This window comes from Nicotiana tomentosiformis, chromosome 5 (genome assembly GCF_000390325.3).
Source record: "Nicotiana tomentosiformis chromosome 5, ASM39032v3, whole genome shotgun sequence".
Lineage (NCBI taxonomy): Eukaryota > Viridiplantae > Streptophyta > Magnoliopsida > Solanales > Solanaceae > Nicotiana > Nicotiana tomentosiformis.
Genome location: NC_090816.1, coordinates 108563259 through 108635347, shown reverse-complemented (window position 1 = coordinate 108635347; position 72089 = coordinate 108563259). Strand labels below are relative to the sequence as shown.

Below are 72089 nucleotides of genomic sequence, written 5' to 3'. Positions count from 1 at the left end.
ACCTTAATTGACTAATTAGCTAATGTTATTGTTGTTTCCATTATATTACTCGCCTAGAAAACATTCCTATAAGGGTGAAGAGTTATAGAATCAGTTTCAATTGCCAACTCTTAGAAATCTTGCCTATAGAACACTGTTACTCGCCTGGAAAGTACGCCAACAAAATCAAACACGGATAATTTTTAAGCTTTCAAACGCTTTTATTGCCTCATTGCGCAAACAATTTAGAGATCACGCATATATTATTTAAAAATACCTATAATCTGCAAATTCATTGTTATAGAACAACACCACTGCATGTATGCTTGAAAAATCAAAATCACATAGGAGCATGTCTATAGGACTTAAGGACTATGATTCGTCTTAATTCTGAAATTTTGTCTACTTCTTATAATATGAACTTGCTCGCGTGCATTTGTTGCTTACATGTGGAGGCCAACTTGAGCCATTTATTGTCTTTATGTGTAGTCCTACATGATTTGAATGTCGCTTAGATTTATTAGTTTTGAGAAACCTAAGTAAAGTCTAGAACCATCCAAATAGTAGGTCCAAAGCCTCATGGGCCATAGGCATGGGACGGGTAGTGCAGGCATGGACACAACTTGGAACTGAATTAGAACGCTTTAGGTAAACAACTTTAATATAATAATCGGGTAGCATGAAATGATAGTCTGTGCCCGTTGAATAATATGAGTAACTCCTATCTAAATGTTGTTGCGAAGTATTATTTATGTTGCACGGGGTGATCCTTTAGGCTAAAAATATTAGCCCCTCATTTTTTTTATATACTTGATATCTACATTTAGTCGTTTAAACATTGTAGTTGTATCCTTGTAGTCCATAAGATTTGTACCAATTGCGTTATAATGATCTAATTACATAATCCACATAGTCCTAAGTTCGGCCGAGACCCATAGTTGTGGACCTTGAAGAGTGCCTAACACCTTCTCTTTCAAGTAATTTTAACCCTTACCCGATCTTTGGTGATGTTGACTAGTCAAACAGAGTTATCTGCACAATAGTTGCCCTAACGCATATTAGACCCCATATTTTCGTACATGAAAGTACGCCATAAATAAATTGATGAAAGCTCGAAAATGAGATGTTACATCCCGTATTTTTGTACGTTAAAAGTTCGTCGTAAGCTAATCAACGTAAGATCGGGAATGAGATTATTTTGAGATTATAAGCATTATTCTATTTCAAACAAGTAATGAGTAAATTCGTGAAGTTGAGAGGCTAAGCAAATCGAAGAAAATGAATTTCATCGAATTTTGACATTTTGGGATAAAATACGGCCCGAGCTAAAATACCCGATATTTATGGACTAGTACCATACAAGGTACCACATGACCATGATAGTAAGATGTATAAGGTGTGTTTAAAGTGAGTAGTATTATAAGTAATTTGAGATGGTTCCTAATTATGTGAATAATCGGGTAATTATTAATTTTAGTGGGAGATTAACAATTAATTAGAAGTTTGTGGTTAATTATTTAAGTACAATTTTGGATAATCATTTAGGGACAACACTTCCATGTGGGATTCTAGAATTATGGCAGCAAATTGCCATCTAATTAGGTGCTTAAAGAGCTGGTGGCAAATATTTAAGAACATGGGCACCTTGTATCATTCTTGTTGAAGAATTATATTCAAAGACCTCTCTTTAATTCACAAAACTAGAATGGAAAACGTGATTTGCTTCAGCAAGAAAAGCCATCCAAATATGAGATCAAATTCACCAAAATGGAGGTGTTAGACATCTACCAATGTAACGGATCTCCAACCAAGAAATTTTCATGCAAAATTATACTACGTAATGTTATAGCAACGCGATTTTTGCAATTCTAAGGGAGTATGGTACAATCTTTCTCAAGAATATCATATTGATTTTTTTCTAATTCGATCCGCCGTTACGTGTTCGTCGCAAAAGACACGTGTTAGAGGAATTGTCAAGAGAATTGGTCCAGGTATGTTAAGGCTATCCCTTCTTTCTTTTTGGCATGATCTATGCGACACGAATGAAACGAGAAAATGCACAACCTCCATAAATGACTCTATTTATAGAAGTATTAGATATGCCTATGTTCTTGAATTCCCATATGTCTTATTATTTTATCGTCTGTTCATGGGTCTCAGAAAATACGTAGGTTGATAAAGTTTATTTCATGATATTACTCAAAGGCATAATGGTACTTCTCATGCATTGCATTCATTTACATTGACCTATAACCAGATGGCGTTATATATGCATATATATATATATGGGATATGAAAAAAGGTTACGAAGTTATATACGCACCACCACTTGATCAGCTGGTATACGTTAATGAATTGCCCACAGTGGCCGAGATGATATCATGGGATGCCCTCAGAGGCTTGATGAAGTTATGAATGCATATACCTATGAATGGTATGACATTTATATGCATATGCATGATATTATAAATATGAAGTGATTCACAGAGTTATTTAGATATACATGTCGAGTCTTTTACTCCATGTTTCTCTCATGACTATTATTTAGTGATTTTCATTCCTTAAATACTCGATAAATTATTTGTACCGAAGTCCCTTTTCCCTGGGGATGCTGTGTTTCATAACCGCAGGTCTCGATAGACAGGTCGAGAGTCCTCCAAGTCGGCGACCAGCTCTGCGGAAGATGTTGGTGCACTCCATTTGCTCCGTAGTTACTTGTTTGGTCAGTATGATTTAGATGCGTATTTTTTGGTATGGCGGGGCTCTGTCCCGACCTTTATGATAATTATGTATTCTTAGAGGTTTGTAGACAGATGTCATGTATATAAAAGATTGTATGGCCTTGTCGGCCTATGTTCCGTGTACGAGTGATCGTTTTGGTCTTATAAGCTAGTATGTCATATGTATAAGTGTATTCCCTCATGCTTTACTCTGGTTCATTTGCCTATGATAAAATGATACGAAAGATACGTTACGTTGGTACTCGGTTGAGTAAGGGCACCGGGTGCCCGTCGCGGCCCATCGGTTTGGGTCGTGACAAAAGTGGTATTAGAGCAGTTATGTCCTAAGGAGTCTACAAGCCATGTCTAGTAGAGTCTTGTTTATGGGTGTGTTGTGCACCACACTTATAAGAATGAGGCTACAGGGTATTTAGGACTACCACTCTTTCTCTTACTCTAGATCGTGTGGTATAGCTCAGTTGTAAGAACTCAATTTCCTAAACTCTATCTTATTCATAATACGACGATGCCTACATCCAGAAAGATGATAAGAGATATAGTTGTGGAAGAGTTAATTTAGAGGAACTCAATTTTGCATGATGCTCATGGTGAGAAAAAAAAGCAAAGGTGAAGAAGGGTACGAGACACCTAATTAATGAAGATTATTAGTATTCACAAATCAAGCAGAGAAATCTAAGCATTTTGAGTTACCTTCAACAGTAACAGAGGTATGTACAATTGGCCACACACATCTGATTTATGTCTTATGGGGGCTAACAAAAGTAGTATAAGAGAAGGACGGATATCAAGATCCGGCTGGGGTAAGAGTAACCCAAAATGGCGAACGGATTCTTTGTGTTAGTTGACATTTCCGACGGATATAGCAAATGTGCTAATAGATCTCCTTGTGAGATACCCAGATGGTGCACTCTAAAATAGTACAACTTGATATGAGTACTACAGAGATAGGAACTGGAAGCCTGGAAAGGATAAATATTATCTTAGTGTGACTAGCGTCCCTAGTATAGCGAGTACGTTAAACAACCCGAAGAGCCACTGGATGGAGCAAAGGGGAGCTAAAAGTAAAATAATGTCTTGTTTGAGTTTTCAGAATAAAGTGATAGACATAAATATTAGCAGGAAATAAGAAGAGAGTTAATGAAGCATTATGAGTAAGATGTGATACATGGATGACAACAGTAGATAAAAAAGATGACAGTATTATAGAGTCTATAGTCAAGTGAAGGAAAAGACGAGAGATGACAGGCCTTGAGATAACAAAAGATTATAGTCCATAAAGTTATATCCTCATTTCGAGAAATAAGTTCGGGACTCCAACGTGATTACCAAAAGGAAAAATTAGACCTTAGAGTAATAAGATATCAACATGGACTAATGAACAAGATAAACTACACATGAACTAGGGACTGAGTAGTAGTCAGCATAATGAGAATTTCAAAGATTGCGTCCCGGCGATAATAGAATAGACGACAGAAGAATACCCTTTAAAATTCCTTCAGGAAGATGCTTCCCTAAAGCAAGAAATATGAGCAAAGTTAAGCTTAAGGGACTGTATGTGCCAGTTAGACTAAGTGTCACCCTCGTGAGTAAGGCATTTTGTTATCCTTAGTACAGAAGGATTACCGCAAGGCGAGTAAGGGTCATTGATGATGTGAAAAGACACTAAAGATGAAGAGGTAAAACATCTATAGGTAGATCGTCGTAGCACAAAATTTAGTTCTTCCCTAAAGGGAGGAATATGGTGTGATGTGGCATTAAGTCAGAATTAAGTGGTTCTAATAACTATGGAATGGTATAGGAAGAATGCGATAAAAATGAGAAAGGGATAAGATTACACTTATTCAAATCCTACAGATATGCTATGATTCCAGAACATTATGCAAGCACGACGTCAGGGAGAGGAAGTAAGGATTCCTACCCGAGATGTTATTGGTAGATATGGAACCAGTGCGAGACGTAACTTAAGACAACGGATAAAATCCAAGAAGATTACGCGGAATATTGATATGAAATGGGCCAACGAGTATTTAGTAGTTGACCCAGGAAGAGCCTAATTATGGCTAAACAAGAGGACACAAACAAATCAACAGATTGTGCAAGACGAACATAGTGAACCCCAAAATGGGGAATCCAGTATCGCAAATATGACATCGTGATCCTTGAGATATATTCAAATAGCAGTTGGGGTAGTTAAAGGTAAATGAAAGAGAATGCCACTGGGAAGACGGTCAAAATATTAGATCAGAAGCAACCCTACAAGCACCAGGGCATGGAAATAAGTAACTAAGGATAATTATAGGCGGGGAAGAACATAAAAATATTCCGTCAAGTATACAATGTGATAAGCATGTAACTTTACAATAGCCAGAAGGTCTTCCTAAATACTACAATGAAAGACTAGCTGAGGAAATAAGGAAGAAGGCTTCAACCTAAGCACAGTGACCAAAAAAGGAAATGATCTTGTAACAATAGTCTCAAAACAACATTGCATGCACTCCATAAGAAGTGGCATCTAGCGTGGCTAATGAGCGGGAAATGAAACCTAAAGTAATATTCGAGACCATATGAAGTGCAAAAAAATTCGACATGCGTGTGAATTAAGATAAGCTAAGTATGCATGCAACAAGGGGGCAGAAAGACCAGGAAAAGTAATTGTTTATGATAAAAAAAAGCTTAGATGGAACGAAAGGAATTATTTTATTATTTATCCAGAGTCAGTTACGTTGTGAACGCATTTAAAATTTTGGAGTATTATCCATGCAGCATATGTATTGACATTCATACAGTTGTAGAAGACTCCGATATAAGTTAAACGAAGGAATTGAGCCCAGGGCATTGACAAAGGATTGAATTGTTAGAAGATTGTCTCATGGATATTCCATAGCGCTCATGAAAGGCTAAAGTAATAACTAATACCAAGAGCCACAAATCGGAAGATAGCTTAAGTCTACGTGAAGGCTGATCAGAAGGAAGATGAAACTAAAGAGTGACACCAACTAAGTAAATATGGAGTTTGATTATTAGACCGAGAAAATTATAGACCTCACGATTGAGAACATTGCAGGATCACTCTTAGATATCAGAGGGATAAGAGAGATAGTACAGTAGCCATATTCTATAGTGCCTCTATGATAAAGCCAGTGAGAAAAGTAACAGCCTCACAAGAAGTAAATATGAAGCTCCCACCAGATTGTGTATGCTCCATAGGTGCAAGTGTTATAAGAGAGCTTCAAGTTGTGTATGTGAATTATACCTATGTGGAAGGGAGGTCCGAAAGAGATAGAAGATATGATGCGAGATTTTAAAGTAAGTAAGGTAAAGGTGAACAAGGTACGAGATACTCAAATGCAGAAGATTGTGAATAGTCCATACTTCTTATAGAAGGCTAGAAGCACTGGGATTTAGTATCCTGGAATGATAACGGCGTCGTCAGAGGCATATCTTCCAGCTTATGGCTTCTAGGTACCGAGAGATCTAGTCAACATAGTAAAGAAGATTTAGAGACAATGTGATATCTCGCTTGATGATCCAGAATAACATAAGGAAATCTATAGTGCAAGCAAGTTGAAGGAAGGTGGCGAGTAATATAAATAGATATGTGCAGGTCGCAAGCTAAAGTATGGTAAAGCGATGAATTTTTAGGAAGACATGAGTAAGGATAAGGAAAGGCAAGTGATAAGGTGACGAGAATAGATAAATCCTCGGGATTAAACCCATTAAAATAAGAAAGCTCATGGTTTCTCTAAGTTAGGGAAAGCTTAGTATAGCTTGAATGAACTGAAGGGAGTCTAAGACTAATAGCATTTAGAAGAGGTGGAATGCTGCCCTGGTAGTAGAATGAGGGTGTAGTTGTGGTAGATAAAGGATGATGTTTGGGTAATGATTTCATGAATTGTATAGGATTAAAATACCCACGTAAGGTAAATCACATTGAGATGTTATGAAATACGATTATGGAATTATAGTATTATATCGCCCCCAGGTGGATTAGGAAAATCACTTCAAATGTTTCATGATGCAACATGATCCCTACTGATTATGTAAGATGTTTCAAGTTATCAGTAGTATATTATAGAACAATATTGAGGTGAATCTAATGGATGGACAAAACTCACAAAGTATGAGATGAGATTAGGCCGTCATTCTTAAGATAAACAGTAATAAGGAAGCATTAAAGGACTTAGACTTATGCATATAGGAAAAGCAACAAGAGTAACCTGGAGTTTGGCAGCAGACCTCAGTAACTATTCGTGAGTTCAACAAAGTACCGAGCAAAGAACTTCAATATACCTATAGATGCCCACAGGGATATCTTGTCAAGATCTGTATATATTTACAAAGTGAGGCATAAAGATTGTCTAAAACAGGAGGAAAAAGCAAAGAAGAGTCTCATAGGCACATTTACAAGGCCAGAGTCGTACAAGCTGCATGATAGAAGGTAGCAACAGTTACGAGATTGGAAGGATTCTGCGGTTTAAGTCATGGTGTGAGAAAGAGGTCTAAAGGTGGAAATTCCCTAAGCTTTGGATTTATTCACAGAACAGTTGCATCGATGGCAAGGAGAGTACTAAAGTATTCAGAAGACATAAGTTATGAAAATGATTAGTACATTAGTCAACATTCGAGAACGAATATTCCAAAGAGGCGAACGAATATTCGTGAAAGTATGTCATAAATAAATTGATGAAAGTTCAAAAATGAGATGTTACATCCCGCATTTTCGTACGTTAAAATATTGTCGTAAGCTAATCAACGTAAGATCGAGAATGAAATTATTTTGAGATTATAAGCATTATGCTATTTCAAACAAGTGATGAGTAAATTCGTGAAGTTGAGAGGGTAAGAAAATCGAAGAAAATGAATTTCATCGAAGTTTGACATTTTGGGATAAAATAGGGTCCGAGCTAAAATACTCGGTATTTATGGACTAGTACCATACAAGGTACCACATGGACATGATAGTAAGATGTATAAGGTGTGTTTAAAGTGAGTAGTAGTATAAGTAATTTGAGATGATTGCTAATTAATATTACCCCTAATTATTGATTTTAGTGAGAGATTAACAATTAATTAGAAGTTTGTGGTTAATTATTTAAGTAAAATTTTGGATAATCATTACGGGACACCACTTCCACGTGGGATTCTAGAATTGTGGCAGCAAATTGCCATCTAATTAAGTGCTTAAAGAGGTGGTGGAAATAATTTAAAGACATGGGCACCTTATCTCATTCTTGTTGAAGAATTATATTCAAAGACCTCTCTTTAATTCATAAAAATAGAATGGAAAACGTGATTTGCTTCAGCATGAAAAGCCATCCATATCTGAGATCAAATTCACCAAAATTGAGGTGTTCAACATCTACAAATGTAACAGATCTCCAACCTAGAAATCTTCATACGAAATTATACTTACACAATGTTATAGTAACGGAATATTTGCGATTCTAAGGGAGTATGGTGCAATCTTTATCAAGAATATCATATGGATTTTTTCCTAATTTGATCCATCATTACGTGTTCATCGCAAAAGATGTGTGTTAGAGGAATTATCAAGAGAATCGGTCCAGGTATGTTAAGGCTATCTCTTCTTTCTTTTTGGCATGATCTATGCGACACGAACGAAATTAGCAAATACACAATTTCCATAAATGACTCTATTCATAGAAGTATTAGAGAAGCCTATGTTCTTCAATTCCCATATGTCTTATTATTCTATTGTCTATTCATAGGTCTCAGAAAATACGTAAGTTGATAAAGTTTGTTTCATGATATTACTCAAAGGCATAATGGTCTTATGACACTCCAAAAGATTTTATTGACGTACTTCTCATGCATTGCATTCATTTACATTGACCCATGACCAGAAGGCATTATATACGTGTATATATGTATATTATATGTATATGGGATATAAAAAAAGCTTACAGCGTTATATACGCACCACCACCTGATTAGCTGGTATACGTTGATGAATTGCTCACAGTGGCCGAGATGATATGATGGGATGCCCTTAGAGGCTTGATGATGTTAGGAATGCATATACTTATGCATGGTATGACATTTATACGCATATGCATGACATTATAAATATGAAGTGATTCACATATTTATTCAGATATACAGGTCAAGTGTTTTACTCCATGTTTCTCTCGTGTCTATTATTTACTGATTTTCATTCCTTACATACTCGGTACATTATTTGTACCGACGTCCCTTTTTCCTAGGGACACTGTGTTTCATGCCTTCAGGTCTCGATAGACATGTCAAGAGTCCGCCAAGTAGGTGATTAGCTCTGCGGAGTATGTTGGTGCACTCCATTTGCTCCGAAGTTGCTTGTTTGGTCATTATCATTTAGATGCGTATTGTTTGGTATGGCGGGCTCTGTCCCGACCTTTATGACAATTATGTATTCTTAGAGGCTTGTAGACAGATATTAGGTATGTGAAGATTGTATGCCCTTGTCGGCCTATGTTCAGTATACGAGTGATCGTTTTTGTCTTATAGGCTAGTATGTCATATGTATAAGTGTATTCCCTCATACATTACTCTGGTTCATTTACCTATGATAAAATGATACGAAAGATACGTTACGTTGGTACTCGGTTGAGTAAGGGCACCGGGTGCCCGTCGCGGCCCATAGATTTGGGTCGTGAAAATGCACCTTAAAAATCGTTAGGTGTCGACTCTTCTCTTTTAATCTTCTCCTTTAAAAGAGTTATCACACGTCGAAACCCAGCTTTTGCAACGAAGAAAAAGGGGCACGACACTTATTTCACCATATCAATATCACGAATAACATATAAAATCTATTGCGGCACATAACCCGATGTCGCCGGATCAATATAAAATCCTCCCTTATTTCACCATATAAATATCAAGAGTAACATATAAAATAAGTTGTGATGTGCAAACCGATCCCACCTTTTCAATATCAAGTCCTCCCATATTTAACCATATCACATAATCCTCCATTATTCCACTCGTTGCGGCGTGCAACCCGATCATATCATATTATAATTTATCAATATCATAATCCTCCCTTGTTCCACCCATTGCGGCATGCAACCTGATCCACAAGGAATTTAAATTAACAACAACAATCCAATACTCAATTTACAAGAATTTCTATAATTATAGGGTATGAGGAGACGACAACAAAGGAACCACGTAATAATAAGAGGAATGCAACAATTATTATAAGACAATAGGACAAGTGAAGCACATGACAACTAAGGTGTGCAAGTACAACAGTTAAGGCAAGTAACAAATAAGCACACAGTCATAAAAGAAACTCAACAAATAAGAGGTAACAAGACATTAAGGAATCCAATAACTTCAGCTAAAGCATATAAGGACGAAACAACAAGTAAGAGGTAGAACATGTACTAACAACGTCAAATAGAGCATTTAAGAGTAGATTAATAATGAATGATCTAATATGTCATGACAGTTAAATTAAAGGCAAGACAAGAGTCTAGATAACCTAAATCGGTCAAATACTACATATAGATCGTGTACCCACTCATCACCTTGCGTACAAGGCATTGAGATAACACAAATAGCACAATCAACCCAATCCCAAGGGTAGTTTCCCCCACACAAAGTTAGACAAGTTACTGTAACGATCGGACCTGTCGTTTTGAGAGTTATAGCCCCGTTTATTACCATTTCTACTTCTTTGTGTGTTATTTAGCTATATTATGTTATATCGGGTTAGTTGGTTCGGGACCAGAGTGGTTTCAGAGTTAATTGAGACACTTAGTCTCTTAAGTTGGAAAATTCAACTGGATGTTGACCTATGTGTAAACGATCTTGGATTTGAATTCTGATGGTTTTTTTAGATCCGTTAGGTGATTTTGGAATTAGAAGTACATCCGGGATGTAATTTAGAGGTCAGTGGTAGAATTAGGCTTGAATTGGCAAAATTGTAAATTTGGCGATTTCGGTCGGCAGTGGAAAATTTGATATCAGGGTCAGAATGGAATTCCAAAAGTTGGAGTAGCTTCCTAGTGTTATTTTTGATGTGTTTACAAAATTTGAGGTTATTCAAACGTGGTTTGGTTGGTTTCGGCATCGGTTGCCGAATTTGGAATTTAGAAGTTCTTTGGCTTGAATCTGAGGGTAATTTGATGATTTGATGTTGTTTTGAGTGATTCGAAGGTTCAACTAAGTTGGTAAAATAAATGTTCATCCTCGAACGGAAATAGAAAAGTACCTAGATTAGTGAAAAGGTGTGTATTTCTACTCCGCATATCCGACTCAGTCTCCCACGTGACTGACCTCTCCACTGCACTCGAACTAAAGGATAACTCTTACACCTCAACTGTCGGACCTTCCAGGCTAGAATAGCCATCGGCTCCTCCTCATAAATCAAATCCTTGTCCAATTGGACTGAGATGAAATCTAACACATGGGACGGATCACCGTGATACTTTCAGAGCATGGACACACGGAACACCACATGAATTGCTAATAAACAAGGTGGTAGTACAAGCCACTAGGCCACCCCACCCACTCTCTCAAGAATCTCAAAGGGTCTGATATACCTAGGGCTTAACTTACCCTTCTTTCCGTACCTCATCACACCCTTCATAAGTGAACCCCGGAGCAATACCCTCTCTCCAACCATGAATGCAATATCACGAACTCTATGGTCGGCATAATTGTTCTGCCTAGATTGAGCTGTGTGAAGTCGATCTTGAATAATCTTGACCTTATCCAAGGCATCCTATACCAAATTGGTACCCAACAACCAAGACTGTCCCTGTACAAACCAAACAACTGGCGAACTTCACCGCCTACCGTATAATGCTTCATAAGGAGCCATCTAAATGCTTGACTGGTAGCTATTGTTAAGAACCTCCGAAGTCTATAATATAAGCTCGAAGCATATCCTCCAATATTTGAATAGTGAACTCGGAATGTCCGTGCATCTAGGGATGAAATGATGTACTCAACTCAACCTGCGTTCCTAATTCAAGTTGTACGACCCTCAAAAAGTACGAGGTAAACTTAGTACCTCGATTAGAAATGATATACACGGGCACACAATGAAGAAGGACAATCTCGCTGATGTAGATCTCAGCTAACTGCTTTGAAGATTAGGTAATTGTCACTGGAACAAAATGTGCCGACTTGGTCAACCTGTCCACAATGACCCATACTACGTAGAAATTCCTCTAAGTCCATGGAAGTCCAACAACAAAGTCCATAGTTATACACTCCCACTTCCACTCAAGAATCTCTAGCATCTAAAAAATTCACTAGGCCTCTGATGCTCGTACTTTAACTATTGAAAATTTAGACACTGAGCTACATATGCAACTATATCCTTCTTCGTTCTCCTCTACCAATAATGTTGTCGCAAATCCTGATACATATTGGCGGGACCTGGATGAATAGAATACCAGGAACTATGGGCCTCCTCAAGGATCAACTCATGAATTATATCCATATTGGGCGCACAAATACAACCCTGGATCCGCAAAACTCCATCGTCTCCCACAATAACCTGGTTGACACCGCCGTGCCCCACTGTGTTGTTAAGGACAAGCAAAGATGGATCATCATACTGACGCTCTCTGATGTGCTCCTACAAGGAAGACTGAGTGACTATGCAAGCTAAAACATGACTGTGCTCCGAAACATCTAACCTTACAAACTGATTGGCCAAAAACTGAACATCTACAGTTAGAGGCCTCTCACCAACTGGAATATACGCAGGCTGCCCATACTCATAGACTTTCTACTCAAGGCATCGGCCACCACATTGGCCTTCCCGGGATGGTACAAAATGGTGATATCATAGTATTTCAATAACTCCAACCATCTCATTTACTTCAAATTGAGATCCTTTTTATTGAATAGATATTGTAGGCTCCGATGAACCATGAATTCCTCACACAACACGCCGTACATATAATACCTCCAAATATTCAGCGCATGAACAATGGTTGCCAACTCTAGATCATGAATTGGGTAATTTTCTCATGAACCTTTAACTATCGTGACGCGTATGCAATCACCCTGCTATCCTGCATCAATACTACTCCGAGCCCAACTCGAGATGCGTCAAAATACACCGAGGAGGATCCTGAACCTGTGGGCAACACTAACACACACGTTGTAGTAGAAGCAGTCTTGCGCTTCTAGAAGCTCAACTCGCACTCATCCGACCATCTGAATGAGGCATTTTTTGGGTCAATCTGGTCAATGGGGCTTCTATGGATGAAAACCCTTCCACGAACCGACGATAATAACCTACCAAACAAGGAAACTCCAGAACTCTATAGCTTAAGTAGTTCTAGGCCAGTTCTGAATTGCCTCAATCTTCCTAGGATCCACGTTTATGCCCTCTACCAATACAATATGCCCTAAAAAGGGGACTGAGTCTAACCAAAACTCACACTTGGAAAAATTGGCATATAACTAACTATCCCTTAGGGTCTGAAGTACAGAAGATGTTGTTCATGCTCCTCTCCAATGTGGGAGTAAATCAAGATATCATCAATGAATACAATCACGAACAAATCTAACTAGGGCTTAAACACCCGGTTCATCAACTCCGTGAATGATGCTGGGGAATTTGTCAACCCAAATGACATCACAAGGAACTCATAATGCCCATACTGAGTCTGAAAATCTATCTGAAGGACATCAGATGCCCTAAGCTTCAACTGGTGGGAGCCAAACCTCAAATCAATCTTTGAAAATACCTTGGCACCCTGAAGATGATCAAATAATTCATCAATCCTCGGCAAAGGATACTTGATCTTGATAGTGACCTTGTTCAACTGCCGGTAGACGATAGTTTATACACATCCTCATCGAACCATCTTTCTTCTTCACAAACAACACAGTAGCACCCCCTGGGCGAGACACTAGGTCTAATGAATCCTTGATCAAGTAAATTTTGCAGTTGATCCTACCATTCCTTCAACTCGGGCGGGGCCATATGATATGCTAGAATAGAAAGAGGCTGAGTAGCCAGAGTCAAATCAATACAGAAGTCAATATCTTTGTCGGGTGGCATCCCCGGCAGGTCTGCAGGAAACACCTCTGGAAACTCACGAATGACTGGGACTGAATCCATGGAAGAACATCCATTCTAGAATTGCGTATATAAGCCAAATAAGCTAGACATCCCTTCTCGACAATACGTCAATCCTTCACATTAGAGATAACTCTACTGGTAGAATGGCCAGAAGCCCATCTCCACTCTAGGCGAGGTAACCCCAACATGGATAAGGTCATTATCTTGGCGTGACAATCCAATATAGAATGATAAGGTGATAGCCAATACATACCCAATATAACATCAAATTTTACCATATCAAGAAGTAGTAGATCCACGCTAGTCTCAAGACTCTAAATAATAACCACACACACCGATAAACACGATCTACCACAATAGAATCTCCCGCAAGCATGGACACATATAGGAGAACTCAAAGAATCACGAGGCACAACCAGATGTGAAGCAAAATAAGATGACACATAGGAATAAGTAGAGCCCTGATCAAATAGAACTGAAGCATCTCTATTTGCCAACTGGGTAAATACCTATGATAACGGTGTCAGATGAGTCAGTCTAAGGTCTAGCTGGGAAAGCATAACATCGGGGTTGGGCCCTATCACTCCGGACTACGTCTCTGGGCGGACTCTAGCTGGTTGGCATCCACCTCAAATGGCCTGACCTCCACCTCTAACGGCCTGACCCCCACCTCTGGCTGCCTGACCCCTTCCCCTAATTGGTGCCGGAATCATAGCACGAGAACCCTGCTATTGCATGCTGCCTAGTGACCTTGGGAAAATCTAGCAATATGACTCGGATCCCCACAAGTATAACAATCTGTCACAACCCTGAATTTCTACCTTCGGCGCCGTGATGGCGCCTAACATTTCACTTGATAGGAAAGCCAACGTTACAGGATCTTTAAGCTAATTTTTAATCAAATAAATTAAGTAAAACCAATTAAGCCGAAAAAGAATCTAAAACGGAATACAAATGACATAAACCAATAATATCTAAGTACAACCCAAATATGGAGTTACAAGTTCACGAGCTTCTAGAATCTCTACAAAATAGGGTTTGAAATATATACAACTATCTCGAATGAAAAGAACAGCAAATAAGGGAAATAGAAGGGGACTTCAAGTTCTGCGGATTCCAGCAGATCTACATCGAGTCTCCAAATGCCAATCTGAGCTGGTACGCCTCACAAATAGCTGGGACCAGTCCCAAAATCTGTACAAGAAGTGCAAAGTGTGGTATGAGTACAACCGACCCAATGTACTCCGTAAGTGTCGAGCCTAATCTCGACGAGGTAGTGATGAGGATATGAAAGGACACCCACATAATTAAACTTGTACAGACGAAAATATACGTACAAAATAACAGCATATAAAGAATTAAGAAGAAACAATCAATAAACCTTCGACCAACAAAATGAACAAATATAATAAATAAATCTGCATGGCATGACCCTTCGTGCTTTTACTTTCAACCTTACTATGAAATAGTAATAATGGCACGGCATCACCCTTCGTGCTTTTACTCTCAATTTCACCATTAGATGATAAATACGGCGCGACATCACCATTTGTGCTTTTACTCTCAATTTCATCAGGAACAATAGATGCGACACGACATCACCCATCGTGCATTAACTCTTAAATATGGCACGGCATCACCCTTTGTGGATTAACACTCAAATACGGCACGGCATCACCCTTCGTGCATTAACATTCTCCCTTACCATGTAACAATGAACATATAATAATATAGATTATACAATAAGCAAGATCAAGTCTTATGTCTACAATGATTCCACAACACCAATCTCTTCTTCAGAAAAAATATTTCATTATCACAGATATTCCATAAATGCGGAAAGAATGATCAATTTAGTAATTAACTAGTCTAAGCATGGATATCATGATCAAAAAAAAGAAGTAAATGATAAGAAACAAGTCTCACCCGCATTCTTTGACCCAACAACAATGCATAAGTACTCGTCACCTCACATATATTTTGAACCCAACATTTAAACAAGTAGCACATAGCAAGAAAGTCCTAATCCCACAAGTCAAGGGTAACCACGACACTTACCTCGCTCCAAAAGTCGACTCAAAGCTCTACCAGAGCCTTTCCCTTAGAATCTGTCTCCAAACCACTTTTATCTAACCACAATTGACTCAATAATGTCAAACATTGCTAAAGGAATCAATTACAAAGCATAAATTTACGATTTCCACACTTTTCCCCAAAACGTCAAAAATCGACTCCAGGCCTGTTTGGTTAAATCCTGAGGTTCGGACCAAAATCCATTTTCACATTCACCCCCGTGCCCGATTATGTAATTAGTTTCGGAATCAGACCTCAATTTGTGCTCTAAATTCCAATTTTACAAAAAATCCTAATTCTTCCCAAACCCCCAATTTCCACCATGAAAATCCAAAAATCTTATGAAAAGTAATGGAAAAATTTAAAGAAAGTTGGTTAGAATCACTTACCAACAAATTGGGGAAGAAAAGTTCTTGGGAGAATCGCCTCAAGGGTTTTCTAGCTTTGAAAATTTGAAGAATGAACAAAACTCACATTTTTGGGACTTTTTTAATCACTGGCGTCAGGTGTACATCGCGTTCACTTGAAACCTGATGCTTTCGCGAAGAGCAAAGTCTCAATGGGTTATGCGATCGCGAGTTGATCTACGTTTTTGCGTAGGCTTAACCCCCCTAGCCTCCGCGTACTCGACCCTTGTATCGCGTTTGCATAGAGCAACAGTCAACTCCCAGCCCCACCTCTTTTTCACTATGCGTTCGCGAATGACTGGACGTATTCACGAACACCATGCCCCCCAATGCTCCACGTTCGTTACAATGGTTTCGCATTTGCGTAGAAAACAATTCCCCCCATCCCATTTTACCCTTCGTGATCGCGGGAGTAAATTTGCGACTGCGAAGAAGGAAACACCAAAAACTAGCAAAAGTGAAAAACTAGGAAACTTTCTAATTTCAAAAGGTCTGTAGGCTATCCGAAACTCAGCCGAGCCATCGGAGATCCAAAACAAATATGCACACAAGTCCAAAAACTTGACACGAACACGCTCGCGCGATCAAAATACCAATATAACACCAAGAATTACAAATCGGACACCAAGCAAATGAACTTTTCAATGAAATTTTAGAATTTCTATTTTAATAACTGGACGCCCGAATCACGTCTAACCAACTCTGTTTCTCACCAAATTTGATAGACAAGTCATAAATATAGTAATAGACTAATACCGAGTTCTGGAACCAAAATATGGACCTGGTATCAACAAAGTCAAACATTGGTGAAACCTTTAGATTCATTAAGCTTTTAAGCATCAAATTTGTGACAAAAAGCGATAACTCGAGCTAGGAATCTCCGAATTCGATTCTGGGCATACGCCAAGGACCCAAATTATGATACGGACCCACAGGGACTGTCAAAACATGAATCCGGATCCGTTTTCTTAAATTGTTGACCGAAGTCAACTCAAATGGATTTTTAAAATAAAAAATCATGTTTTATCAATTTTGACATAAAAGCCTCCGGTAAACACCTGGACTGCGCACGCAAATCGAGAAAGGTTTGAAGAAGCTATTGATGTCTTCAGAACACATAATTAAGGTTTAATATTCTAGATGGCCTATCGGATCATCACATTCTCCACCTCTAAAACAATTGTTTGTCATCGAACGAACATAAAAAGTATTTGGGCTGGTAAAAAGGTGTGGATATCTACTCTACATGTCAGATTGAGACTACCAAGTAGTTGTCTCTATCGATTGACCTTTCCACTGCACTCGAACTGAAGGATAACTCTGAGACCTCAACTGTCGAACCTGCCGGGGTAGAATAGTCACCAACTCCTTCTCATAAGTCAAATTCTTATCCAATTGGACAGAGCTGAAGTCTAACACACAGGATGGTTGACCGTGATACTTCTGAAAATGGACACATGGAACACCGGATGGACTGCTGATAAACTAGGTGGCACTACGAGCCTGTAAGCCACCTCACCCACTCTCTCCAACATCTCAAAGGGTCTGATGTACCTCGGGCTCAACTTGCCCTTTTTTCTGAACCTCATCACATGTGAAACCTGGAGCAACACCCTCTCTCCAACCATGAATGCAACATCACGAACTCTACGGTTGCTATAACTCTTCTACCTCAACTGAGATGTGCGAAGTCGAGCCTGAATAATTTTGACCTTATCCAAGGCATCCTACACCAAATGTGTACCCAAAAACCGAGCCTCCCCCAGCTCGAACCCCAAAAATCTATAACACAAGTGTGGATATTATCCTTCAATATCTGAATAGTGCGCTCGAAATGTTTGTCCGTCTGAGGATGAAATGATGTTCTCAACTCAACCTGCGTGCCCAACTTACACTGTACCGCTCTCCAGAAGTGCGAGGTGAACTGCATACCTCGAACCAAAATGAGAGACACGGGCACACCATGAAGACAGACGATCTCATAGAAGTAAATCTCAACCAACCGCTCTACCGAATAGGTAACTGCCACAAGAATGAAATGCGTTGACTTGGTTAGCCTGTCAACAATAACCCATACCATATCGAACTTCCTCTGAGTCTGTGGAAGTCAAACAACAAAATCCATAGTGATACGCTCCCACTTCCACTCAAGAATCTCTAACTTCCGAAGCAAACCACCATGTATCTAATGCCCACACTTTACTTGCTGACAATTTAAAAACCGAGCTACATAAGCAACTATGTCCTTCTTCATTCTCCTCCACCAATAATATTGCCGCAAATCTTGACACATTTTTGCAGAACCTGGATGAAACGAATACTAGGAACGGTGGTCCTCCTCAAGAATTAACTCGCGAAGTCCATCTACATTAGGCACACAAATACGACCCTGCATCCTCAAAATTCCATCATCTCCAACCGTAACCTTCTTGGTACCACCATACTGCACTGTGTCCCTAAGGAAAAGCAAATGAGGTTCATCATACTACCGCTCCCTGATGCGCTCAAATAAAGAATACCGAGCGACTGTACAAGCTAGAACACGTCTGGGCTCTGAAACATCCAATCATACGAACTAATTGACCAAAGCTTGAACATCTAATGTAAGAGATCTCTCACCGACTGAAATGTACGCAAGGCTGGCCATACTTGTTGCCTTTCAACTCAAGACGTCGTCCACTACATTGGCCTTCCTAGGGTGATACAAGATGGTGATATCGCAGTCTTTCAGTAGCTCCAACCACATCATATGCCTCAAATTGAGATACTTTTGTTTGAACAAATACTGTAGAGTTCGATGATCAGTGAAAACCTTAACACGACACGCCGAAAAGGTAATTCCTCCAGATCTTCAGCGCATGAACATTGGTTGCCAGCTCTCGATCATGAACAGGGTAATTCTTCTCATAGAACTTTAACTGTCGCGGCGCATATGCGATTACCTTGCCATCCTGCATCAATACTACCCCGAGCCCAACGTGAGATGCATCACAATATACCATATAAGATCCTGAACTTGTGGGCAACACCAACACCGGCACTGTAGTCAAAGTAGTCTTGATCTTCTGGAAGCTCGCCTCACACTCGTCTAACCATCTAAATGGGGCACCCTTTTAGGTCAATCTCGTCAATGGGGCTACTATAGAAGAAAACCCCTCTACAAACCGACGGTAATAACACGCCAAACCTAAAGAATTCTGGATTTCCATAGCTGAAGTGGGGCTAGGCCAGTTCTGAACTGCCTCAGTCTTCTTAGGATCCACCTGAATGCCCTCTGCCGATGCTACGTGCCCCAAGAAAGCGATCCAGTCCAACCAAAACTCACACTTTGACAACTTGGCATACAACTAGCTATCCCTCAGAGTCTGAAGTACAATCTGAAGATGCTGCCAGTGCTTCTCTCGACTGCGAGAGTAGATCAAGATATCATCAATAAACACAATCACGAAAGAATTCATATAGGGCTTGAACACCCGGTTCATCAAATCCATAAATACTGATGGGGCATTTGTCAACCAAAATAATATCACTAGAAAGTCATAATGCCCATATCGAGTCTGAAAAGCTTTCTTAGGACATCGGATGCCCTAATCCTCAACTGATGGTAGCCAGACCTCAAATTAATCTTTGAAAACACCTTGGCACCCTGATGATGATCAAATAAGTCATCAATCCTCAGTAATGGATACTTGTTCTTGATGGTGACTTTGCTCAACTGCTGATAATCTATGCACATCCTCATCGACCCATCCTTCTTTTTCATAAACAACACAAGCGCACCCCAGGTCAAGACACTAGGTTGAATGAAGCCCTTATCAAGAAAATCTTGAAAATCCTCCTTCAATTATTTCCACTCTATTAGGGCCATACGGTATGGCAAAATAGAAATGGGTTGAGTGCCCTGAGCAAAATCAATACAGAAGTCAATATCTCTGTCGGGTGGGATCCCCGGCAGATCTGCAGGAAACACCTATGGAAACTTATAAAAAACTGGTACCAAATCCATGTAAAGAACCTCCGCACTAGAATCGCGGACATAAGTCAAATAAGCTAGACACCGCTTCTCGACCATATGTTGAGCCTTCACATAAGAGATGACCTTGCTAGTAGAATGGCCAGGAATCCCCCTTCATTCTAATCGAGGCAACCCCTACAGGGCTAAGGCCATCGTCTTGGTGTGACAATCCAATATAGGATGATAAGGTGACAGACAAGCCATACCCAAGATGACATCCAAATCTACCATATCAATAAGTAGGAGATCTACGCTAGTCTCAAGACTCCCAATGGTAACATCACATGAACGATTGACACGATCTACAATAATAACACCTCCCACATGTGTGGACACATACACATGAGCACTCAAAGAATCATAAGGCACAACCAGATATGAAGCAAAGTAGGATGACACATAGGAATAAATAGATCCTGGATCAAATAGAACTGAATCATCCCAATGTCAAACTAAAACAATACCTGTGATAACAGCGTCAGATGACTCAGCGTCAGGCCTGGATGGGAAAGCATAACATCGAGGTTGGACCCCACCACTCCGAATCACGTATCTGGGACGACCTCTAACTGGCTGGCCTCCACATCAAATGTCCTGACGTCCACCTCTAGCTTCCTGACCCCTTCCTCTACTAGCTGAGCAAGCGGTGAAGCAACTGATGCCAGAACTATGGCACGAGAACCCTGCTGATGTGAGCTCCCCGATGCTTGAGGAAAAAATCTAGGAATGTGCCTCGGGTCACCACAAGTATAACAGGACCTCGGCTGTTATGCCTGCTGACCCTGAAACTAACCCTGTCAACCTGAGTAACCACCGTGAAAACTTTGAAGCGGAGGTGCACTAATAGGATCTGGTGGTGAACTGTAGGCTAGTTGATTGGGATGATGCATATGAGGATCGCGACCACCTGAAGCACTATGAGATGCCTGGAGTGATGAATGATAGGGCCTGGGAGGATGGCCTCTATCAAAAGTACCCCTGCTTCCAGACAAGGCACCACTGAACCCACCGGAATGATGAGGCCTCTTATCAGACCCCTGCCCCCTCTTTGGAGAAGAACTACCTCGATCTGCCTAGAAACAATAGCAGCCGTCTGAAAGGAAATCTCACTCTCGGTCTCCTTGCCATTTGTAGCCTGATAGGGTGAGTGAATCCATCAATAAACCTCCTAACCCTCTCTCTCTCAGTAGGAAGCAGAAGGAGAGCATGATAGGCTAGATCTACAAAATGAGTCTCGCACTGAGTAACAGTCATACTGCTCTGCTGGACATCCTCGAACAACCTATGGTAATCCTCTCTCAAAGTGATAAGGAGAAACTTATCGAGAAATAGCTGTGAGAATTTATCCCAAGTAAGTGCGGGCGAGCCAGTTGGTCTAGTAAACACATAATCTCTCCATACTACTTGGCGGAACCAGTCCTCTAAAATATAGCAAAATCGACCTCGTTGGTCTCAACTATACCCATATTCCACAGCACCTCATGGAAACGATCTAAATGATCATGTGGGTCCTAGAATATGCACCACTAAAATGGACTTGAAAGAGCTTGGTAAACTTTTCCAATCTCAACAAAGCCTCATAACACATAAGAGGCCTATTACCGACCTGTACCGCAACAACTGGTAGAACTACCCTAACTGGCGGTGCTACTGTACCCTGATACTGGGGAGTCATCTGCTCCGGATTGTGAATACTGGGAGTGTGTGCTCCTGCCCCAGCCTGAGAGACAGTTGGTGCCACAGTAAATGCACCGGCCTGGGCCACACACTCCATACGGCCCACTAAACTAACTAGAGTGTCTTTAAGCACTAGGTGGAGATGAACTCCTCCGGGGCCTGAGTTGGTCTAACAGGTACAGTCTGAGTTGGAACCTCCTCATCAAAATCTAACTGAGGGTCCACTGCTGGTGCTTCTGCTCGAGCTCTAAGTTGAGCGCTACCTCTGCCTTGGCCTCTGGCGCGACCTCGGCCTCATTTTCTGCCCCTAGTAGGAGCTTCCACTAGGACTCCGGTTGCTGGCAAGGGAAAGATGTTACACATGTTTTCTCCATCTATGGGAGGACAAGAATAGAAGAGTTCAATCAGTAATGATAGAATAAAACCGCACGACAGGGGGAACAAAAGTGAATTTTGTTCCTAAACTTCATAGCCACTGGAAGATAAGTATATGCGTCTCCATACCGAATCTTCAGACGCTATTAAGCTTGCTCGTGACTCGTGAGACCTAAGTAACCTAGTGCTCTGATAATAACTTGTGACGAATCAAAATTTCCACATTCAGGGCCATGATGGCGCCTAACATTTCACTTGCTAGGTAAGCCAATGTTAGAGGATCTTTAAGCCAATTTTTAATCAAATAAATTAAGTAAAACTAATTAAGCCGAAAACAAATCTAAAATGGAATACAAATGACATAAAACCAATAATATCTAAGTACAACCCGGATCTGGACTCACAAGTTCACGAACTTCTAGAATCTCTACAAAATAAGGTTTGAACTAAATACAACTGTCTCGAATTAAAAGAACAGTAAATAGGGGAAATGAAGGAGGCTTCAAGGTCTGCACACGCCATCAGATCTACCTCAAGTATCCAAATGCCAATCCGAGTTGGTACGCGTCACGGACAGTTGGGACCAGTACCAAAATTTGCATAAAAGTGCTAAGTGTAATATGAGTACAACCGACCCAATGTACTCCGTAAGTGTCGAGCCTAACCTCGGCGAGGAAGTGACGAGGCTATGATAGAACACCCACATAATTAAACCTGTACAAACGGAAACATATGTATAAAATAATAGAAAATAAAGAAGTAACAAGTACATTTGGGAGGGGATATGCAAAAGGGGTACACGATACGATAACTACAATAGGGAATGATAGTAATAAACAGACAATAAACCTTCGACCAACAAAATGAACAAACATAATGAAAAATATTGCACGGTATCACCCTTCGTGCTTTTACTCTCAGCCTCACCATGAAACAGTAATAATGGCACGGCATCACCCTTCGTGCTTTTACTCTCAATCTCACCATGAGATGATAAATACGGCATGACATAACCCTTCATTCATTAGCATTCTCCCTTACCTTGTAACAATGAACATATAACAACAGGGAGATATAATAAGCAAGATCAAGTCTTATGTCAACAATGATTCCACAACACCAATCTCTTCTTCATAAACAATATTAAATTATCACATATAGCCCATAAATGCGGAAAGAATGATCAATTTAGTAATTAACTAGTCTAGGGATGGATGTCATGATCAAAGAAAGAAGTAAATGACAAGAAACAAGTCCCACCCACATGCTTTGACCTAACAACAACGCATAAGTACTAGTAACCTCACATATACGTTGAACCCAACATTTAAACAAGTAGCACATAGCAAACAAGTCCTAATCCCTCATGTCATGGTTAACCACAACACTTACCTCTCTCCAAAAGTCAACTCAAAGCTCCACCGGAGCCTTTCCCTTCGAATTTGTCTCCAAACCACTCGTATCTAACCACAATTGACTCTATAATGTCAAATATTGTTAAAGGAATCAATTACAATGCATAAATTTAGGATTTCCACACTTTTCCCCAAAAAGTCAATAATTGACCCCGTGCCCGCTTTGTCAAAACCTGAGGTTCATACCAAAATTCATTTTTCCATTCAACCCCGAGCCCGATTATGTAATTAGATTCGGAATCCAACCTCAATTTGAGGTCTAAACTCCAATTTTACAAAAATCCCTAGTTCTTCCCAAACCCCAATTTCCACCATGAAAATCCTAGAGTTTAAGTTGAAATCTTATGAAAAGTAACGTAAATATTGAAAGAAAGTAGGTTAGAATCACTTAGCAACAAATTGGGGAAGAAATGTTCTTGGGTGAATCGCCTCTAGGGTTTTCTAGCTTAGAAAATTTGAAGAATGAACAAAAATCCCGTTTTTGTAGGCATCGTCGTATTATGAATGAGATAGAGTTTAGGAAACTGGGTTCTTATAACTAGGCTATACCACACAATCTAGAGTAAGAATAAAGAGTGAAAATCCTAAATGCCCTGTAGCCTCCTACTTATAAGTGTGGTGCACTACACACCCATACACAAGACTCTACCAGAAATGGCTTATAGACTCCCTAGGACAGAACTACTCTAATACCACTTTTGTCACGCCCCGAAATTGGGGGTGAGACAGGCACCCTGTGCCTCACCTATCCTTGCGTACCAACTTGTGACTAAGGGATTCTGAACATATAATGTCATACTTTGGCCATGGGCCACATTACAAGACAATTGCGAATGCTGACTAAACATCAATATAATGCTGCGCCGACAAGGCCGTCATAACTACTACAGTTGGGAAACCAACAAAATATGCATAAAAGGCCTACAAGCCCAAAATACTACACTAACTGATAGGATATGTCTACAAGCCTCTACTGATGGATATACTATGATCAGAACAAGGCCCCAACCTACACATATAATATATACATATATACATTATATATGTATAAAGCTCTAGAACCGGCAACTCCGAAGTGCATGGAGCTTACCGATCAAGCTGAACTCGAACAACACCTAATGAGGAGGTCTACCCGTCTGTTTGTCTGAACCTGCACGGATGAAATACTACGCCCCCAGAAAAGGGACGTCAGTGCCAAATAGTGTACCGAGTATATAAGGCCCTATACTGAAAGCTGAAATTGAACTGATAATATAATAACTGAAAGTAACTGGGAGTCAAAGATAATCTGAAGATATGCTCACCTGCTGATACTGACTCAACTCTCTCAATATAGTAAGTAAAATAGTTGTACAGCCTTATAAGGCTTGATATATATAACTGCTATGTCGTAGTAGGCTTGCTCATAAGGGCTCGGCCATACTAGGTTCTGTATCTCGGCCATGCTGGGCTCACTCATAGGCGCTCGTCCACAGTAGGCTCGATATATAACTTACCATCTGATCAAAGGTTGCCCAATAGGGGCCTGCCCATCAATTATAGCTCGATGGTAATGAAAATACTGTAATACTGTATTTATAGGCTATCTGCTATCTTGACTGGAAGAAGACAATACTCAATTAAATATGAAGTCTCGATAAGGAGGATACTGTAATTTATGAGACTAGGGCACTGTATATAAATTCGGGAGTATGAGCTTCTCTTTATGCCTCATTATCAAACACGTGTAATTATGAGATCATGCCAAAATGAAGGAAAGGCTTAGACTTTACATACCTTTTCCGATTCTCTTGACAATCCCTCTAACACACGTTGATTGCGACAAAACATATGGCGGCGGATCGCAGTAGGGGAAAATCTGTAAAATATTCTTGATAAATATTGAACCGTACTCCCTTAGAATCGCAAAATCCCATTGCTATAACATTACCTAGTCTTGTATGATTTCATATGAAAATTGCTTGGTAGATCCGTTACATTTGTAAATGAGATTAAGCATCTCAATTTTGTGTGTTAAAGAGGCTTTTATATTAGTGGGTGTGCGCCCCACTTCATGTGGCTTGGTTGGCCAAAGACACCTCCACGTTCTTGCCACCTTTTATGTGATTTTAAGTGTCACTTAGTTGATCTTATATGGCTGCCACGTTGGGGGTTAACCTTTATCCAAAACTTATCCACTTAATTCCTTAATTAATTTGTTAATCCTCCATTGACCAATAATTACCCAATTATCCACATAATTAGGAATTATCTCAAATTACTTAAAATACTACTCACTTTTAACACACTTTGTACACCTTACTATTATGGTCATGTGGTACCTTGTATGGCACTAGTCCATAAATACCAGGTATTTTTGCTCGGGCCGTATTTTATCCCAAAATGTCAAATTTTGACGAAATTCCTTTTATTCGATTTGCTTACCTCTCACCTTCCCAAATTTATTGATCACCTGTTTGAAATAGCATAATTCTTAAAATCTAAAAATAATATCATTCCTGAACTTTACATCGATTAACTTACGATGAAATTTTAACATACAAAAATGCGGGATGTAACATCATTCCCTCCTTGGGAACATTCGTCCTCGAATGTTCACTGATGCACTTATCATTTTCATAACCTATGTCATCCAAATACTTTAGTACTCTCCTTGCCATCTAGGCAACTATTTTGTGAATAAATCCAAAGGCCAGGGCATTCCCCCCTTTAGGCTTCGTTCTTACACCATGACTTGTGGTCGAAATCCTTCCAATCTTGTAACTGTATCTACCTTCTGTCATGCACCCTATACGATTCTGACCTTGTAAATGTGCCTCTTCTCTTCTTCTTTTTTTCATTCAGCTTTTATCCAATCTCTAGGCTTCACTTTGTAAACATATACAGAGCTTGATAAGATGTCCCTCTAGGCATCTATGAGTATAATGATGTTCTTCACTCGGTACTTTGTTGAACTTACGAATATCGTTATGCCTTATTTCATAAGTCCATTTATCCATCCGTTTGAATTTACTGCCATAACTCGTACTTTGATATATCGTTACTGAGGTCTGCTACCAAACTCCAGGTTACTCTCGTGCTTATCCTATATGTATAAATCTAAGTCCTTTAATGCTTCCTCATTACTGTTCATCTTAAGAAGGGTGGCCTAATCTCATCTCATACTTCGTGACTTTCGTCCATCCATTGTTGATTCAATTCTATATTGATCTACAATTTACCACTAATAACTTAAAATTTCTTACGTAATATATTGACACTAGGGATCACGTCTCATTGAGGAAACATTTGAAGTGATTAGAATGAACCACCTAGGGGCGATACTATACTTCAATAACCATATTTCATAGCATCACAATGTGATTCTCCTTATGAAGGTATTTTAATCCTTTACAATTCATCAAATCATTACTCAATCGAAGGCCCAAACTTAATCCTTTATCTATCACAATTACACCATTATTCTATTACCAGGACAACATTCCATCTCTTTTAAATTCTACTAGTCTTAGACTTTCTTGAGTATATTCAGGCTATACTAAACTTTCTATAATTCTTGTTCTCATGGGCTTAATTCCAAGGACTTGTCCCTTATCGTCACCTTCTCACTTTCCGTTTCTTATCCTTACTTTTGTCTCCCTAAAACCTTGTCGATTTACCATACTTTAGCTTGCAACCTATACATATCTATTTACACTACTCGCAACCTTCCTTTAACTTGCTTGTACCATAGATTTCCTTGTATTAGTCTGGAACATCAAGCGATACATCTCATCGTCTCTAACTCTTCTTTACGCTCTTAACTAGTCCTCTCGATACCTAAAAACCATAGGCTGGATGATATTCCACTGACGACACCGCTATCATTCCTGATACTGAATCCCATCGCTTCTAGTCTTATGTGCGAAGTATGGACTATTCACAACCTTCTTCACTTGAGTATCTCATACGTTGTTCACCTTTACCTTACTTGCCTTAAAATCTCGCATCACATCTTTTATTTCTTTCATGACCTCCCTTCCACAAAGGTATAATTTACATCCACAACTTGAAGCTCTATTATAATACTTGCACCTCTAGTGCATACACAATCCGGTGGGAGCTTCATACAGACTTCTTATGAGCATCGTACTCTTCTAACTGGATTTCTCATAGAGTCGTTATAGAATATGGTTGTTGTACTATCTCTCTTGTACCTCTGATATTAAGAGTGACTCTGTTATGTTCTCAATCACGGTTTCTATAAGTTTCTAGGTCCAATAATCAGACTCCTCATTTACTTCGTTAAGGTAACTCTTTGGTTTACTCTTCCTTCTAATCAGCCTTTATGTAGGCTTAAGCTATCGTCAGATCTGCAGCTCATGGTATTAGTTATTATTTTAGCCTTTCATGGACGCTTTGGAATATCCATGATACAATCTTCTAACAATTTAATCTGTTGTCTATGTCTTGGACTCAATTCTTTCTTTTAACTTATACCGGAGTCTTCTATGGCTGTATAATTGTCAACATATATGCTACATGGATAATACTACGAATTCTTAACTGCATTCATCATGTAACTAACTCAGAATCATTAATTGAATAATTCCTTTTGTTCCTTCTCAACTTTCTTTAAATGAAAGCAATTGCTTTTTCCTGGTCGTCCTGCCACTTGTTGCATCAATACTTGGATTATCTTAGTGCCCACACATATTGGAATTCCATAAAACCCATATAATATTGAATATCACCTTTTGATTTTATTTTCCTTCTTCCCGTTCATTAGCCATGATAGATGCCACTTTCTTATGGAGTGCGTACAATGTTTTTATGCTACTTGATGTTACAAGACCATTTCCTATTTGGGTCACTATGCTTAGGTTGAAGCCTCATTCCTTACTTCCTCAGCTAGTCATTCATTATAGTACTTAAGGAGGACCCTATAATTCTTGCAGGGCTGCGAGCTTATCACATCGTATTTTTATTTTTTTATGTTTGTACTCACCTATAATTATCCTTAGTTACTTACCTCCACACTTATGTGCTCGTATAGTTGCTTCTGAACTGAGGGTTTGACTGTCTTCCTAGTGGGACTCTCTTTTATTACCGTAATACTCATACGGTGCCTTTAACTACCCCAAATCCTATCTGAATATTTCTCAAGGATCACGATGTCATATCTGCGAGACTCAATTTCCCTTATTGGGGTTCACAACGTTTATCTTGCACGATCTATTGATTTGTCTATAACCTCTTGTCTAGCCATGACTAGGCTCTTCCTGAATCAACTACTAACTACTATTTGGCCCATTCTCATATAAATATTCCGCATAATCTTTCTTGGGTTATTTCCTTTGTCTTAACTTACGTCTCGCACTGGCTCCTTATTTATCAAAAAAATCCCAGGTCGGAACCCTTACTTCCTCTCCTTGACGTCATGCTTGCATAATGTTCTGGAATCGTAGCATATCTGTAGGATTTGGATAAGTGCAATCCCATTCCTTTCTCATTTGTTTTTTCTCATTCTTCCTTCACAATTCAATAGTTACTAGAACCACTTAATTCTGACTTAATGCCACATCACCCATATTCTCCCATTTAGGGTAGTACTAAGATTTGGAGCCACGAGGATCTACCTATAGATGTTTTATATTTTTATCTTTGGCGTCTTTTCACATCATCGATGGCCCTTGCTTGCCTTGCGGTAAAATTTTTGTATCAAAGATAACGAAATTTCCTTACTCGTGAGGGTGACAATTAGTGTAAGTGGAACATACAGCCCCTTAAGCTTAACTTTGCTCACATTGCTTGCTTTAGGGAAGTGTCTTCCTGAATGACCATTCTTTGAATTTTTCATGAATCTTCTTTTGTTGTCTATTCTATTATCGCCAGAACAAAATCTGAAATTCTCATAATGCCGACCATTATCAAATCACTCAGTCCCTAATCCATGTTTTGTTTATCTTGTTCGCCAGCCCATACTGATTTTTATTACTCTGAAGGTCTAGTTTTACCCTCTGGTAATCACGTTAGAGTCACGAACGTATTTCTCGAAATAAGGATATGACTTTATGGCCTATACTCTTTTGTTGTCTCAAGGCCTATCACCTCTCGTTTCTTCCTTTACCTGACTATAGACTCTATAAAACTGTCATTTTTTATGTACCGTTGTCATCCATGTATCACACCTTAGTCATAATGCTTCCTTGTCTCTCTCCTTATTTTCCCGCTAATATTTTTGCTTATCACTTTCTTTTGAAAACTTCAACAAGACATTCTTTTGCTATTCCCCCCCCTTTCTTCATCAATTGGCTCTTTGGGTTGCGTAGCATTCTCGCTCTACTAGGGACGGGAGCCATACTAAGGTAATATTTATTCCTTCCAGGATTCTAGTGCCTATCTTTGAACATTCTAGTGTTCATATCTAGTTGTACTATTCTAGAGTGCACCATCTGTGTGTCTCACAAAGAGATCTATTAGCACATTTGCTATATCCTTCAGAAATCTCAACTAACACAAACAATACATTCAACATTTTGGGTTACTCTAACCCAAGCCGGATCATGTTATCATGTCCTTCCCTTAAACTACACATGTTAGCCCCCATAGGGCATAACTGAAATTGGTGTGGCCAATTGTACATACCTTTGTTACTGTTGAAGGTAACTCAAAATGCTTATATCTCTCTTCCTGCATTGTAGATCATGTTCATCTTTACTAACTAGGTACCTCGTACCCTTCTTCACATTGCTTCTTTTACTTGTTGAAATTTGTATCTATATTCTAAATCTCTCATTGCCTTTCACCGTAGGGGTGGATAGATATTCTTGCCTTAAGGCTCCTTATCAAGAAGCTTGCATGTCTTAGTATCCACATATTCTGTTGGAGACCTTTCCAGGCTTCTAATGCCTATCTTTATAGCACTCATATCTAGCTGTACTATTTTAGAGTGCACCATCTGGGTGCCTCACAAGGAGACCTATTAGCAAATTTTGAAATATCCTTCAGAAATGTCAACTAACACAAATAATTCATCCACCATTTCGGGTCATTCTAACCTCAGCCGGATCCTGATATCCCATACTTCTTTTGAGCCAATATACATACCTCTGTTAATGTTGAAGGTAACTCAAAATGCTTATATTTCTCTGCTTGAATTGTAAATATTGTTAACCTTCATTAACTGGGCGACTCATGCCCTTCTTTATCTTGCTTCTTTTTTTTGTTGAAACTTATATTTATCTTTTGAATATCTCATTGTCATTCACCATAAAGGTGGATAGGTATTCTTGCCTCAACGCTCCTTATCAAGAGGCTTACATGTCTTAGTACAAACATTATTGGTTGAAGATCTTTCATTTATCCATCATAAGCATCATGTAAAGTCGAGTTCCTCTGACTCAACTCTTTCACAACCACATGCAATCGCTTACCAACCATCTTTCTAGATGTAGGCATCGTCGTATTATGAATGAGATAGAGTTTAGGAAACTGAGTTCTTATAACTAGGCTCAACCACACGATCTACAATAAGAAGAAAGAGTGAAAATCCTAAATGCCATGTAGCCTCCTGCTTATAAGTGTGGTGCACTACACACCTATAAACAAGACTCTACTAGACACGGCTTGTAGACTCCCTAGGACAGAACTACTCTGATACCACTTTTGTCACGCCCCGAACTTGGGGGCGAGACAGGCACCTAGTGCCTCACCTATCCTTGCGTACCAACTTGCGAATAAGGGATTCTGAACATATAATGTCATACTTTGGCCATGCGCCACATTGCAAGACAATTGCGAATGCTGACTAAACATCAATATAATGCTGGGCCGACAAGGCCGCCATAACTACTACATCTGGTAAACCAACAAAATATACATAAAAGGCCTACAAGCCCAAAATACTGCACTAACTGACAGGATATGTCTACAAGCCTCTACTGATTGATATACTGTGATTGGAACAGTTATCATATATACATATATACACAAGATGTCATAAAGCTTTAGACCTGGCAACTCCGAAGGGCATAGAGCTTACCGATCAAGCTGAACTCGGGCAACACCTAATGAGGAGATCTACCCGTCTGTATGTCTGAACATGCACGCGCGAAATGCAGTGCCCCCAGAAAAGGGACGTCAGTACGAAATAATGTACCGAGTATGTAAGGCAATATACTGAAAGTTGAAACTGAACTGATAATATAATAACTGAAAGTAACTGGGAGTCAAAAATAATCTGAAGATATGCTCACCTGCTGATACTGACTCAACTCTCTCAATATAGTAAGTAAAATAGTTGTCCGGCCTTATAAGGCTCGGTATATATAACTGCTCTGCCGTAGTAGGCACGCTCATAGGTGCTCGGCCATACTACGCTTTGTATCTCGGCCATGCTGGGCTCACTCATAGGCACTAGGCCACAGTAGGCTCGGTATATAACTTACCATCTAATCAGAGGTTGCCCAATAGGGACCTGCCCATCGATTATAGCTCGATGGTAATGAAAATACTGTAATACTATATAAATAGGCTCTCTGCTCTCTTGACTGGAAGAGGAAAATACTCAATTAAATATGAAGTCCCGATAATGAGAATACTATAATTTATGAGACTAGGATAATGTATATAAATTCGGGATTATGAACTTCTCTTTATGACTCGTTATCAAACACATGTAATTATGAGATCATGCCAAAATGAAGGAAGGGCTTAGCCTTAACATACCTTATCCAATTTTCTTGATAATCCCTCCAACACACGTTGATTGCGACAAAACATGTGGCGGCGGATCGAAGTAGGGGAAATTCTAAATGATATTCTTGAGAAAGATTGCACCGTACTCCCTTAGAATAGCAAAATCCCATTGCTATAACATTACCTAGTCTTGTATGATTTTGTATGAAAATTGTTTGGCAGATCGGTTACATTTGTAAATGAGATTAAGCATCTCAATTTTGGTTCTTTAAAGAGGATTTTATATTAGTGGGTGTGGGCCCCACTCCATGTGGCTTAGTTGGCCAAAGACACCTCCACGTTCTTGCCACCTTTTATGTGATTTTAAGTGTCACTTAGTTGATCTTAGGTGTCTGCCACGTTCGGGGTTAACCTTTATCCAATAATTATCTACTTAATTCATAGTTGATCATCCATGCTCATAGTTGCTTTGAGTCCTTGTTTGAGAGCTGTTTAAAGATATTTCTAATTGATTTACTTGAACTTGATTTAAACAAGCTGATTTGACTTAAACTCTGATTACAAAGCATGTCGCACTTTACTAATTTTATGTGATATGAATGATACTTGCATTTAGCTCGTCACTACTTCTCAGCCTTTATTTATTTCTGTTACTTGCTGAGTTGGTGTACTAACGTTACTCCCTGAACCTTATGTGTAGATCCAGGAATTTTTGGTTTAGTCACGGTAGCGGCTGTTGATATTCCTGTAGCAGATCATTGGAGTTAGCAAGGCAGTTGCCTCGCAATGGCAACCATGTTTTCTCCTTCTTTATCTCCCCTTTAGTTGTATTTTGGATTTTTTTTCCAGACTATGTTAGTCTTATTGTTGTCAGACCAGTTTTTAGTAGTTTCTCATGACTCAGTGACACCCCGATGTTTGGGGCTTTTCATTCCGCATTTCTATTTTTAGTTAAACCCTTGTTTCTTTTATGAAATTCTGCTATACAAGACGTCTTTAGGCATATCTTTGAATGAATTGTTGTAGTATTATGAGAGTCGGCTGGCCTAGTACCATCGAAAGGCGCCATCACGACAGGTTTGAGTCTAGGGTCGTGACAAGTTGGTATCAGAGCCTAGGTTACATTGGTCTCACGAGTCATGAGCGGGTTTAGTAGAGTCTTGCAGATCGGTACGGAGACGTCTTTACTTATCTTCGAAAGGCTGCAGAACCTTTAAGAAATATTCCACATTCTTAAATTCTTGTCGTGCGAATCTGTTGATTCTGGTAACTAAAAATATGTTGCTTTATTCTCTTACAAATGGTGAGGACTCGTACTACCGGACAGGATAGACAGCTACTAGCACCACTAGCCAAGGCTGCGAGAGGCCGAGGTCGCGGTAGGGGTAGAGGTGCAACCCGCACAGCAGCTGGGGCAGTACCTTCAAACCCACCAGTTGTCCAAGATCAGGATCAAATCCCAGTTGTTGATGCACCAGCTCATGCACAACCTGTGCCTATTGTGATTCCAGGCCTTCAGGAGGCCCTAGCTCAGATTCTGACAGTGTGTATTGGCCTTGCTCAGGCGGTCTCTATCTCTATGGCCGAAGTCACTCCTCAGGCCGGGGGAGGCACTCAGACTCCTGCTGCTCGCACACCCTAGCAGGTTGTTCAGGGACTCCAGATGCCGGGGCACCACCAGCCCAGTCGGTTGCAGCTGCTTAGGACTATATGGTTCCTACTATGCTAGAGGATGATCAGCGTAGGTTTGAGAGGTTTGGGAGACTCCAACCTCCACCTTTCAATGGCACAAAGAGAGAGAGAATGCTCAGGATTTCTTGGACAGGTGTCAGAGGATACTCCGTACAACTGGTATTCTGGAGACTTGTAGGGTCTCATTCACAACTTTTTAGTTTTCTAGGGCTGCACTAAGATGGTGGCAGACTTTTGAGAGGCGTGTGCCTGTTGGCGCAGAACCACTTACTTGGCAGCAGTTCTCCGTGGTCTTTTTGGAGAAGTTCGTGCCCCAGTCCCGCAGAGAGGAGATGCGCAGACAATTTGAGCAACTTCGTCAGGGTGATATGTCTGTGATGCAGTATGAGATGCGATTCTTGGAGTTGGCCCGTTATGTTATCTGGTTGATTCCCACATAAAGGGAGAGGATCATGAGGTTTATAGATGGTCTCACTTTTCAGCTACAGTTGTTGATGACCAGAGAAAGGGTGTCTGGTGCTACTTTTGATGAGGTTGTCGACATTGCTTGGTAGATTGAGATGGTTCGCGGTTAGGAGAGGATTGAGAGGGAGGCCAAGAGGCCTTGAAGACATGGAGGATTTAGTGGTGCTCCTTATGGGGGTCAGTTCCAGCACGGCAGAGGCCGTCTATTCAGGCATGCTCAGCTAGCCCGCCCAGTTCACCGTGGTGCATCATCTGGCCATGGTTCTCATAGTTCTCATTAGGGACACTCATCACTCAGTGCCCTTCCAGCCTAGAGTTCGTCCCATGCTCCATCAGTTCAGGGCTCCTCTATGTCAGGTTCTTCTACCAGTTATCCCGGTGCTCGGGGCTCATTTCAGTCCCCGCCACCACCACCAGGGAGTTGTTTTGAGTGTAGGGAGTTGGGGCATATGTGGAGGTAGTTTCCTCGTCATCATGGAGGTCTATCTCAATAGAGGAGTCATCCTTCGACTTCAGTACCAGTTACTTCACCACCTACCCAGTCAGCTCAGGGTGGAGGTCAGTCAACTAGGGGTCGCCCTAGAGGGGGAGGCAGATCAAGGGGTGGCCCGGCCCATTTCTATGCCCTCCCTGCCAGACCATATGTTAATGCTTTAGATGTTGTGATTACAGGTATTGTCTCAGTTTATCACAGAGATGCCTCTTTATTATTTGACCCTGGTTCCACTTATTCATATGTTTCCTCATATTTCGCTCATTTTTTGGATATGCCCCATGAGTTTCTAGTCTTGTCTGTTCATGTATCTACTCCGTTAGGCGATACAATTATTTTGGACCGTGTGTATTGGTCATGTGTGGTGTCTATTAGGGGTCTAGAGAACTGAATAGACCTTTTGCTACTCAGTATGGTTGACTTTGATGTGATATTGGGTATGGATTGATTATCTCCATGTCATGATGTTCTAGATTGTCACGTTAAGGCCGTGACGTTGGTGATGCCGGGATTTTCGAGGGTTGAGTGGAGCAGTTCTATAGATTATGTACCTAGTAGGGTAATTTCATATTTGAAGGCTTAGCGTATGGTTGAGAAGGGTTACCTATATTATTTGGCGTTTGTGAGGGATGTTAGTGCAGAGACTCATACCATTGATTATGTTCTGGTGGTTCATGATTTTTTAGATGTGTTTCCTGCATACCTGCCGGACATCCCACCTGACAGGGATATTGACTTCGGTATTGATTTAGTGTCGGGCACTCAGCCTATTCTATTTCACTGTATCGTATGGCACCGACGGAGTTGAAGGAACATCTTCAGGAACTCCTTGATAAGGGGTTTATTCGGCCTAGTGTTTAACCTTAGGGTGCGTCGGTTCTATTTTTAAAGAAGAATGATGGTTTTATGAGGATTTGCATTGGTTACAGGCAGTTGAACAAGGTCACATTTAAGAACAAGTATTCTTTGCCTCGTATTGATGATTTATTTGACCAGCTTCAGCGAGCGAGTGTGTTCTCCAAGATTGATTTGAGGTCCGGGTATCACCAGCTGAAGATTTCAGATTCAGGAATTCTTAAGACACCTTTTAGGACCCGATATGGCCATTATGAGTTCTTAGTGATGTCTTTTGGCTTGACCAATGCCCCAACAACATTCATGCATTTGATGAACAGGTTATTCCAGCCCTATTTGGACTCATTCATTATTGTATTCATTGATGACATCCTAGTGTACTCTTGTGGCCAGGAGGATCATGTTCAAAATCTGAGGATTATATTACAGAGATTCAGGCAGGAGAAGCTTTATGAAAAGTTCTTCAAGTGTGATTTTTGGATCTGTTCAATAGCATTCTTGGGGCACGTAGTGTCCAGTGAGTCTATTCAGCTGGATCTGAAGAAGATAGAGGCGGTGAAGAGTTGGCCTAGACCGTCTTCAGCCACGAAAATTACGAGCTTCCTTGGGTTGGCGGGATATTACCATCGCTTTGTAGAGGGATTTTCATCTATTGCATCGCCCTTGACTAAAGACCCAAAAGGGTGCTCCATTCTGGTGATCAGATGAGTGTGAGGAGAGTTTTCATAAGCTCAAGACTGCTTTTACCATAATTCCAGTGTTAGTTCATCCATCAACTTCAGGTTCTTACACTGTGTATTGTGGTGCCTCAAGGGTAGGTATTGGATGTGTTCTGATGTAGGAGGGTAGGGTGATTGCCTATGCCTCATGCCAGTTGAAGACCCATGAGAAGAACTATCATGTCCACGATCTTGAATTAGCAGCCATTGTTCACGCCTTGAAGATTTGGCATCATTATTTGTATGATGTTCATTATGAGATCTATACAAGTCACTGGAGTTTGCAGCATCTGTTTATGCAGAAGGATCTTGACTTGCATCAGCGGAGATGGTTAGAGATTCCCAAGGACTATGATATCACTATTTTGTACTATCCGGGAAAGGCCAATGTTGTCGCCGATGCCTTGAGTCACCGAGTAGAGAGTTTGGGGAGTTTAGAGTATCTCCCAGCACTAGAGAGACTCTTGGCATTAGAAGTTCAGGCCCTAGTGGGCCATCTTGTTAAATTGGATATTTCGAAGCATAGTCGGGTATTGGCTTGTGTGGTCTCCAGGTCTTCTTTTATGACCGTGTCAGGGAGCTTCAGTATGATGACCCCCACCTGCTCATTCTTCAGGGCAGGGTTCAGCGAGGTGATGCCAGAGATTTGACTATTGGTGATGATGGCGTGTTGAGGATACAGGTCCGGATATGTGTTCCCAACGTGGATAGGCTTCGGGAGTTGATTCTTGAGGAGGCCCATAGCTCGCGGTACTCCATCCATCGGGGTGCCGCGAAGATATACTAGGATTTGAGACAACACTGTTGGTGGAGGTGGATGAAGAAGGATATAGTTGGGTTTGTGGCTCGGTGTCTTAGATATAGCCGAGTGAGGCTACGCTCTTGGGTACATACTTGGTCCAGGATGCATTAGATGAAGTAAAATTGATTCAGGAGCGGCTTCGCACTGCGCGGTCTAGGAAGAAATGCTACGCGGACAGAAAGGTCCGTGATTTGTCTTTTATGGTTGGAGATAAGGTTTTTCTGAACCTATCACCCATGAAGGGTGTTATGAGGTTTGGGAAGAGGGTCAAGTTGAGCCCTCGGTTTATTGGGCCTTTTGAGGTGCTTTAGAGGATAGGGGAGGTGGCTTATAAGCTTGCCTTACCACCCAGCTTGTCAAGTGTGCATCTAGTGTTTCATGTTTCCATGCTCCGGAAGTATGTTGGCGATATGTCCCATGTTTGGGACTTCATCACAGTTCAGTTGGAGGGTGATATGACTTATGATGTGGAGTCGGTGGCCATTTTGGATCGGCAGATTTGGAAGTTGAGGTCAAAGGATATAGCTTAGTGAAAATGCAATGGAGAGGTCAGCCTATGGAGGAGGCCACCTGGGAGACCGAGCGGGAGATATGGATCAGATATCCACACCTATTTGAGACTCCGGGTATGTTTCTAGACCCGTTCAAGGACGAAAGATTGTTAAGAGGGGGAGGATGTAACGACCCGGCCGGTCGTTTCGAGAGTTATAGCACCGTTTTACCCATTTATGCTTCCTTTTGTGCTTTTCAACTATATTATGATATATCAGGTTAGTTGGTTCGGGTCCGGAGAGGTTTCGGAGTGAATTGAGACACTTAGTCTCTAAAGTAGAAGCTTAAGTTGGAAAAGTCAACTGGACATTGAATTATGTGTAAACGACCTCGGATTTTAATTTTGATTGTTCTGTTAGCTCCGTTAGGTGAATTTGGACTTGGGAACGCGTTCGGAATGAGATTTGGAGGCCCGTGGTAGAATTAGGCTTCAATTGGCGAAAGTTATTATTTTGGCGATTTTGGTCGGTAGTGGAAATTTTGATATCTGGGTCGAAATGGAATTCTAGAAGTTGGAATAGGTTCGTGATGTTATTTTTGACTTGTGTGTAAAATTTGAGGTCATTCGGACGTGGTTTAGCGGGTTTCGGCATCATTGGTGGAATTCGGAAGTTTAGAAGTCTTTAGGTTTGAATCCGAGTGTAATTTGGTGTTTTGATATTGTTTTGAGTGATTTGATGATTTTTCTATGTTCGTATGATGTTATGGAATATGTTGGGATGTTTGGTTGAGGTCCCGAGGGCCTTGGGGTGATTCCGGGTGGTTAACGGGAGGTTTGGAATTTGGAAATCCAGTTGAACTGTCACTGCTCGTGTTTTGCCGCACCTGCGGAGAGGGCGCATATGCGCATGGGGAAGTTGCAGGTGACGGAAAGGCTAAGGTGTACTGGAACCATAGGTGAGAGAAGGTTGTCGCATCTACGAGCCCGTAGGTGTGAGACCTGGGGCGCAGATGCAGAAGGGAGAAATTTGGCTGGCTTCACAGAAACAGAGGGAGATAGGCAGGTGCGATTCCGCAGGTGCGAGATTTGGCCGTAGATGCGGAACCAGGGATCTTAAGTGAGTTCCATACCTTCGATGGAAATTCCACAGGTGCGGCATCGCGGAAGCAGAAAAAGGGACCGCGGGTGCGGTTTCACTGGGCAGAATGTATAAATTGAGGACTTCGTGAGTTTTGCTTATTTCCACCATTTTTAACTCGAACTTTGGAGCTTTTGGGGTGATTTTTGAAGGGGATTCAAGGGTTTTAACAGAGGTAATTTTCTTGATATCTAATACTCCTAGCTATGGTGTTTTCCCGTTGATATTCTTATCCAATTAGTGGGGTTTTGAAGTGAAAATTGGGGGTTATGGTTTGGGATTTTGGAGAGTGTAATTTGAGGATTTGAGGGACCAAATGATGTTATATTTTGATGAATTTGGTATGGGTAGACTCGTGAGTGAATGGGATTTCGGGTTTTGTGACTTTTGGTGGATTTCGAAACGTGGGCCCTGGGGTCGAATTTGAGTCGATTTTGGGTATTGGGTTTAATTTAGTAGTTTTCTTGTGAAATTGATTCTTTTAGCATATATTAATGGTATTGTATTGCTTGTGGCTAGATTCGGGACACTTGGAGGCCGATTCGAGAGGCAAGGGCATTGTAGAGTAGAGATTTGTTCAGATTAAGGTAAGTAACAATTGTAAATCTAGTCCCGGGGGTGTGAAACCCCGGATTTTTGTGTCATGTGACTATTTGGAGGCGACGCACATGCTAGATGACGGGCGTGTGGGAGTGCACAATTGGGGATTTGTGACTTGGTCCGTCTCATAGCAACTGTAAAGTTTAACAACCTGTTGTAGCTATATGCTCTTTATGTGCTTTAGCAAGATTTACTGTAAATCATGCTAGATACCATGTCTAGGCCTTATGACAGTATTGTTTGGACCCTTAGAGGTCGTTTCTTGCTGTCCTCTCACTGCTTTAGTTGACACCCCGTACTCAGTAATGTTCATGCATTATTACATCATAACTATGTCTCTGTTATTCTATTTGTTGCATCATGTTAATGTTGTTTGGGCTGATTTCTTTGAGCCCGAGAGACTGGAGAGGTTTATGTCTAAGTAAGGCCGAGGGCCTGTTTGTGAGGTATTGTATTGTACCTTAGCACGTGAGTTATCCGTGTTGATTCTGATATGATATTATAGCACGTGAGTTGCCCGTGCATCACGTGAGTTGTCCGTGCAGCACGTGAGTTATCCGTGTAGATTATAGCGCTTGGGCTGTAGGAGCCCCTCCGGAGTCTGAACACCCCAATGAGCGCAGGTACCTACTGAGTGCGAGTGTCGAGTACCGAGTGCTGAACGATTATGAGGCATGAGTGATGGTGAGGCATGAGTGATTGTGAGGTTGGAGTGATTGGGAGGACTGAGTGAAGTTAGCCCGAGGGGCAGTATATGATTTCATCATCGATACTCATAGTTGCTTTGAGTCCTTGTTTGAGAACAGTTGAAATATATTTCTAATTGATTTACTTGAACTTGATTTAAACAAGTTGATTTGACTTAAACTCTGGTTACAAAGTATGCTGCACTTTACTAAATTTTTGTGATATGAACGGTACTTGCATTTAGATCGTCACTACTTCTCAACCTTTATTTATTTTTATTACTTACTGAGTTAGTGTACTCACGTTACTCCCTGCATCTTGTGTGCAGATCCGGAAAGTTTTTGTTACGGTAGCGGCTGCTGATAATCCTGTAGCTGATCATTGGAGTTAGCAAGGTAGCTGCCTAGCGATCGCAGTCATGTTTTCTCCTTCTTTATCTCCCCCTTAGTTGTATTTTGTATTTTGTTTTTCCAGACTATGTTTGTCTTATTGTTGTCGGACCAGTTTTTAGTAGTTGCTCATGACTCAGTGACACCCCGATGTTTGGGACTTTTCATTCCGTATTTTTATTTTTGAGTTCAATTTCTTTTATGAAATTCTGTTGTACAAGATGCCTTTTGGCATATCTTTGAATGAATTGTTGTAGTATTGTAAGAGTCGGCTGGCCTAGTACCATCGATATGTGACATCATGACAGGTTTGAGTCTAGGGTCGTGACAATTTCTTTCTTGGAAAAGTCAAAATTAGATGGGGAGTTAACAAGCAGCAAGGATTTGAGCTTATTAAGAAATTAATGAAGTTTGATTAATAAAATCAAACAACAAATAGGAAGATTTCTACCGGGGTCATTATCAATTGACTTTTAATGTATTCCTTTAGGTTTGGAAAGACTTTCTACGGATAAGCTTGAATTGGGAAATTCTTCTGGGGAGCTAACTATTGGACCGTAATCACTAATCAAATTATTTAGGCAAGCTAACTATACCCATGAACTAATTATGCCATATATTGAGGTTACAAGACCGGTTCTCATTATAAAAAACAAACCATTTTCAGTTACATGATACGTGTTCGCTTTAATTCCTTAGGAAGTAATTTAATAGTTTTAGCTATAACTTTAGAAGTAATTGCGAATCAACTCTTTCGTTTGGAGAATACAATAGGAAACATCAAGTTTGCACTCAGTTGAACACCTTAGCACACACCATACTACTCGTTCGACCCAACCTTTATTGTGTTTATTATTGTTGTGACCTTACTACTTTCATTGCAAGAGTAGGATTGGACGTCACCAACACAGTAAAAAAGGAAACAAGAAAAGAAAAGGTCGATTGTGTGCATAATGAGATTACTGGCGAATTCCAATCTAATTAGGCATAGATGTACTGTCAATATAGTATTTGTTGAATAGCTGGGAAAATTTACAACAATCACAAAACTATGGAAGAGAACCTTAGATTACGCTTGTGTAATATTATCAGTAGCTTAGAGAGAATAGTTCTCTTACATCTGCAATGTATTTGCATCATTCCTTTAGTCTATAAGTAGGAATAGCCATCAAAGGCTTTTCTTTGCATGTTACTAACCCAAACTGCTCGTCAATTTCTAAATCAAGAGGCTGCATGCCATTTGAAATCTCCCAATCAAAGCAATGCACCAATTGTGCAACCACAAGGCGAATAATGGTAACCCCCAACTGCATTCCGGGGCAGCTTCTTCTACCAGAGCCAAATGGTAAAAGTTGAAAATCACGTCGACGAATATCTATGCTGCTCCCAACAAATCTCTCAGGGAAAAACTTCTCAGGCTCAGGCCAAACATTTGGATCCCTCTGAACTGCATAACAATTAATCATGATTCTAGATCCCTTTTGTATGTGGAAGCCATTGACGACACATTCTTCCATGGCCTCGTGATGCATTAGTGGCACTACGGAATGCAGCCTCAGGCCCTCTTTTGCAACCATATCTAAGTACTTCAAATTCTCCAAGTCTGGTTCTTTTACTATCTTTTCAATTCCTACCACTTCTTCTAACTCTTTTTGGAGTTTCTTCATCACATTAGGGTGCCTAAGAAGCTCTGTCAATATCCATTCTACTGATGTTGCTGAAGTGTCCATTGCAGCCATAAGCATGTCCTGTATAAAAATAGGGGAAATAATTAGTGGAATAAGCAATAATCTTAAGATTTGTGATTTCTTGAGCTTATATTTGTATGACAAAATGGGATAGCTTTTATATGTTGACGGTCAAACTGAAACTCTGCTTCTCCTGATTGCATAATCTCCATCATTGTGTCGACAAAATCATTGGTTTGTTTCTGGTCATGAGACTGAAGATGTTCATCAATAATCTTCTCAAGAAACTCATCAAACACCTTTGAAAGATCTTTGAGCTTGCGAGTGAGTCCTTGGAGATCAATAACACCAAGAAAGGGGAAAAAATCTCCAAGATTTGGTGTTGCAGCTAAATGCAAAACATCTTGGACTACAGCTTTGAATCCCCTTTTATCCAAGTCCTCATCCATGTACTTCTTTCCAAATACCATTAGGCAAGTCAAGTTGGCATTCAAGGACGTAATCTTTGCACTAAGATCAACAACAACGCGATCATGAGCTTCCCTTTTCAGTGAATCAATCAGAAGTTGAACTTGTTGATTTCTCGTGGACTGAAATGAATTGATCTTATGACTACTCAAAAGGTGCACGGTGCACAATTTGCGCATGTTACGCCAATATGGTCCATACTTCGCAAAAATGAAATTCTTCTGGCCATAAGCCATATACTGAGATGCCTCGTGGTGCGGCCTACTAGCAAAGATGTGATCATTTGTCTTGAGGACTTTCTCGGCTGCATCAGCAGACGAGGCAACGATTGCAGGTACTAGTCCCAATCGCATATACATAATAGGACCATGTTTGTTGGCTAGTTTTTGTAAATCTTGGTGTGGATTTTTACCTAACAAATGAAGATGTCCTAAAATGGGAAGCCCTTTTGGACCTGGAGGAAGCCTTTTTCTCTTCTGAATGTTTAGCAGCTCGTAAAAGGCATATACTAATAGACCAACAATTAGAGTTGCCCATATAAAAGCCATGGCTAATATGACTTTGTTACCTTCTAAGAACACTAATGGAAGAAGATGGAATGGTTATATGTTGGTGCTAAGAGCTCGGACGCTGAGGTTATATATATATATATATATATATATATATATATATATATATATATATATATATATATGTATATATATACACACACACATAGGGGCGGATCTAGAGCATGAAGACCGGGTTCACTGGAACCAGTAGTTTTTGTTCATAACTTGTATATATATTAAAATTTTCATTAAATATCTATAAATATCATATTGTTAACCCGTAAAGTATTGTATATTAACTTGAGATCGTTGTAGGAACATATTAACTTTAAATCTTGGATCCATATATATATGCGTCATTAATAGCTAGAATGTCAGATGTCAATGTTTTTTTAGTCTATACTGAGAATAATCTTTATTAAATTGTTCTAAACTTATAGAGACCAATCTTATCTTGGATCCTCTCTCTCTCAAGGGAAACACTTTTTAAACTAGAAGGAGGTCAAAATAATAGTCTCTCAGTTTCAATTTATGTGAACCTATTTCCTTTTTAGTTAGTGCCAAAAAGAATAACCCCTTTCCTTATTTGGAAACAACTTATCTTTATGCAATGATTTATAGTCACATAAAATATATGTGCCTCATTTTACACCACAAGTTCAAAAGTCTTTTCTCTTTTCTTAAATTTCGTGCCCAGTCAAATGGGTTCACATAAATTGAAACGGAGGGAGTATATATATATATATATATATATATATATATATATATATATATATACACACTATATTTAAAGCACGAAGGCCCTCGGAATGGAATTCCGAAAGTTTCTGTAGGTTCATAGTGTCATTTGTGACCTGTGTGTAAAATTTGAGATCATTCGGACTAGATTTGAGTAAACGACGAGAAACGATATGAGCTTTCGATTCTCACCTCGGTACTCCGCATCATAAACGACAAAATAAACGAAACGTCTCGTCATTCACGTCTTAGTGGCATTAAATATTCGTCAGTTGCTGGTCGGCCACTCGTCTTTTTTACTCTTTTTGAAATATAGTTCACACTAGACAAAATAGTTATTTAATTATTTTCCTAATATTTAGCATTTTGAAGTCAACTAAAACTTTACTTATTAAAGTTTTTCTTATTTGAACAACTACACAGAAAATTCTAATATTTAGGACATCAAAATCAATTACATTTACCATATACAATATTATAATATTATAATACTAAAAATGTAAATGTTTACGTGTTATATTTCCTAACAGGATGTGCATATAATGTAATGGAAGGAAACAGTCAAAATTATAATAGAATAGCCTACCCGTAATTTGAAAACTAACAAAGGCAGCAAAATTTTTATATTAAAATAAATAAATAATGGAACTCTTAATTAACTGATTAAAGACAATATTCAATTTAATTTTTATTCAACTTCACCATATTAGTAAATTTATTTTTCAAATTGACAAATAACATTTGAAAGAAAACTTGATAATTGTACTTCAGGTTCAAATAATCTTATCTAAGAGGAGATAAAGAGATATATAAATACGATCTTATCATTTTACTTAATTATATCAAGCGTATGCTAATTATCTATCTATACTATATTAAAAGCACGAAGGCCCTTAGCAAAATGTCGTTCGTCTTTTTTACCCTTTTAAAATATAGTTCACACTAGACAAAATAGTCATCTAATTATTTTCCTAATATTTAGCATTTCGAAGTCAACTAAAACTTTACTTATTAAAGTATTCCTTATTTGAATGACTACACAGAAAATTCTAATATTTAGAACATCAAAATCAATTACATTTACCATATACAATATTATAATATTATAATACTAAAAATATAAGTGCTTACGTGTTATATTTCCTAAGAAGATGTGCATATAATGTAATGGAAGGAGACAGCCTCTAAATGTAATTTGAAAACTAACAAAGGCAGCAAAATTTTTATATTAAAATAAATAAATAATGGAGCTCTTAATTAACTGATTAAAGACAATATTCAATTTAATTATTATTCAACTTCACCATATTAGTAAATTTATTTTTCAAATTGACAAATAACTTTTGAAAGAAAGCTTGGCAATTGTACTTCAGGTTCAAATAATCTAATTTAAGAGGAGATAAAGAGATATATAAATACGATCTTATCATTTTACTTAATTATATCAAGCATATGCTAATAAATCAAAAAGTATTTGTTTATTTATTTTTAAAATTTAAAAATGACAATATTTTACTTCAATAAAATTAAATTATGAAAACTGAGATCAAACACCGCAGGAATATAACTACGTTTAATTCAATTTTTGGCATTATTGTTCATTTATTGCGATTAGTGTTGTGAACAAATGAATGATAATATATAAAATTAATATTGGAGTGAAAGAAAGTCAAAAGAATCAAACAGTTATAATACATTGCAAATGATTCAAAACCAAATTTTGATGTAAGAAATATATTTTACAAAACAAAATTTTGATTGTACAGCTTTAGGACGTCATTTAAAACTTTGTGAACTATTTCTGAGAAAATATGCAATAAATATTTTAGAAAAATTCAATTGCTCTATTTTCATATTGCTCTAATTTTGTCTTATAATAGTCTTTTTGCATTAAAAAGGAAATTGATCTGTTGTTGGTAATTAAATTTATTTTATTAATCACCATGAAGAAATACATAACCATAGCTAAGGGATCACAACGTTTATCCAAATACATCTCAGCTAGTCAAATAGCATCCCTAACAGAAAGCTATTGCTAAAACATAAGTTGTTGTACTATGTTCCTAAATCCATGTGGAGCTCTAAGATTACAAATATAGGAAATTTCTCTGACAATATTATCCAGCTTCTGCTCTTTTGTTCAAAGGTTCGTTGGTTTCTTTCAATGTATATCGCATGCACACGTTCTGTGTAACGACCCAAAATCCAAAAAGGCCATGATGGCGCTGGACACCACTGTCAGGCAAGCCAACCATAATCAATTAACTTAATTACCCATTTTAGTATTTTTGAAATAAAGATTTCTTCAATGAAATTGTAAAGATAAAACTCATAGAGTAAATAATAAGTATTTTTAGCAACTAAAATTCTAAACAATTCACAACCATTCCCAAAACCTGGTATCATAAGTACATGAGCATTTACTATAAAATTAAAAATAAAATACAGCATCTGTCCAGAATACAAATTAGACAGAAAAATATACTAAATACGAAGGAGACTCTTTTAGTTGCGGATCGTAATATAGAATGCAGCTCACCTATATCCCCACAATTATTAACCACACCTCTGCGCCCACAAGAACACTATACATATATGTACCTGCACAATAAAATGTGCATCAAGTACAATATGAGTACGAAAATAATGTGTACCCAGTAAGTATCAAACTTATTCTCGAAGTGGTAGAGACGAGATAGCCGACTTTGACACTCACTGTGGGTCAATAATAATAATTGAAATAAATTATAATTATTCAAATCAGCATGGTTCACAGAGTTAACAATAATTTTATTCAATTAGCAGAAATAATAAAAATTCTTCAAATGCAATAATTTTCCAATTTATTTATTTAAATCATGCAATTTCAATAAAACTTCCAATTTATCAAATAGATTTACAAGTTACAATTCAAATTTCAATAAATTCTCAATTTATCAATTAAAGCTCATTTACAGGAATAACAATTAATTCCTTAACAAGCATGAATAATAATTCATTAAATTTCAAGCATTTTCCAATTTATCAATTAGCTTCTCAAGCTGAAATAAGGTATTAAAGTATCATGTAATTATTATTATTAAGCACGATTTCTGCCGAGAACGTATGGCCCGATCCAGAATGCCGTGTACACTGCCGAGGGACGTGCGACGCGATCCATAGATGCATCTATCCTTTCGAGGCTTTCGGCCCGCTCCACAAGAAAGGAGTACATTTTATTATGTACCTCCGCAAGGAGAGTATATTAATTATGAGATAAATTCGGGAGGAGAATAATTTCTTTTAACAATTAATTGATTTAAACAGAAAATCAAGCATAAGAGATTTCCATCCTTTAATAGTTTTATATAACAATTTACATATATATATATATATATATATATATATATATATATATATATATATATATATATATATATCAAATAATATTAATTAAACAAAGAATACAATTTACACAAGTAATTCATGCTTTTAGTCTTAAACTACCCGTATTTTTAGCATTAATAGTTGCTACGCACGGACTCTCGTCACCTCGTGCGTACGTAGCCCCCACAATTAGCAACAAACTTACATCGTCTTACATCGTCTTGCTCCAATTTAATTTTAACCACCTATGAGGTAATTTACCCCTCACAAGATTAGACAACAGACTTACATCGTCTTGCTCCAATTTAATCCACTAGAAGGCTTTTTCTACGATTATCCAACTCTGTCTGGCTCGAATCTAGCCAAAAATAATTCGATACAATCACTAAAAATTATAGGAATTCTATAAGAAAATACTACATTTTCAATAAAAATCCGAAATTAATTAAAACTTCGTCCGTGGGACCCACATCTCAGAATCCGGCGAAAGTTACGAAATATGAACACCAACTCAACCATGAGTCTACCCATACCAAAATCACTAAATTCCGATAACAATTCGGCCCTCAAATCTATCCAAGAGGGTTTTCAAACTTTTCCAACTCAATTGACCAATTAAATGATAAAAATAGTGATGGAATCAAGTAATTTAACCAATATTGAGTTAAGAACACTTATCCCGTTATTTTCTCTGAAAATTTCCCAAAAATTGCCTAAATCCGAGCTCCAATATTGAGTTAAGAACTTAAACTCGCTGCCCAGTGATTTCTTCTACGCGATCGCGAACTTCCTCACGCGATCGCGTAGAACAAATTTTACTTCCCAAACATTAACCCTACGCGATCGCGGAAAACCGCACTCGATCGCGAAGCACAGTCTCCGCAAGCCTACGCGATCACGAAGCATTAAGAGTGTGGCCCAGCTCCTCCCCAGTTTCCCCTACGCGATCGCAAACAACTACACACGATCGCGATGCACAAGCTGGCCTAACCTATGCGATTGCAAACGTGCCCACGCATTCGCATAGAACGAATTTCCAGCTGTCCAAAATAAGCCTACGCGACCGCAACCCCATTCGCGCGATCACGTAGAAAATATCTCTGTCCAAATTACTCTACGCGATCGTGTATAAGGAAATCAAAAGAAAATACCATCAGTTATCAGCAGTGTTCCCAAGGCCAAAAGTGAACTGTTAGTCGTCCGAAACTCAGCCGAGCCACTCGGGACCTTGACCAATTATACCAACAAGTCCCAAAACATCATACGAACTTAGTCGAACACTCAAATCACACCAAACAACGCTAAAACCACGAATCATCCCCCAATTCAAGTTTAATGAAACTTAAGATTTCCAACTTCTACATTATGTACCGAAACCTATCAATTCAAGTCCAATTGACCTTAAATTTTGCACACAAGTCATAAATGATATAACAGAGCTATGAAAATTCTTAGAACTTGATTCTGACTCCGATATCAAAAAAGTCAACTCCCCGGTCAAACTTCAAAACTTAAATTCCTATTTTAGCCATTTCAAGCCTAATTTAACTACATATTTTCAAATAAAATTTCGAACACGCTCCTAAGTCCAAAATCACCATACAGAGTTGTTGGAATCGTAAAAATTCTATTTTAGGGTCGCTTTCTGAAAATGTTGACTGAAGTCAAACTTGGCCTTTTAAGGTTAACTTAAGGAACCAAGTGTTCCCATTTCAACCCAAACACATCCAAATCCCGAACCAACCATCTCTGCATGTCATAAATCTTTAAAAAGACATTCGAGGAGTTTTATTTAAGGAAACGGGGTTCTAAAAGTCGAAACGACCAGTTGGGTCGTTACATTCTCTCCCACCTAAATATACGTTCGTCCTCGAACGTGCTAAGGACTATTCCAGAGTTATCCAAAATTACTGTTTAACAACTCGTGCACCTACCCGTGCTACCACACCCAGTTCAGCACATTAACTCGAGCCAATTTAAAAATTCTCCCATTTATCTAGGCAAATAAGCCTTAGAGCCCAATTCTAACATTTAGAATTCTCCACCATGACAGTTTCCAACTTATGAATGTCGTAACAATTACTACACGATGTACCAATACAGGATTGCATACCTTTGTTGAATTTAGACCATGCACCGCATCATTCACATGACTATAATAACATCCTCCGATAACGATAGCCAAAATTTCACGAATCTGATATTCACAACAAACTTCATGATACCTTTAATTCATGTTCCAACTCTTGAACTTCTTCCACGATGGAAGAAATGTGTAGAAATTCATAACCAACTGCTGAGTCAACAAATTATTGAATTTCTCCTTTTGACAAGAACCATTGCCTCATTGTGGACCAAATAATGGTATTTGCTCTTTATTATACTTCATATAATCTTATCGTACTGATCCCGGATCCAATAACCTCGTCTCACTTAGTATAAGCTACTCATGCAATAAGCCACCTCATACATGACAAAAAGTCTAATATGACGTCACAATGAGCTAATAAGCTACGGACTCGATTGCGATACATGGAAAACAGACTATGGGAAGGATTACTCAACCCATATGACTAATTAAACAACTGGAAAAAAAAATATCATGAACCTTCCCCAGAAAATGGGACACAAAAACACACAAAATATAATATAGGGAATTGTACTCAACATCATACTGTTGCGGCGTGCAACTCGATCCGCACTAAAGAATCTATATATATAAAAGAAAATACTTACCGAGCTAGAATGCTCATTACTTACAAAATATCCGAGCATCGGACACAAGCACGCTAAGTGCATAATACCATCCTTGGAAAGACCGACAATGCCATACGCTACAAAACTCAAGTACAAACTCAAGAAAATTATAATAATTATTATAATAATTATTATAATATGAATCTCTAGAGCCATCTTGCTCACATAACACCATCGCTAAGTGGAACCTCAACACATAAGAATTTTATCAAGCCATTTCATAACTCACACAACACAATATAATATTACATGAAATAGCCGACGAGGAAAAGACATCCAACGTCTGAATAGTCCTACATATGGAGCTTTTATGCTGAAATGAACACATTTGGTCTGATATAGAGCCCGTATTCATATTTAAATCCATCCACATACCTCAAGCCGATTATGATTGCATCGTACTAGGCTAATAACCTTTCAAGTATCCATAATAACCCCTTTTCCCATAATATACAATAATAGCCATCATAACCGGAACAATACTTCCCCAATAGACAACCAAATTAACCAAGAGCCCTCTAGGCATAAATTCTCGAATCAAATCATACGTAACAACATCGAAATGATGAACCGCACCTCAATTCGAACATAAAGGAACTTTAAACTTTCAACTTCCAAAACTCGCGCCGAAACATATCAAATCAACTCGGAATGAACTCAAATTTTGCACACAAGTCCCGAATGACATAACGATAATATTCAAATTCTCGAAAATAGAATCCGAATCTGATATCATCAAAGTCAACTCCCGCTCAAACTTATGAATTTTTCAAACCTTCACATTTCCATCTTTCGCCAATTTGTGCCGAAACCTTCTAGAAACATCCAAACGCAAATCCGGGCATACGTCTGAGTCCAAAATCACCATCCGTACCTAAAGAAACTATCGAAACTATAATCCAAGGTCAAATATTAAAAAGTCTAATTGGTCAACTCTTCCAACTTAAAGCTTAAATTATGAAATTCATTCTTCCAAATCGATTCTGGATAACCTAAATTCCAAATCCGGCGATTCACACAAGTCATAATACATCATACGGAGCTACTCATGACCTCAAACTACCAAGCAAAGTGCTAATACTCAAAATAACCGATCGGGTCGTTACATTATTATTTTTGTATTTATTGCCTATTTAATTACAATATCTATGATTAGGTTAGGCTATTACTTATTTGATTATTCTTTTTATATTTATTATTCAATTAATAATTGTTTAACATTTTGGAAGTTGAGGTTGGTACCCTAGTATCATATTGTACGAAAAATACAAATTCCCGCATTTAAATTATTTATCCGAATTTATATTATCCATTCTCTACCTTAAAGAAGAGTGTCAAAGCACGATAGGTGATGCCGTTCCATTTTTATATTATCATTTATTGATATATATAGTGAGAAGGATAGTTAAAGCAGGAAGGGTAATGCCTTGCCATTTATATCATTTATTCATTATATTGTGGCAAGGAAGAGAGTTAAAGCACGAAGGGTGATACCGTGCTATTTTATGTTACTTATGACATCATTTCATGGTAAGGATGAGAGTAAAAGCATGAAGGGTGGTGCGGTTCCATTTTTATATTATCAGCTACATGTTTTCATTGTTGATGATTTATTTGACTACTATGTGATATTTCTCCTGCCGTAATTATCGTATCTTTTCCATGTTCCCTCCCAATTTGTACATTGTCATTGTGTTCGTTACTACTTTGTATATGTATATATTTGCACATGTTGTTTATGTAAGTGTCATGTCATATCCTCGTCACCACTTCGTCGAGGTTTGTTTCAACACTTACAGAGGACATAGGGTCAGTTGTACTCATACTACACTCTACACTTCTTGTGTAGATTTTGGAGTCAGACCTAGCGGTGGTCAATAGATTTCTTGGATTGATTGCAAGTTTAGAAGTATTACTTACCTCTAACAAGCTGAATCCAATACTAAGCAAGCGAAACAATGCTCCAAAAATGCCATCTCGCGTATTCTAACCTTTGAACGCCTCGAAACTAGCCAAAAACAACTCAATCACATCAAATGAAGCCCAAAGTCAACCAAAATGTAAAACCCATGCCTCCCCTCAGAACTTGACAACGCGAAAAATCCGACATTCATTCAATTATGAGTCCAACCACCTTAGTTTCACTCAATTCCAACTCAGAATCGATGTTCAAAACTCAAGAATTCGCTCTACGGAACTTTAGTAAAAAAACCCCAACTTTATATTTTGAAATCATCAACTAAATTCTAAAAATGAAGATAGATTCATGAAATATAAACTTAACCGAGTAGAGAACACTTACTCCAACCCATATGGTGAAAATCGCCTCAAAAATCGCTTCAATCCAAGCTCCATAGCTACAAATATGCAAAAATGGCTAAAACGTCCGAAATAGACTACTTTATAGTCACTAGTTGAATCAATGAATCGTGATCGCGAAGAAGAAAATTTCACTGCCCAGAATCACACTATGCGAACGCGATGAAGAAGCCATGAAGACCTGCCCAGCTCAGCTCTACAATGCGAACGCGTGCGCACCTGCGCGAACACGATGCTCGATCTGCAGTAACCTATGCGAACGTAGACTAACATTCGCGAATGCGAAGAAGGAGAAATACTCTGCTCAAGTTTTCCCTTATGCGATTGCACCTCGAATCTCGTTATCGTGAAGAACATTTAGTGCACCAGACTTCAGGAGAAACCAACAATGCGATATGAAGAAGAAATGGACCGAAATAGATCCGAAACATGCCCGAGCCCCTCGGGACCACGTTTGAACATTCCAACAAGTCTCATAACATAAAACAGGCCTACTCATGGCCTCAAATCATACGTAACAACATCGAAATGATGAATCACACCTCAATTCGAACATAAAGGACCATTGAACTTTCAACTTCCAAAACTCGCGCCGAAACATATCAAATCAACTCGGAATAAACTCAAATTTTGCACACAAGTCCCGAATCACATAATGAAGATATTCCAATTCCCGAAACCACAATCCGAATCCTAAATCATCAAAGTCAACTCCCGGTCAAACTTATGAATTTTCCAAACCTTCAAATTTCTAACTTTTGCCAATTTCTGAAGAAACCTTCTAGAAACATCCAAACGCAAATCCGGGCATACGTCTGAGTCCAAAATCATCATCCGTACCTATCGGAACCATCGAAACTCTAATACAAGGTCAAATGCAAAAAAGTCAAATTGGTCAACTCTTCCAACTTAAAACTTAAATCATGAAATTCATTCTTCCAAATCGATTCCTGATAACCTAAAATCCAAAGCCAATGATTCACACAAGTTATAATACATCATACAGAACTACTCATGACCTCAAACTACCAAGCAAAGTGCAAATACTAAAAATAACCGATCGGGTCGTTACCTTATTTGTTTGTGATTTATTGCCTATTTAATTACAATATCTATGATTAGGTTAGGCTATTACTTATTTGATCATTCTTTTTATATTTATTGCTTATTTAATAATTGTTTAATATTTTGGAAGTTGAGGTTGGTACCCTAGTATCTTATTGGACGAAAAATACAAATTTCTGCATTTAAATTATTTTTCCGAATTTATATTATCCATTCTCCACCTTAAAGAAGAGTGGCAAAGCACGATAGGTGATGCCGTGCCATTTTTATATTATCATTTATTGATATATATAGTGATAAGGAGAGTTAAAGTACGAAGGGTAATGCCTTGCCATTTATATCATTTATTCATTATATTTGTGGCAAGGAAGAGAGTTAAAGCACGAAGGGTGATACCGTGCCATTTTATGTTACTTATGACATCATTTCATGGTAAGGATGAGAGTAAAAGCATGAAGGGTGGGGCAGTTTCATTTTTATATTATCAGCTACATGTCATTGTTGATGATTTATTAGGCTGCTACGTGATATTTCTCCTGCCGTAATTATCGTATCTTTTCCATGTTCCCTCCCAATTTGTACATTGTCATTGTGTTCGTTACTACTTCGTATATGTATATATTTGCACATTTTGTTTACGTTAGTGTCATGTCATATCCTCGTCACCATTTCGTCGAGGTTTGTCTCAACACTTACAGAGGACATAGGGTCAGTTGTACTCATACTACACTCTACACTTCTTGTGTAGATTTTGGAGTCAGACCTAGCGGTGGTCAATAGATTTCTTGGATTGATTGCAAGTTTAGAAGTATTACTTACCTCTAACAAGCTGAATTCAATACTGAGCAAGCGAAACGATGCTCCAAAAATGCCATCTCGCACATTCTAACCTTTGAACGCCTCGAAACTAGCCAACACAACTCAAATACATCAAATGAAGCCCAAAGTCAACCAAAATGTAAAACCCATGCCTCACCTCAGAACTTGACAAAACGCGCAAAATCCAAAAATTCATTCAATTATGAGTCCAACCAACTTAGTTTCACTCAATTCCAACTCAGAATCGATGTTCAAAACTGAAGAATTCGCTCTACGGAACTTTAGTTAAAAAAAACCCAACTTTATATTTTGAAATCATCAACTAAATGCTAAAAATGAAGATAGATTCATGAAATATAAACTAAACCGAGTAGAGAAAACTTATTCCAACCCATAAGGTGAAAATCGCCTCAAACATCGCTTCAATCCGAGCTCCATAACTCCAAATATGCAAAAATGGCTGAAACGTCCGAAATAGACTACTTAAGAGTCACTAGATGAATCAATGAATCGTGATAGCGAAGAAGAAAATTTCACTGCCTAGAATCACACTATGCGAATGCGATGAAGAAGCCATGAAGACCTGCCCAGCTCAGCTGTACAATGCGAACGCGTGCGCACCTGCGCGATTGCGATGCTCGATCTGCAGTAACCTATGCGGACGTAGACCAACATTCGCGAATGCGAAGAAGAAGAAATACTCTGCTCAAGTTTTCCCTTATGCCATTGCACCTCAAATCTCGTTATCTCGAAGAACATTTAGTGCACCAGACTTCAGGAGAAACCAAGAATGCGATATGAAGAAGAAATGGACCGAAATAGATCTGAAACACGTCCGAGCCCCTCGGGACCACGTCCGAACATTCCAACAAGTCTCGTAAAATAAAACAGGCCTACTCAAGGCCTCAAATCATATGTAACAACATCAAAATGATGAATCGCGCCTCAATTTGAACATAAAGGAACATTGAACTTTCAACTTCCAAAACTCATGCCGAAACATATCAAATCAACTCGGAATGAACTCCAAATTTTCACACAAGTCCCGAATGACATAACAAATATATTCCAATTCCTGAAACCACAATCCGAATCCGAAATCATCAAAGTCAACTCCCGGTCAAACTTATGAATTTTCCAAACCTTCAAATTTCTAACTTTTGCCAATTTCTGCCGAAACCTTCTAGAAACATCCAAACGCAAATCCGGGCATACGTTTAAGTCCAATATCACCATCCGTACCTATCAGAACCATCGAAACTCTAATACAAGGTCAAATGCAAAAAAGTCAAATTGGTCAACTCTTCTAACTTAAAACTTAAATCATGAAATTCATTCTTCCAAATCGATTCCTGATAACCTAAAATCCAAAGCCGACGATTCACACAAGTCATAATACATCATACAGAACTACTCATGACCACAAACTACAAAGCAAAGTGAAAATACTAAAAATAACTGATCGGGTCGTTACCTTATTTGTTTGTGATTTATTGCCTATTTAATTACAATATCTATGATTAGGTTAGGCTATTACTTATTTGATCATTCTTTTTATATTTACTGCTCATTTTAATAATTGTTTAATATTTTGGAAGTTGAGGTTGGTACCCTAGTATCATATTGGACGAAAAATACAAATTCCCGCATTTAAATTATTTTTCCGAATTTATATTATCCATTCTCCACCTTAAAGAAGAGTGGCAAAGCACGATAGGTGATGCCGTTGCATTTTTATATTATCATTTATTGATATATATAGTGATAAGGAGAGTTAAAGCACGAAGGGTGATGCCTTGCCATTTTATGTTACTTATGACATCATTTCATGGTAAAGATGAGAGTAAAAGCATGAAGGGTGGTGCGGTTCCATTTTTATATTATCAGCTACATGTTTTCATTATTGATGATTTATTTGGCTGCAACGTGATATTTCTCCTACCATAATTATCGTATCTTTTCCATGTTCCCTCCTAATTTTTACATTGTCATTGTGTTCGTTACTGCTTCGTATATGTATATATTTGCACATGTTGTTTACGTAGGTGTCATGTCATAGCCTCGTGAACACTTCGTCGAGGTTTGGCTCAACACTTACAAAGTACATAGGGTCAGTTGTACTTATACTACATTATGCACTTCTTGTGTAGATTTTGGAGTCGGTCCTAGCAGTTGTCAGTAGATTTCTCGGATTGATTTCAAGTTTAGAAGTGTTACATACCTCTAACAAGACAAATCCAATTATGAACAAGCCAAACGATGCTCCAAAAATGCCATCTTGCGCGTTCTAACCTCTGAACGGCTAGAAACTAGCCAAAAACAACTCAAATACATTAAATGAAGCCCAAAGTCAACCATAAAGTCAAACCCAGGCCCGCACCTCAGAACCCGACAAACTCACAAAATTCGACAATTCATTCAATAACGACTCCAACCACCTTAGTTTCACTCAATTCTAACTCTGAATCGATGTTCAAAACTCAAGAATTCGCTCTATGAAACTTTACTAAAAAACCCCAAACTTTATCTTTTGAAATCATCAACTAAATGCTAAAAATGTAGATAGATTTATGAAATATAAACAAAACCGAGTAGAGAACACTTACTCCAACCCATATGGTGTAAATCGCCTCATATATCGCTTCATTCCGAGCTCCATAGCTCCAAATATGCAAAAATGGCCAAAACATCCAAAATAGAGTACTTTACAGTCACTAGATGAATCAATGAATCGTGATCGCGAAGAAGAAAATTTCACTACACAGAATCACACTATGCGAACGCGTGTGCACCTGCGCGAACGCGATGCTCGATCTGCAGCAACCTATGCGAACGCGGACCAACATTCGCGAATGCGAAGAAGAAGAAATGCTCTGCTCAAGTTTTCCCTTATGCGATTTCACCTCGAATCTCGGTATCGTGAAGAAACCGTCTAAACTATAATCCAAGGTCAAATATTAAAAAGTCTAATTGGTCAACTCTTCCAACTTAAAGCTTAAATCATGAAATTCATTCTTCCAAATCGATTCTGGATAACCTAAAATCCAAAGCCGGCGATTCACACAAGTCATAATACATCATACGGAGCTACTCATGACCTCAAACTACCAAGCGAAGTGCAAATACTCAAAATAACTGATCGGGTCGTTACATTATTGTTTTTGTGATTTATTGCCTATTTAATTACAATATCTATGATTAGGTTAGGCTATTACTTATTTGATTATTCTTTTTATATTTATTGCTCATTTAATAATTTTTTAATATTTTGGAAATTGAGGTTGGTTCCCTAGTATCATATTGGACGAAAAATACAAATTTCCGCATTTAAATTATTTTTTCGAATTTATATTTTCCATTCTCCACCTTAAAGAAGAGTGGCAAAGCACGATGGGTGATGTCGTTCCATTTTTATATTATCATTTATTGATATATATAGTGATAAGGAGAGTTAAAGCAGGAAGGGTAATGCCTTGCAATTTATATCATTTATTCATTATATTGTGGCAAGAAAGAGAGTTAAAGCACGAAGGGTGATACCGTGCCATTTTATGTTACCTATGACATCATTTCATGGTAAGGATGAGAGTAAAAGCATGAAGGGTGGTGCGGTTCCATTTTTATATTATCAGCTACGTGTCTTTATTGTTGATGATTTATTTGGCTGTTTCATGATATTTCTCCTGCCGTAATTATCGTATCTTTTCCTTGTTCCCTCCAAATTTGTACATTGTCACTGTGTTCGTTACTACTTCGTATATGTATATATTTGCACATGTTGTTTACGTAGGTGTCATGTCATAGCCTCGTCACCACTTTGTCGAGGTTTGGCTCAACACTTATAGAGTACATAGGGTCAGTTGTACTCATACTACACTCTGCACTTCTTGTATAGATTTTGGAGTCGGTACTAGCGGTGGTCAGTAGATTTCTCGGATTGATTCCCAGTTTGGAGACTTGAGGTACAACTGCACGACGTTCACAGCCCTTAAAGACCCCTCCACCTTATGCTAGCTATTTATTTCATTTCGGGCAATTTTATTTTCATTTAGACCATTATTTTTATAATTCTAGTTGCTCGTGCATTTGTGACACTAGTTCAGGATGCTATTTAGACATCGTTGTTATTTTTGGTCTACTCATTCTATTTCAGATTTATTTCAGTTATATTGGCTATCTATTATTATTATTTAATTTGAACTGTTAAATGGCTAAAAATTATTTTAATGTTGGCTTGCCTAGCAAGTGAAATGTTAGGCGTCATCACGGTTCCGAGGGTAGGAATTCAGGGTCGTGACATGTTGTTATTAGAGCACTGGGTTACCTAGGTCTCAGAGTCACAAGAAAGCTTAGTATAGTCTAAAAGATCGGTACGGAGACGTATATACTTATCTTCTAAAGGCTATGGAGGTTAGGAATAATTTCACTTCTATTCTTCTCTGTCATGCGATTTTATTCTATCATTGATGATTGAACCATTCTATTCTTGTTCTCTCTTAGATACAAAGAACATGCACTGCATCTACAACTGGATAGGAGCCGGAACCCTAGTAATAGCTATGACCAGGGGCAGTGGTCGAGGTCGAGGTCGTGCCAGAGGCCGAGGCCAAGGCAGAAGTAGAGCTCAGCTTAGAGATCGAGCAGCAGCACCCGTAGTGGAGCCTCTGGTAGATTTTGAGGAGGTGATTCTAGCTTAGACGGTACCCATCTGACCAGCTAAGGTCCCGGAGGGGTTCATAGCCACACTAGTGCTTCAAGACACTCTAGTCTGTTTGATGAGCCTTATGGAGGGTGCGGCCCATAACGGTACATTACCGATGGAACCACCCATCTCATGGGATGGTGGAGGAGAACAGACTCCCACTACTCCCACTCCGGAGAAAATGCCTCCCTAGTATCAGGCTCCAACAGCCCCGCCAGTTGGGCTAATTCAGTCGGTTATTGTGGCACAGGCCGGTGATAGGCCCGCTATGTCTTCTGAGCCTTTGTTAAGATTGGACAAGTTTACCAAGATCTTTCAAGTCCATTTTAGTGGTGCATGTTCTAGGACTCACATGATTATCTAGATAGCTGCCATGAGATGCTGTGGAATATAGGTTTAATTGAGACCAACGAGATTGATTTTGCTATATTTCAGATGACTGGTTCTGCCAAGAGGTGTGGAGAGATTATGTGTTGACTAGACCAACGGGCTCGCCCGCACTTACTTGGGATACATTTTTGTAGCTATTTCTAAAGAATTTCATTCCTGTCACTCTGAGAGAGAATTATCGCTAACAGTTTGATCGGCTTCAACACAGTAGTATGACTGTTGCCAAGTACGAGACTCGTTTTGTGGACTTAGCTCGTCATGCCATTATCTTTCTCCCTACTGAGAGGCAAAAGTGAGGAGATTTTTTGATGGGCTCACTTACAGTATCAGGCATCAGATTGCCAAGGAGACCGAAAGTGATATTTTCTTTCCAGACGACTGTATATGTTTCTAGATAGATAAAAATTATTCATGCTCAGGAGAGAGGGGCAGTTGCCTGATAAGAGGCCTTGTCATTTCGATGGGTTCAGTGGTGACTCGTATGGAGGCAGGGGTACTTTTGGTATAGGCCATCCTCCCAGCCCATTTCAGTTAGCACTCTAGGAGGCATCTCATAGTGTATCAGGGAGCCGTGGTCCTTATGTGTCTCATCCTGACCAGCTAGCCTACGGTGCACTACCAGCTCCTATTAGTGAACTTCCGATCTAGAGATTTCTGGGTAGTTACCCAGGTCGACAAGTCCAGTTCCAGGGTCAGCAACTGAGGGCTTATGTGATGACCCTATAGGTTATCTAGAATTTTAAACCTTACTTTTGTTTTCCGAAGCCTCCAATAGCTTCTTTAGGACTTCCTCGAATTACGTGCGCAGTCCGAGTTTTTTTGTGGTACAAGCCGGTGATAGGCCTGCCATGTCTTCTGAGGGCTTATTGAGATTGGACAAGTTCACAAAGCTCTTCCGAGTTCTATTTAGTGGTGGACCTTTTGAGGACCCACATGATTATGTTGACCGCTTCCATGAGGTACTGCGGAACATGGGTATAGTTGAGACCAATGGGGTCCATTTTACTGTATTTCAGATGATGGGTTCCGCCAAGAGGTGATGGAGAGATTACATGTTGACTAGACCAGCTGGGTCGCCTACACTTACTTGGGACCAGTTCTCACAGCTATTTCTAGAGAAGTTTCTCCCTATCACTTTAAAAGAGGACTACCACAGGCAGTTCGAGCGTCTCCAACAGAGAAGTATGACTGTTACTTAGTATGAGACTCATTTTGCGGATCTAGCTTGTCATGCTCTCTTGTTGTTTCCTACTAAGAGAGAAAGGGTGAGGAGGTTTATTGATGGAATCGCTCACCATATCAGGCTATAGATGGCCAAGGAGACTGGGAGTGAGATTTCCTTTTAGATGGCTTCTAATGTTGCTAGGCAGATAGAGGTGGTTCTTGTTCAGAAAAGGGGGCAAGGGTCGGATAAGAGGCCTCATCATTCCGATGGGTTCAATGGTGTCTCGTCTGGAGGCCGGGGTACTTTCGGTAGAGGCCATCCTCCAAGACATATCATTCATCTCTCCAGGAATCTTACGATGCTTCAGGTGGTCACGACTCTCATATGCCTCATCCCGATCAATTAGCCTACAGTGCACCACTAGCTCCTATTAGTGCACCTCCACTCTAGAGTTTTTAGGGTGGTTACTTAGGTCGAAAAGGTCAGTTTCAGGGTCAGCATTCATAGCAGCCGAGGTCCTATTATACTTGTGGTGACCCGAGGCACATTGCTAGATTTTGCCCTCAGGCACCGGGTAGCTCACAACAACAGGGTTCTCGTGCTATGGTTCCGGCATCAGTTGCTTCACCACCTTCTCAGCCAGATAGAGGCAGGGGTCAGGAAGCCATAGGTGGAGGTCAGGCTATTAGAAGTGGAGGCCAACCAGTTAGAGGTTGTCTCAAAGATGTGGTTCAGAGCGGTGGGGGCCAATCTCGATGTTATGCTTTCCCAGCTAGGCCTAAGGCTGAGTCATCTAATGCTGTTATCACATGTATTATTTTAGTTTGACATAGGGAAGCTTCAGTTCTATTTGATGTAGGCTCTACTTATTCCTACGTGTCATCCTACTTTGCTTCATATCTGGTTGTGCCTTATGATTCTTTGAGTGCTCATGTGTATGTGTCCACACTTGTGGGAGATTTTATTGTTGTAGATCGTGTCTATCGTTCTTGTGAGTTTACTATTAGGAGTCTTGAGACTAGCGCAGATCTCCTACTTCTCGATATGGTAGATTTTGATATCATCTTGGGTATGGATTGGCTGTCACCTTATCATGCTATGTTGGATTGTCACGCCAAGAAGGGGACCTTAACCCTGCCAAGGTTGCCTCGATTAGAGTGGAGGGGGGACTCCTGGCCATTCTACTAGCAAGGTTATCTCTTATGTGAAAGCTCGAAATTTGGTCAAGAAGGGTTGTCTAGCTTATTTGGCTTATGTCCGCTATTCTAGTGCGAAGGTTCCTTTCATGGATTCAATACCAGTTGTTCGTGAGTTTCTAGAGGTGTTTCATGCAAATCTACTAGGGAGGCCACCCGACAGAGATATTGACTTCTGTATTAATTTGGCTCCGGGCACTCAGCCCATTTCTATTCTGCCATACCGTATGTCCCTACTAGTGTTGAAAGAATTGAAAGAGTAGTTTCAAGATTTTCTTGATAAAGGCTTTATTAGACCTAGTGTCTTACCCTGGGGTGCGCCTGTGTTGTTCGTGAAGAAGAAGGATGGTTCATTGAGGATATGCATAGATTATCAGCAGTTGAGCAAAGTTACCATCAAGAACAAGTATCCATTACCGAGGATTAATGACTTATTTGATCTGCTTCAGGGTGCCAAGGTGTTTTCGAAGAATGATTTGAGGTCTGGCTACCATCAGTTGAGGATTAGGGCATCCGATGTCTGTAAGACAACTTTTCTGACTCGATATGGGCCTGATAAGTTTTTAGTGATGTCATTTGGGATAACAAATACCCCAGCATCATTTTTGGATTTGATGAACCGGGTGTTCAAGCCATATATGGATTCTTTCTTGATTGTCGAGAGGAGCACGAGCATCATCTATGGATTGTACTTCAGACTTTGAGGGATAGCTAGGTGTAGGCCAAGTTTTTAAAGTGCGAGTTTTGGTTGGACTCGGTCGCCTTCTTGGGGAACGTAGTATCGGTAGAGGGCATTCAAGTGGATCCTAATAAGACTGAGGCATTTCAGAACTATCCTAGCCCCACTTCAGGTATGGAGATTTGGAGTTTCTTGGGTTTGGCATGTTGTTACCATTGGTTTATGGATGGGCTTTCGTCTATAGCAGCCTGATTGACGAGATTGACCCAGAAGGGTGCCCCGTTCCAGAAGCTCAAGACTGCTTTGACTACATAGCTAATGTTGGTGTTCCCTACAGGTTCAGGATCTTATACGGTATATTGTGATACATCTCGTTTTGGGCTCAGAGCAGTATTGATGCAGGATGGCAAGGTGATTGCATATGCATCACGGCAGTTGGAGGTCGATGAGAATAATTACCATCTTCATGATTTAGAGCTAGCAACCATTGTTCATGCGCTGATGATCTGGAGGCATTACCTTTACAGCGTGTCGTGCGAGCTTTTCACGGATCATTGGAGTCTACAGTATTTGTTCAAACAAAAGGATCTCAATTTAAGGCAGAGGAGGTGGTTGGAGCTATTGAAAGACTATGATATCACCATCTTTTATCACCCCGGGAAGGCCAATATGTTGGCCGACGTCTTGAGTAGAAAGGCAGCGAGTATGGGCAGCCTTGAGTACATTCCAGTTGGTGAGAGATCGATTGCATCAAATGTTCAGTCTTTGGCCAATCAGTTCGTGAGGTTGGATGTTTCAGATCCCATTCGTGTTTTAGCTCGTATAGTCGCTCGGTCTTCTTTATTTGAGCGCATAAGGGAGAGGCAGTATGATGACCCTCATTTGCTTGTCCTTAGGGACATAGTGCGGCATGATAGTGCCAAGAAGATTACGGTTGGAGATGATGGAGTTTTGAGAATGCAGGGTCGTATTTGTGTACCTAATGTAGATGGACTTCATGAGTTGATTTTTAAGGAGGCCCATAGTTCCCAGTATTTTATTAATCCAGGTTCCACCAAAATATATCAAGATTTGCGGAAATTTTATTAGTGGAGGAGAATGAAGAAGGACATAGTTTCTTATGTAGCTCGATGTTTAAATTGTCAACAAGTAAAGTGTGAGCATCAGAGACCTGGTGGTTTGCTTCAGAAGTTAGAGATTCCTGAGTGGACGTGGGAGCATATCACTATGGATTTTGTTGTTGGACTTCCACAGACTCAGAGGAAGTTCGATGCGGTATGGGTTATTGCGGACAGGCTGACCAAGTTAGCGCATTTAATTCAAGTGGCAGTTACCTATTCGTTAGAGCGGTTGGCTGAGATTTACATCCGCGAGATCGTCTGTCTTTATGGTGTGCCCATGACTCTTATTTTGGATTGATCGTTCGTCTCTGGTAGAACTTTGAGTCTACTTTTGGACCGAAGTAAGTGTTGTGGTTAACCTTGACTTGAGGTATTAGGACTTGTTTTTTATGTGCTACTTGTTTAAATGTTGGGTTTAACGTATATGCAAGGTGACGAATACGTATGCGTTGTTGTTTGGTCAAATCATGCGGGTGGGACTTGTTTCTTGTCGTTTACTTCTTTCTTTGATCATGATATCTATGTAAAGACTAGTTAATTAATAATTGATCATCCATTCCGCATTTATGGGCTATCTGTGATAATTGAATATTGTTTCTGAAGAAGAGATTGGTGTACACTGTGGAACCATTATTGACATAAGACTTGATCTTGCTTATTATATCTCCGTGTTTTTATATGTTCATTGTTACATGGTAAGGGAGAGTGTTAATGCACGAAGGGTGATGTCATGCCTTATTTGAGTGTTAATGCACAAAGGGTGATGTCGTGCCATATTTGAGAGTTAATGTATGAAGGGTGATGCTGTGCCGCATCTAATATTCATGATGAAATGGAGAGTGAAAGCACGAAGGATGATGCTGTGCCATTATTACTGTTTCATGGTGAGGCTGAGTGTAAAAGCACAAAGGGTGATTTCATGTAATTTTATTCATTATGTTTGTTCATTTTGTTGGTCGAAGGTTTATTGATTGTTTCTTATTATCATTCCCTATTGTAGTTATTGTATCGTGTACCACTTTCGCATGTCCCCTCCCAAATGTACTTGTTAATTCTTTATTTTCTGTTATTTTCTACATATATTTCCATCTGTACAGGTTTAATTACGTTGGTGCCCTGTCATAGCCTCGTCACTACCTCGTCGAGGTAATACTCGACATTTACGGAGTACATTGGGTCGGTTGTACTCAAACTACAGTCTGCACTTCTTATGAAGATTTTGGTACTGGTCCCAGCTGTCTGTGAGGCGTACCAGCTCAGATTGGCATTTGGAGACTCGGGAATATCTGCTGGCGTCCGCATACCTTGAAGTGCCCTTCTATTTTCCCTATTTATTGTTCTTTTCATTTGAGACAGTTGTATTTATTTTAAACCCTATTTTGTAGAGATTCTAGAAGCTCGTGAATTTGTTACTCCAGATTCGGTTTGTACTTAGATATTATTGGTTTTATTTCATTTGTATTCTGTTTTTGATTCTTTTTCAGCTTAATTGGTTTTACTTAATTGATTTGAATAAAAATTGACTTAAAGATTCTCTAACGTTGGCTTGCCTAGCAAGTGCAATATTAGGCGCTATCACGTCCCCGAGGGTGGAAATTCTAGGTCGGGACAACTTGTTATACTTCTGGGATCCGAGGCATATTGGTAGAGTTTGCCCCAGGTCACAAGGCAGCGTGCAACGGCAGGGTTATCGTGCTATGATTCTAGCACCAGTTGTTCTACCGTCCACCCAACCAGCTAGGGGCATGGGTCAAGCAGCCAGCGGTGGGGGTCAGGCCATTAGAGGTGGAGGTCAGGCCATTAGAAATGGATGCCAACCAAAGGTTCAGCTTGGCCAAATCTCACAAGCATTGAACACTCTTCCTAAGGGGGCACTACCAAGTGATACGGTGGTGAACCCAAAGGGTGGGAATAGTACGGGACATGCTATGGCCGTGACTACGAGAAGTGAAGAAGGTGGAGATACAACCACCTCAAATAAAAGAATATTTGTGGATGATTATGTTGAGGTTCAAGAAGATGAAATTCCAAGCAATGTGGTTGACGCTAATGACAAAATGAGAATTTATATTGATGAAAATATGGAGATGCAAGAATAGGTGAACCTATCTAGGGAGCATGTGATTGACATACCGGAACCGGTAGTGCCAAAGGTTAAGGCACCAATTCCAAGGCCTCTTCCTCCATACCCTCAAAGGCTTGCAAAGCAAAATAGTGAGAACCAATTCAAAAAGTTTATTGACATGATGAAGAGTTTGTCTATCAGTGTACCATTGGTTGAGGCGTTGGAACAAATGTCGGGTTATGCTAAGTTCATGAAGTACTTGGTCACCAAGAAGAGGTCCATGAATTGTGAAACTATCAAGATGACACATCAAGTGAGTGCTATTGTGCACTCAATGGCTCCGAAATTGGAAGATCCGGGTGCTTTCACAATCCCTTGCACTATTGGGAGCGCCGACTTTGCCAAAGCTTTATGTGATTTTGGGGCAAGTATCAACTTGATGCCCTACTCTGTGTTCAAAACTTTGGGAATTGGGCAACCAAGACCCACATCTATGAGGTTGCAAATGGCGGATCGGACAATGAAGAGTCCATTGTGAATTATTGATGATGTGCTAGTCCGTGTTGATAAGTTCATCCTTCCAGCGGACTTTGTGATCCTTGATTGTGAGGTTGACTATGAGGTGCCTATTATCTAGGGTAGACCTTTCCTTGCTACGGGAAAGGCTCTTGTTGATGTGGAAGCCGATGATCTCACTTTCCGGGTGGGTAACGAAAAGGTGGTTTTCCATGTGTGCAAATCGATGAGGCAACCAAATAGCAACGAAGTTTCTTCATTCGTGGATTTAGTGACCGAAGTAATTGTTGATGATGCTAGTGTAACAATGAATGTTGAGGATAATTTGGAAGTCGTATTGCTCAACCTTGATGATGATGAGGAGAGAGAAGGCTATGTGGAGTGTGTGAATGCATTTCAAGGAATGGGGTCGTACACTTATGATCGCCGCAATCTATCTTCGGACATTGAAAACTGAAAGCCTCCCACTTTGGAGTTAAATCCATTGCCTCCGTATCTATGGTATGAATTCCGTGGACATTCTTCTACTTTACCGGTTATCCTTTCTTCTTCTTTAACAAACATGCAGGTAGAGTCCATATTGGAGGTGCGACAAAGGAGGAAAAGAGCAATCTGATGGGCCTTGGTGGATATCCGGGGCATAAGCCCCGCCTTTTACATGCACAAGATTATATTGGAGGAGGATGCCAAACCCTCCGTTGAACGTCAAAGGAGGCTAAATGAAGCAATGAAAGAGGTGGTCAAGAAGGAGATCAAAAAGTGGTTGGATGCCGGGGTTGTTTACCCTATTTCCGATAGCTCATGGACTTCTCTAGTGCAATGTGTCCCAAAGAAAGGGGACATGACTATGAGAGCAAATGACAAGAATGAATTGATCCTCACAAGAACTGTCACCGGGTGGAGAGTGTGCATGGACTATAGGAAGCTAACAAAGTCACTCGGAAAGATCATTTTCCACTTCCATTTCTGGATCAAATGTTGGATAGGTTAGCCGGGCGTGCTTTTTATTGCTTCCTGTATGGATACTCCGGCTACAATCAGATTCTTATTGCTCCTGAGGACCAAGAGAAGACCACTTTCACTTGTCCATATGGTACCTTTGCATTCTCTAGGATGTCATTTGGGTTATGTAATGCACCGACGACTTTTCAACGGTGTATGATGGCTAGTTTCATCGATATGGTGGAAGATATTCCTGAGGCCTTCATGGATGATTTCTCCGTCATTGGGAATTATTTTGATGATTTCTTGAACAACTTGGACAAGGTATTGGCAAGATGTGAGGAAACTAACTTGGTTTTGAATTGGGGGAAGTGTCACTTCATGGTCTGGGAAGGCATTGTCCTCGGTCACAAGTTTTCAAAGTATGGTATTGAGGTTGAGAAAGCCAAAATTGAAGTGATCTCCAAACTCCCTCCCCCTACATTCATGAAGGGAGTGAGGAGCTTCTTGGGTCATGCGGGGTTTCTATCGCCGATTCATGAAAGATTTTTCCAAAGTGGTGAACCCTTTGTGTAAACATCTGGAGAAGGATGCCAAGTTCCATTTCAATGAAGATTATATGAAGGCATTCGAGTTGCTTAAGTTCAAGTTGACTACTACTCATATTATTACTGCACTGGATTGAAACTTGACGTTTGAGCTCATGTGTGATGCAAGTGATGTGGCGGTTGGAGCGGTGTTAGGGCAACGTATCAACAAAATATTCCATCCAGTCTATTATGCAAGCAAGACCATGAATGATTCCCAAGTCAACTACACAGTGACTGAAAAAGAGCTCCTTGCTATTGTCTTTGCTATAGAAAAGTTCCGCCTATACTTGATGGGTACAAAGGTGATTTTTCATGCCAACTACGTGGCACTTAGGTATTTGATGAGCAAGAAAGATTATAAGGCAAGGTTGATGCGGTGGATGCTTCTATTGCAAAAGTTTGATCTAGATATTCAAGACCACAAGGGCAGCGAGAATCAAGTGGCGGACCACTTGTCCCGATTGGAGGAGGAGGACAGGCCACATGATGGCCTTGAGATCAATGATTCATTTCCCGATGAGCAACTCCTAGCCATTTCAATGACCGGGATGCCATGGTTTGCCGACATAGCAAACTATCTTGTGAGTGGCATTGTACCGAATGAGTTCTCTTCAAACCAATGGAAGAATCTCAAACAGGATTGCCTTGATTATTATTGGGATGAGTCGTATCTTTTCCGAATATGTACCAATGGTGTGATCCGACGATGTGTGCCGGAGGAAGAACAAATGGGTATTCTTGAGGCTTGCCACTCTTCAACGTATGGTGGTCACCATGGTGGAGAAAGAACGATGGAAAACATTTTGAGTTGTGGATTCTATTGGCCTACTCTCTACAAGGATGCTAGTAAGCTTGTCAAGCGGTGTGATGAATGCCAAAGGGCTGGTGGGATCTCAAAGAAGAATGAAATGCCTCTCACCCCCGTTTTGGAGATAGATATCTTCGATGTGTGGGGTATTGATTTTATGGGTCCGTTTCTTAGCTCTTGTGGGAACACCTACAGTCTAGTTGCAAGGAGTGTGGTGGAATTCTTGAAAAAGAACATCTTCTCGAGGTTTGGTACCCCAAGAGCCATTATTATTGATGGGGGTTCGCATTTTTGCAATAAGGCTTTTGATACCTTACTCACAAAGTATGGTGTCACTCACAAAGTATCAACCCCCTACCATCCTCAAGCAAGCGGACAAGTTGAAGTCTACAACCGGGAGATAAAGAGTATATTGTCAAAGACAGTCAATGCCAACCGGACGGATTGGTCAAGAAGGCCATTCGGGCTTTGAAGAAGCTGAACCTTGAATTGGATGTCGCGGCAAATCTAAGGATGTCACTAATTGAATGAGCTTGATGAATTTCGGTATCATGCCTACATAAGCTCGTCTCTTTACAAGGAGAAGATGAAGTACCTCCATGACAAGTACATCTACAACAACGAATTTAAAGAGCGTGATCTTGTGCTATTGTTCAATTCTCGATTACGGATGTTTCCGGGCAAGTTGAAATCAAAATGGAGTGGCCCCTTGGAAGCGGTGAATGTAACCCCCTTTAGTGCTCTTGATTTAAAAAATAAGAATGATGAGGTGTTTAGAGTAAAAGGGTACCGAGTTAAACATTATCTTGGCAAGGTTGATGATGGCCACATTGTGGCGGTTCTTCATTTCAAATGATTGGTAATCTGTGTCGTGCTGCTATGTTAAATCATGCGCTTCTTGGGAGGCAACCCATGCATCTTTTTCTTTTTCTTGTGTTTCTTATTTATTAGATAGCTTTGTTTTGTGCTGACTAGTTTTGAACGGTATGTAAGAATGGGTGTGCATTGCAGGGTCTGTGCAAGAAAAATTGGCTAAGTATCACAGAAGTGCGGACCACACAATCACTCTGTGGCCACATAATTCTGTGTGCGGTTATATAGCTGGACGATAAATAATGCATGGTCTCCGAAGTTTGGCCTGTCAAATTTCCTTAACAATTTGCGGCCGTACACAAAATTATGCGGTCCGCATAAGTTTTACGGCCGCACTCATTCTTGTGCAGACCGAAGAAAGTCTTCCAAGGTACAGGTAAGGAGTGCGTACCGCACTCAAAATTATGCGGCCGTACTCAGGTAAGTCCTGGGCCTGACGGGTCAACCTATAAATAGGGATTTTCAAAACTTTTCATAATTTACAATCTCTAAAAGCTCAAGCCCTAAGCAAGAACAATGCATACCCCATTAGCTCTAAATCTTCCCTCATTTCATCAAGTTAGATTCTCACCTGCATCATTCACTATTGGTATGTTAAATCCATGTTAGATTTTTGTTCCTCTTCTTAATTTGTGTCCTTGTTTTCATTGATTAGTTTATTTATTATTAGGCCTATAAATGTCAAATGTGCTTAATATGTGCTTCAAAATCATGTGGGTAGCCTCGTATGTGTTAATTAGGGACTGGGTAGACCACTAAGCTTATCAATTTGTGCAAACCATGTCTAAATTGTAAAACATTGCATAAACCCTAGTTTACTGCCTGTGAAATTCAAATTGTGCAGACCGCACTCAAAAATATGTGGCCCGTAGTGAAATTGTGCAGTCCGCAACAAAATTATGCAGTCTGCAATGATGAATGATCATAGAACCCAATATTCTTAACCTGGGGCTGTGCGGCTGCACTAAGAATTGTGTGGTCCGCACTTTTGGGTGTGCGACCGCACTCATTTTTGTGCGGTCCGCACTTTTAGTTGTGCGTCCGCACTCATTTTTGTGAGGACCGCACTGCCTCTTCTATTTTTCCACAACTGGCCTGTAACTACCATGCATATATCTGTGTCCTATGAACCGTAACTCTAACTGATTCTTATTGTTTGAATTACAGACGATGGTTAGATCACGTGGTGGAGGAGATATGTCAATAGGGAGGGCAGAACCCTCCCGACCCCGAGTGAGTATCTCTCATCTGGGGAAGCTTCTGAGGGTAACTCCATGCAAGCACAGCCGAAAGCCCAATCATAACAAGTTCCGGGAAGATTCCACTTGGTATATGAGTCATCTTCCGATGCTAGTTCTTTTGAAGGTGCGGGAGAGGGTAGCCCAGATTCTGAGCCATCTTCCTTACATGTCCCGGCTGCACCAATCAATGTTGATGATGATGATGATGTCTCTGGCGATGGTAGAAGGGGTGATGCTATAGTGAGGGGCTTAGAGAGGTCGAGGAGAATGGAGATGTGGGAAGACAGATTTGTCAGCTTGACTGCCTTCAATAGATTTAGAGAGTGGTGGCCCTAGATATCGCTCACTCTTGAGCGACAATTCTTGATGAAGGATTTGGACAAGCACAACCCAAATGTCCTCATACATTTCCAGGAGAGAAAATGATGGAAATGGTTCGCCCAAAGCGTCCTCGATGCAAATGAGCACTTGGTTAAAGAATTTTATGCCAATGTGGCTCACATTAACAAGGGTACCAAGGTGACAAAAGTGTGAAATCTGAAAATCTGATTTGACTCTTGTGCTTTGAAATCTTATGTGGGATTTGAAGAAGTGGAGGCAGTCCAATACTTGAAAAAGTTGGCTATGGGTGATGCAGTTCGCCCATGGCTAGCTGAGATTTTGTCTATTCGAGGATCAACACATCCGTGGCTTACAACAGGGGTTCCCATAGTTCGGGCCACCCTAAATTTTGAAGCAAAAGGGTGGCAAACATTTGTGTGCAGCCGCATTGATCCGTGCCTAAATGAGGACAATCTCACACTTCCCCGTGCAGTCCCGGTGGCTTTGATTATGGCCGGGTATCCGATTAATGTTGGTGTCATCATGTCCACCGACATCACATTAGCTGTCCAGAAAGATGAGAGATCATACCCGTACCCAAACTTCCTCAAAGAATAAATCAAAGATCAAAAGGTGGAGCTGAGGCAATATGATATAGAAGTAAAGGACAAGAAGCCTTTCTCATGGTACCACCTGCAGGGTGCAGACAACCCAAAGATCAAGGGTAAGGAAACTACCTCCGTTGGCCAGTCAGAGGAGCCATCGATAGAAGTTACTGATTCAGTTGCTGAGCCTTCCGCAGCAACCGGTCCTTCCACCGGGTCAACAATCATTGCACCACTGTCATTTTCTAGGCCAACAACTTTATTCTCAATGCCATTATCAGTGCGAGCTTCATCCACTTATCCACAGACTGCGCTGTGAGTCTCCGAGATATTGGCGAGTCTCAACAACTGGATGCA

General features: G+C 39.7%; 2 protein-coding genes across 2 annotated transcripts; both read right to left on the bottom strand.

The window, feature by feature from the left end:
• Positions 1–41883: 41883 nt before the first annotated feature.
• Positions 41884–42492, bottom strand: LOC138892972 (cytochrome P450 71AU50-like). The gene has a single exon (XM_070176733.1). It carries the CDS (start codon positions 42490–42492, stop codon positions 41884–41886), a length of 609 nt encoding a protein of 202 aa, XP_070032834.1.
• A 47-nt stretch (positions 42493–42539) lies between these two features.
• On the bottom strand, positions 42540–43451 carry LOC104085754 (cytochrome P450 71AU50-like). The gene has a single exon (XM_009589875.4). The coding sequence runs from the start codon at positions 43449–43451 to the stop codon at positions 42540–42542; it is 912 nt and encodes a 303-aa protein (XP_009588170.2).
• Positions 43452–72089: the final 28638 nt, after the last annotated feature.

What these genes read in the sequence shown, in the direction of transcription:
- LOC138892972 (XM_070176733.1), bottom strand. Translation starts at nt 42,492, where the DNA reads ATGCTTATGGCTGCAATGGACACTTCAGCAACATCAGTAGAATGGATA.
- LOC104085754 (XM_009589875.4), bottom strand. Translation starts at nt 43,451, where the DNA reads ATGGCTTTTATATGGGCAACTCTAATTGTTGGTCTATTAGTATATGCC.